At 45.5% G+C, this 53,230-nt stretch overlaps 2 protein-coding genes across 2 annotated transcripts; one reads left to right on the top strand and one right to left on the bottom strand.

Moving 5' to 3' along the window:
* Positions 1-15,899: 15,899 nt before the first annotated feature.
* Positions 15,900-17,510, top strand: CCR75_000026 (uncharacterized protein; the record flags this gene model as incomplete). The annotated part of the gene is made up of 1 exon (XM_067958134.1): positions 15,900-17,510. One exon carries the CDS (start codon positions 15,900-15,902, stop codon positions 17,508-17,510), a length of 1,611 nt encoding a protein of 536 aa, XP_067823612.1.
* Positions 17,511-17,858: 348 nt separating this feature from the next.
* CCR75_000027 (uncharacterized protein) lies at positions 17,859-18,395 on the bottom strand (the record flags this gene model as incomplete). Its single annotated transcript, XM_067958135.1, has 1 exon — positions 17,859-18,395. The coding sequence occupies one exon, from the start codon at positions 18,393-18,395 to the stop codon at positions 17,859-17,861; it is 537 nt and encodes a 178-aa protein (XP_067823611.1).
* Between the last annotated feature and the right edge of the window lie 34,835 nt (positions 18,396-53,230).

Raw genomic sequence — 53,230 nt, 5'->3', positions numbered from 1 at the left:
TGGAAGAGAAAATGTTCTTTTATTTTAAAATTAATGACCTAGTACTACTCTCTACGGTAAACTTAGCTAAGCGTGTAGTCACTAATATGGGTAGCAGTAAACTACTACCCAAGTTCATTGGGCCTGTCTATGGACTCGGGCATCCCGTGCAGTCGGTGAACATTATTCAGGAACAAGAGAGCTGCCTCCATGCCTGTGGTCGATGTCTTACATGGTGCTAAATACACCATCTTGCTCAGTCTGCCTACAAAGACGACTAGCCCTGTCCGACCCTTATGATCGGGCGGCATGCCAAACATGAAGTCCAGACTTACTGACTTTCTACAGTTGGTTGGAATCGGTAGCGGCTTCAGTGGCGCACTGCTGGACGGTGTAGGCTTAATGCGCTGACACTGTTCGCAAGAGCGATTATAGTTGGCCACAAACCATCTATATAGGTGTGGCCACCAAAAGTTCTCGGACACTTGTAACCATGTCTTTTCACGGCCCAGATGCCCACTTGATGGCGCATCATGGAGCTCGTGAAGGATCATCAGCTTCAGATCTGTGTCAAGATTTACTATCTCCTCGGCAGTTTTAAGGACTTGCCGGAGCACCTCAACTGATGATGCCTCCGAATTTCGTCTTTGACGGCCTCTACCACCTCGTTCGAACGCCCGTCCTCTTCAATAAGAACTGATTTAATGGTCCCTCTTTTAGACGTGCCTTTAATCATACTACACGTTCTTCGAGTCACCACGACCTTTGTCTGGGGAGCGGGTGCCGTTGCTCTCCTGGCTAACGCACCCCTTCCAACTGCATCAGGCTCTAGGCAATGTGCCGGTTCATGCGACGCTTGACACCCTCTCAGCTCACAGTATACTGCCACAGGCTTTTGCCTCTGTGCAGGAAATTCGGACGCATGACTACTTGTCATCGTCCTTTTCACTAACCCTGTTATTATACCCACCACTTGGGTGTGTTTGACATTGTGACCCACCTTGTGTATGTGATGTCCATGAGGGCATTCACATTAGCGGGGATGACGGCTAGCGTCTTCCATTACGCGATATATCTAGAAAGCTTCACCCGCAGTACATATCAGTGTTATCGACAGAGATGACATTATTTAATACGATAAAAAAAATCAGTCTGAAAACTACTTTCTACTTGGTAAGTGCGAACGAGGAGCCAGTTACCGCTCCCATGACGACACGTATATCTAGTACTTAGTGCGTTGGGTGAGGCTGGTAAAGAGGCCTACCACAACAACATCACTGCACGTGAGAGAAGTCGGTCAAACCGCTTCCTCGCTGTTGTAGGGCTTTTAGTATCAAGCTCGCCTATGACACCGCCGAGAGGTCGGTCATAGGACGTAATTTAATTGACCACTGCTTAACTGGCAGGGTGCAGGGTCACTAGGGCAAGTTTCTGTCTTTGTGTGTGTGTGTGCCCAACTAGAGAGTGGTCGCATTAAGACGTGCCCGCCTACACTTGGTAGCACTTGAAATCCTTCCACGACCGCATCTCTGCGTATGTACGTGAAGGTGAGCCTCAAAAATCGTATGGGCTCATTTCCCCCCACCTCTCCGAACATCATCAAGAGTTGGCTGACAACATGGAGCAGGGTCTTGAATAGTTCTCCTTAGCAACATGTTGCTCAGTTGGAGCAGTTTGAGGCTTTTGTGCTCGAACAGCAAGGGTCGCGTCCGAGCCACAGAGCGATGCTGAGGCGGAGTCTGTCACCCAGACTTAGGGGGGGTGAGCTGAGGCGTGAGCAGGATCGAGGCGAAGCTCTAAACAGGACTGTCGAGATGCTCTCCGCCAGGCCGCATCAGCTGAAGTCCATTTGGATTGACTCACCCAAGTTCGATACAGCTGCAGCGCACACGATTGTACAATGGCTGATAGCCGTGGAGCAAGGCGCTGTTGCGCAGTTCGTCGAGGACGACAGCTGGATGGTGTCGTACACCATGTCGCATCTACGCGTTAAGGCCTCACAATGGGCTAACTATGCGCTTCTGGCGGACAGAAAAGCGTTCGCCAATGGACGATCTTCAAGGAAAAGATACGCGCGATATACCAGCCGCCAAACAACGAAGTGTTGCTTCAGGCGTGCTTCTTTGAAGCGCTACAGGCGAAGCGATCTCTCCAAGAGTATGTGCCAGAGATGCGCTCGCTGTCGACGTCCATTACCGTAGGTCCGATTCCGGAGCACATTAAGGTGCCCACGTTTATGAACGGACTACGGCATAGTTCATCGCGTCAGGCCCTTTTTAGAAGGGTGTCGTCGACGGTAGAAGAGGCATTCCAAATTGCCTTAGTTGAGGAGCAATCATACAACATTGCCTCGGCGACTGCTTGGTATAAGCCGTCGGCCGAGAGGTCAGATGCCACTCCCATGGAGGTTGGCAATACATACGTACTCTGCTTTAAATGCGGCAAGCACGGCCATATGATCGCTCGCTGGTATGCGAGATTATTTGACGGACTTTGCCCGAAGAGCGATGGCAAGAGCCAGTGTGCGAGACGCGTGAGTTCTGCATCGACCGCTGAGGTTCAGGAAATGCAGGAGCGAAGTAGGAGAGATGCGCTACTGACGCGGACTGAAAATACCTAAGCTTAGAGTAATCGAACAAATGGGTAGCATAGTCTCTGAGATCTCGAAAATTTGGACATTAACCCTGCAGGTCTATAGCGCTCGAGTACGGGCGATGGCAACGTGATGACCCTCCTTGTGAATTCGGGTGCATCACAGAATGTTCTAAGAATCGCGGCTCTGAAACAGGGGCCGGCGGTGTTCGAGTAGCTTTACTTGGGTGGCGATTGAGAAGAGGCGGCCGTTCGTTTAGGGAACGGTGCGCGCGTTAGTCTGAAAGAGTTCAAGCTTAACTCGCCTTCACTTTAAGTGACTTCTCCTGTAGATAGAAGTTCACAGTGCTAGGTATGGAGAGTCCGTATGAACTTAATCTAGACCAGACGGACTCTCCATACCTAGCACTGTGAACTGGTTGGCAAGACATTAGCCATGAATAGATTGGCGTAGCCGCACAGTTTCGAAGTCTACGCTGGACACCGGAAAGGATGTGCTCCTGCGAGAGGCGTATGCAAGTGATGTCGTCTCGAACACAGTTAAGGGTGTGTTGACGGTATGTCAAACGTTACCAATGCCTACCTAGCTCGAGGAGACTATCACTTGAGTAATTGACCATCCCCTTCAGTACTGTTTATATTTAATAGATTGACATTAAAAAAACTTTTTAACCAATCGTTCGATGACACCTCTGTAGATGTGCTTCCCTACATTGCGAGCGTATTATTCTGCATACCTCGGTTTTCGGATGACGCTAGCCGTCATCCCTTCCAATGTAAATACACCTATGTGCATCAAATGCATTAGCGTGGGTGCACCACAGGTCAAATTATTTCACATAAAGTAATTATCCATCTGTAGTGGGGCACTCATCGGTTGGTGAACCATTGTTGTGGAGCATTTACTTTATGGGTAAAATACCCTTTATCCTACTTAAAATAGTATATTAATAAAATTCCATTATTGTGGATAACAAATGTGGTCGCCGCCAGATATAAATCTGGCGGCTGAAATCTAAATTTAAATTAGCTAGGGTAAGGTTTGGATTTGAAATAATTTAGAACTAGGAGTCATTAAGCTTTAATAGCTGGTACGACTCCCTGAGTTGTAAAACCCATATAATCTATAGAACTAAGAGACTCTTTGAGTCTAAAAGTCTTCGTCTGACTTTAGGAGCGAGGTAGCTCCGCTACACCTGGTAGCACTCGTAGTCAATCTACGCTTGAGTCTTTATAAGGCTAAGCCTTTACTGAAATGGAAGAGATATAAGAACTTTAAGAGGCACAACGCGCAGCGTATAACAAGCTCAGAATTTTGTTTAGGCTTATACTTATTGAGTTTATTATGTCCCAGGGACCAAAGGTCCTTCATGCAAGGCTTAGAGCCTTTATGCAATATGAATCCTCTCTGATCGGACACGTACAAGATCACTTAGCGGCATCGATGCCAACCCGGTACATCTCTGTAACTAATTCAGAGCCGAAGGCTCGCGATCTAGCTGTAAATGTATAGACATTTGTGAGAGAAGAGGGAGAAAACCTCTTTTTGGATTTAGTATGTGGAGATGTCCATTGACTCCGCCTTGTTCCTAACAGAACGGCAAAAGGTGGCTATGCCCATTTACAACCTCGGAGGTAGAGCCAGGGAGTGGGCGCTATCGTGCAGCACGTCCATAAACGACGCTTTTATCTCATGGGATTCGCTGAAACAGCAAATTATGAGCATGCTTGCTCCGCTTGATCAGGCTTTTCGCATGCGATCACGGCTCATAACGACATCGTCAGGCGGGGAGTTTGGCTGGGGCGGCACATCTGTTAAATGATAACACAGGTGTCCTAAGGTGAGCTCAATGAGAACAGAAATCTCATGTAGAACAAAACGACTCGAGTAAACGAACCCTCGGGCACTATGTTCAGTAGTTGAGAACTCGCATTGCATCGATGCATAAAGATTCGGTGCAAGAAGCAGTTATGGTAACAATCTTTATAGGGGTCTCAATGAGGGCGTTCCCAGACGGAATTATTCCGATTTGATCCTGCTACTTTCGAAGAGGCAGTTGCCATAGCGCTACGCGCTGAGTTCGACTTTAAGTCTGCTCGTGTTAGCACGTCTATTTACCGAACAAGATCTCCGAGCACATGGGTACGGTCTAATTGACCGGAACCTATGGATCTAAGCGTCGTTGAAGAAGGAGAAGAGGCTTTTTAAGCTGTGGATCATATAAGAACATCCGTAGATGTTATATGTGTGGAAGCACGAAAGTCTTACGTCCGACCAGTCCCCTACGAAATATGCGTAAAGCACCAACTCCGACCTATACCAGAAATCTGGTACGGTGCAGGAAAACGTCGATACCCAGTAGGTGCGAAGCGCCCTACTGAGAAAGACCTAGGCTCTATTGGACCTCTAAGAGTTGAGAGTGAATAGGACCAATCCCAATTAGCTTGGTGTGTAATGGCACACTGGGACTCGAGTCACTGTTCCTAAAGTTCTATTTATCTAAGGCATATGTTTTTTGGACTTTGACAGTATGGAGCGCTGTCTCGTTCTTGATTTAAATTCGAGATATGATCTCATTCTTGGTATGTCCTAGCTTGAACGCCATGAGCCATGGATCGATTGGAGGTCTAATAACTTACGTGCCACGCGCAATGTTCCTAGCAAAGGTTTGGAGAGACATGAATTCACCTTTGCTAAGCAACAAAGCGCTATTGGCGCGGATTATTGACTGAGTCTGTCAGTGTTTTAGAGATTGGAATGTCTAAGTTAATAAACTTTAATGTTGTAAACATTAATGTTGAGCCCGACTCAGAAAAGGTGGTGTAACGGCACGTACACCGTCGAGTGACACTCGTTGTAATAACGATTCACTGAATGCTGAAATCATTGTATGCCTAAGGCCGAGTCATCAAGGGTGCAATATCCCTGAGATACGTGGAGTGGCACGTCTAAGTCCACCGAGTGCTGACGGCCGAGGTGGCACCATACTGAATGTCACTAGTACCACTATTGGCGGTTCGCCAGGGCATGTCGGATCAAAACCCTCTAAAGCACGTGAAACGACACGTTAAAGTTCGCTGGATAAGGAAGTTGATTTACCTTACTCCTTGCTGGATGTCGAATTAAACACCATGTCTGGTATAGAACCAATACAGGTTGGAAAAGTTGAAGACGTGAATGTCCCGGCCTCTAAGAGGCATTGTATCTACTCCGAGGCAGGGGAGACGCGAAGCGTCTATACCTTCACTAACTGATACGAGTATGCAAATACACACGCTTGTAAATGGCGTAACCGGTAACACTAAAGTAGAAGTTAGCCTTGCGGCAATCTCTTCGTTACATGCTCTCTTAGAGCTAAACGAACTGTCTATTGATGAGTGCGGTCGAGCCTTTAAGGCTGGCGACTTAACTGAGATGGTGGTCATTCGACAAACGATTAAGTTAAACTTATCGTTACTTCTGGATAAATGTCCTGGTTGACACAAAAGCTGCACTTAGTGCGCGGAGTGGGTCATCAATCCTTAAAGATCCTACGGATCCATTTTATTCCTTGATTAAAGAATTCTAAGATGTGGTGTATACCAATCCACCATCTGTTGTATCTCTGGTTAGAGGTGTCCGTCACGAAATTGACTTGGTTCCGGGAACCAAATACTGTGTCACACGACAGTGGCCTTTACAAAGGGAACAGCATGACGTCATTGACGATTTCTTCCGTGCTAAGCACGATGCTGTAATGGTACGAGAGAGCAAATATCCCTATTCGACACCGATGTTTTGCGTCAAAACGCCAAATAGTAAATTACGCGCTGTACATGCTTATAATAAGCTTAATTTTGCCACTATACCAGCACAACCCCCCATTCCTAGAAAGGATGATCTTCAGAACAATATGGTGGGATGTACAATGTACAGTGCACTGGACTTCGTCGATGGTTACTACCTGCTGGTCATGCGAGCCAGCAATATACCGCTTACAGCGGTTAGCACCCCAAGCGGTGTGTTATGGTAGTAATTCGTTATGCCACAAGGGCTTTTCAACGCCTGGACAACATTTAATCGTCTCGTGACGCAACTATTCCGCCCTCATCGAGGTTAATGCACAGACTTATTTCGATGACATTTTTGTCCATAGTCGTGCGGAGCAGGATCGGTCGGATATGGAAAGACAGTTCGACCATTTGCGAGCAGTGCTCGAGTGTATGCGTACAAACAAATTGTATGCCAATGCATCTAAATGCATTTTTGGCGCAGAAGAAATTTCTTTCCTAGGGTGCTTCATTGGGAAGTGAGGCCTTAGAACAGATCCCGCTAAGTTAACTGCCATAGTAGATTGGCCGGTTCCTAAAACCAAAGGGATTCGCGTAATAGTGGTTGGGTCTCGCCAATGATTTACACAAATTTAGCGAAATTACGCTCATATGGCTACGTCATTACCCAATCTCTTTAAAAAGGATACATAATAGTGCTGATCTAGCACAGAACATATGCTTTTTAAGCATACGGATAGTCTTATCCATGCCTGATCCTGGCATTACCAAATCCAAATTGGCTTTTCAGTGTCGTCTGAGACGCATCGGACTTTGCCATTGGCAGTGCTCTGGTACAAACAAATGCGGTGGGCGTGAACGTGTTACTGCGCTCGAATCTAGACAGCTTAAAGCTGAGGCGTGCTTGTGCATGCTCGTTTATAGTGAATATGATGATTGAAAGAGGGTACAACATTGGAAAGTGTCAGTGTCGTCTAGTGGTTAGGACGCGAGCTTCACACGCTCGAGATCGAGGGTTCGATCCCCTCCTCTGATATCGTAGTCGCAGTTTGTCACAGAGTCAGGCTGCAATCTATATAATACTATTATTGACAAAGGAATTTCAAACAAATTAGAGCTGAAACAAGTGCGTGCTTGCGCATGCTCGTTTATGGTGAATTTCTAATTGAGAGAGGGTGCTACTTTGGGAAGTGTCAGTGTCGTCTAGTGGTTAGGACGCGAGTTTTACACGCTCGAGATCGAGGGTTCGATCCCCTCCTCTGATATCGTAGTCGTAGTTTGTCACAGAGTCAGGCTGCAATCTATATAAAACTATTATTGACAAAGGATTTCAAAAATTAGAGCTGAAACAAGTGCGTGCTTGCGCATGCTTGTTTATGGTGAATTTGTAATTGAAGAGGGTGCTACTTTGGGAAGTGTCAGTGTCGTCTAGTGGTTGGGACGCGAGTTTTACACGCTCGAGATCGAGGGTTCGATCCTCACCTCTGATATCGTAGTCGCAGTTTGTCACAGAGTCAGGCTGCAATCTATATAACACTATTATTGACAAAGGAATTTCAAACAAATTAGAGCTGAAACAAGTGCGTGCTTGCGCATGCTCGTTTATAGTGAATTTGGTAATTGTAAGAGGGTGCTACTCTGGGAAGTGTCAGTGTCGTCTAGTGGATAGGACGCGAGCTTAACACGCTCGAGATCGAGGGTTCGATCCTCTCCTCTGATATCGTAGTCGCAGTTCGTCACGAAGTCAGGCTGCAATCTATATAATACTATTATTGACAAAGGAATTTCGAACAAATTAGAGCTGAAATAAGTGCGTGTTTGCGAATGGTAGCCATCACACGAAAAGTCCGTGACGCGATGGGAAGCGCACAGGACAAGCAAAACGATTATGCGGACCAAAATCGTCGCAAAAATAATGAACGCTTTATAGTGGGTGAAAACGTACTATTATCTAATGCTACACTACCTAAGAATGCAATTTCTGTACAACCTGGAGGTACTATGAAGTTGTTGCCGCGTTTCATTGGGCCCTTTACGGTGATAGAAGAGGTTAGAGACCTCAATTATAGGCTAACCCTTCCCCCATAAATGAAGACGCACCCCGTATTTTACGTGGGTCGTCTGAAATGGTATGTAGACCCAAATGAGGTCACATACCCCCATCCAACTAAGGTGACCGATTGTGACGCCAACTGTGAGTCGAGGGTCGATCGGGTGAGGGAGACGGAGAAGGCGAAAAACTATCAGTCGACCGGCTCCTCCCACCACGATCAGGACTCGGAGAACGAGGGACATTACGCGAGTAACGCAGATTCCTCAGCATTATCCGCCAAAAACAACGCGGATTCCTCAGCATAATCCGCGAGAAACAACGCGGATTCCTCCTCGTTATCCGCTTTATAAGGTCCAAGCAAGTCTTCAGGCGTTCATAACCCTGACGATCCTTTGCTCAAATATCACAAAGATCCGAGGTCAGTCGCGAGACTTGACCCTCGAGATCCGAGATCCGCAATACGTTGTTTTGCAGCGCAAAACGCCTGTGACTAACGGACGAAGGTAAGGCAGCCGCGAGTAGGTGGGCAAGATCGCCACTCCAATCGGGCGACGCCTGGAATCAACGCTTTCTTGTTGGGAAAGGTTGCTTGCCCACCGCTCCGTGAGGCAAAGGTACCAGATCTTTGTCCAATGAAAAGGTTACCCGAAGAGTTTCAACTCTTGGGAATCGATCGATACCCTACGTATTGATGTGCCCGGCTTGGTGGCTGCCTATGAAAAGGAGCCCCAGCTGAGGCCTCTTTGCTAGTCTCAAATGGACTAGCAGAAGCAGCGTTGTGGAAAGAAGGGGGGGGGTACAGTACCGCCCATGATTTCTTTCACACGCAAGCGAGCGAAATTAATTCGCTTGCGACCGCTGTTTCATAGCATCGGAATGTGGCTGAATGCGGCGCAGAAATTTCGCCCCGTATTGGTCGGGCGTTTCATTTGAACGCAACACGACCGGGATCGGGAAAATTCGCCCAAGCGATTTCACCTGAGCCCTCCATGACTTAAAGACGCCATAAAAATTATGTGCGTCTAGAAGAGCGCGCTCGAGGAGCGACGCTCTTGGCCCGTTTAAACGAGGCCATTTAAATGGAGGGGGCATCAGTGATATGCCACCCGTCCTAGCCACGTTCAAAACGACTGGTTTGTGACACCGACTGAGTACGTTTACGTGTCGTCGGCGGAGCTTTAGGCTGAGAAACCTCTATGTCAGAACCATTATGAATAATGGTCTGAGCATAAGGCGTTGTGGCTCTACTTAATGAAAAAGCGGCTGCACCTTTCTGGGCAGCGCTCTCATTATCTGTCGCTGCGCTATCCAGCCAGACGACGAGACAGCATTCGTAAATGTTGCTGTCTCCATGTTGTGAGCCGTGAGAGAAGTTTGGATGGGCAATAATGCACCATCATCTTTCCTCATGAGCTCGTTGTCTGCATCATTACTATGAGGTGACGGCAACGGTGTCGACTCATTGTTGTCGACAGTGAGCGACGAATCAACATCCTCACTGTTAAAGTAAGATGGATCATTAAACCCTGTTAACGCGACATCAGCAGTAGCTAACGGCGTTTCGACGTTAGACGCTGCCGGCGTGTTGACGCGGCGCGTGTGCTTAGTGCGAGGTTGAGTGGGCGTCTTCGCAGACGATCCACCAACGTGGCTACTTTTCGGTGGCATCTTTGGCGCCGTGTATGTGAACACAGGTCGCTAGAGTGAATGAGAGAACTAGCGGTGCTTTAAGCAGCTCGCAGTTCCTCCTTCCTCTTTGCCGAATTTTAAAATGTAATTCGTTTTATAGGTGGGGGTGTAACGGGCTAAAGTTGCTCTAGTGTTACACAGTCCCCGTTAAGATCACTTGGTGTACTTAAGGGAATGTTCAATTACTTAAATAAGGTAATTAGACCCACCACTCGGATGTGGTTCACATTTGTGACCAATTCTTGTGTATGTGATGCACATAGGTGCATTCACATTAGGAGTGATGACGCCTAGATAGAAGATCGTTACGTAGGAGCTTCATAAATTTTTACAGCTTTACTTTATCTCTACTCTAAAGCCTTAGTCTAGACCCCTAAAGCCAAGTCCTCTTAGCTTCATAGAAACCTTCCTCTGTACCCTTGTGTACGTAAAGTTTCGAGGCACCTCACCTACACTGTAATCAGTGTAAGTTAACTAGTACCTAAGGTGGCACCATACAGAGTGCAGTCGTGACACTTTTGGCAGGTTGCTAGGGCATTTCGGGTCAGACCACATGAAGTGACACGTAAACGGTCACTGGACAAGGAATTTGAGTTATATAATTATGAAGTATTTGTGAGGCTTGGGAACATAGATGTTCCGGCCTATAAGAGGCGTATTGTCTCGACACCGAGATAACGAAGACAGTGAAGAGGCGAAACGTCAATAACGTCACAAAGTGATAGTAGCGAGCAGTCGCATACGCTTAATAATAGTGTGACTGGAAACATCGAGGAAAAAGTTAACCTTGAAATAGTTTCTTTGTTACATGCTCTCTTAGAGCTAGACGAAATGTCTGTTGATGAGTTTGGCCGAGCCTTAAAGGCTAGGGTCTTATCCGAGATGGTGGTCATTCGAACAGATATTAAATTCAACTTATCATCGCTTCTGAATAAACCCGTCTTGGACGACACAAAAGCGGTTCTTAGTGTACTTTGTGGATCATCGATCCTTAAAGATCCCACAGACCCATTATTTTTCTTATTTAAGGAATTCCAAGATGTGGTGTATATTAATCTTTCATCTGTATTCCCTCTGAATAAAGGTGTCCGTCATTATCATTAAATTTGACTTGGTTTCTGGATCTAAATACTGTGTTACTCGACAGTGGCCTTTTTTATCAAAGGAGCAGTGTGACGTCATTAATGATTACGTCCGTGCTTAACACGAGGCAGGGATGGTACGTGAAAGTGATTTTCCTCATTCTACACCATTTATTTATGTCAAAAGCCTATTGGCAATGGCGCGTTGTACGCGCCATTGCCAATAGGCTTACAACAAACTTAATGCCGCAACTATACCAGCATCAACCTTCATTCCTAGAAAGGAAATTCTTCGGAACAATTTGATGGGATATACAATGTACAGTGCACTTGACTCAGTTGATGGTAATTACTAACTGCTCATGCGAGCTAGCGATATCCCGCTTACAGCGGTTAGCACCTTAAGCGGTATACTACGGGAGTGGTTGGTTGGTTATGCCACTTGGGCTCTCCATTACACTGGCTACATTTAATCGTCTGGTGACGCAATTGTTCCGTCGTCATCAAGGTTGTCGCAGGCTTATTTAGATGAAATTTTTGTCCAATGCGTGAGGAGTAAGGTCGGTCAGACTTGAAAAACCATCTAGACCTCCTGGAAATAGTGCTTGAGTCTATGCATACAAGTAAAATGTATGCCAATGCACCTTGATGCATTTTTGGCGCAGACGAAATTCCTTTTTAGGGTGCTTCATTGGGAAGCGAGGCCTTAGAGTGAATCCCGCCAAGGTAAAAGCCACAGTTGATCGGACGTTCCTAAAGAAATCTACGTAAGTGGTTGGGTCTCGCCAACTACTTCCACAAATATAGCGAGAATTACGCTGATATGACTAGTCCATTATACAAAGTCCATAAAAAGGACACAGATTGGTGCTGGCACCGAGAATGATCCTTTTAAGACATTTAAGGATAGTCGTATCCATGCCCCGATTCTGGCTCTGTCAAATCAAAATTGGTCTTTTAGCGTCTTCCGTGACGCATTGGATTTTGCTTTCAGCAGTGCTCTGTTACAAACAACAGATAATGATGGGCGAGAACGTGTGTTTGCGTTTGAGTCTAGAAAGCTTATAGCTAAGGAAAAGAACTACCCAGTTTATGACAAAGAGTTACTTGCAATGAAGTATGCTCTGTCAAATTATATGCAGATCACGCGTCTTCACACACTGCGACTAAGACGCCCCATCTCTCTCAGAGAATGGCTCGATGGCTTTCATTTTTTGCCGCATACAACTTCGAAGTGGACATATTAGCCTGACAAGCAGAATACTTTGGCTGATGCGTTATTACACAGACCGGAAAATGAGCTCTCTCGTTTAACGACTATAACGTCACTTAATACTGGATTAATCCGTTCGGCTTACGTGAAGGATGACCAGTGTGTGGCTCTGCTACGAGCTTGTAAGAGCACTTTGTTAGACATTAAATTGTCAGCACGTTTGCTTACGAGATTACTTCGACTTTTTTACCATAACGATGTGTTGCTTTATTGCACGGATGCTGCGTTGTTCTTCATGATGAGGATTTTAAAGCATCGCTTTCTCTATGAAGCACAAGGTTTTGTTCTTAGTGTTCATCTCGGTCGAGAGAAGACCTACGGCACCGTAAGCCAGATTTATTGGTGACCCAAGCTTTCCAACTGGGTAAGCACACACGTTCGCACAGGCGAATTAAGTCATCGAAATAAGCCCTCGGCTCATGATGCTGCACCATTGGCCAGTCAGCTCGTACCCACAGAGTCCAATATTATGGATTTTATGTTTGGCCCACCGAAAGTTTCGGCCGGTAACACTGCCATGGTGGTCTTTGTTGACTGGTTGAGCAAAATGGTTAATTTAGAAGCTGCAACGGATACCATTGATGATGAAGGCACATCAATGCTGTTTATTGATCGCATATTTTGACATCACGGTTTGTCTGAGGCAATTGTCTCTGATCGAGCACCCCTTTCCACGGGTAAATTCTGGAAATCGAATATTATACAAGTGCTTGGCACCAGATTAAAGATGTCCACAGCGGACCATCCGCAGATCGATTGTCAGATCGAGCGTGTCAGTCGCGTCATTGAAGACGTTATACGCAGTGTGTGTACTGGGCTACCAATGCGCTGGAGTACACTGCTTCCGGCAAAAATAATTATGTTAAATAACGCGATACATGCCTCTACCAGCTCTACTTCATTCTACTGAAACGGTCTCACACGCACACCTGTCTGTTAACGATACCACTACGTGGTTCAGGGTTTGCTTGGGAAGAATTAGCCGACAGGCTTGCTGATATCAGCCCTGTTACCGTTCGGCAAGTAAGCGAGTTCTCGCAACGCGACTTAGTGTCTTAAGACATGTGCGTGACACAATGTCTGATAGCCAAGATAAATCGAAAGATCAAGTGGATACCAATAACAGTGCGGTCGGAGACCAAGTTTTGCTAAACGCTAGAAACCTGCCTACAAACTTGGTTTCTGCGGTCTTTAAGAACAAATTGCACCCGCGCTTTTTTATACAATATACGGTAATGGCCAAGAAAGGCATAGTTTACACGCAAAACCTTCGTCGCAAGCTGCGAACACACCCAGAGCTCAACTTGATGATCGAAGGGACCTTCAGTTTCACGTGAAGAAGCTTCTTAAGCGACGCCGTCGCAAGGGCCAATACCAAATATATGGTGAAGTGGCTAGGGTACCCTCGTCGGAAAGCTTTTGGGAGTTTGAGGTACCCCTTCAGCAAGATTGTCCATACGCCGTTGACGTTTTTAAGTGTCGCGCTCAGGGTCAACTTGCGTCAAACAGCGCTTCCTACCACTAGAAAAGAGATAAAGTGGATCTTTAGCCTCAGTGCGGCTTGGATCTATGGTTATGCGTGCAACTGAAGTAATGGAGTGCTGGCTAATTCTATCCTCGTGTTGTAGCATATACGCCGGGACGAAACTGGCCTTTGGCCTTAAACTTTGCGAAATTAAAGCAGAGATTCCGTTTCAAACGAACATCAGTCACACCCACAGACTCTCTTATAGACCAGATGTCGCGGAGGCGGCGGGCCCGAAGGTCCCAGTTCATAAATGAAGCATCGTTTTTGCTTTTTGATTCGCTTGGAAACAGGACGATCGAATCATGAAGCCACCAAAGCTGATCACGGAAACGCATTGAATACTGACATCGCGTTATTACCTTGGGCGATCGGTATCGCTCATTTAGAGCGTCGCAAGCAGCGAGCTCTTCCGGCGTCCTCGCCATGGGTCCGGAGGTCCAGATGGTTAAGCTGCGACCCGTAGCCTTGGAGGCGCTCTTCCACACGAAGTGGAGTGAATCGATACTCACTGTAAGCTTTCGCTTTCGCACGGTCTGCAGCTTGTCGACGAGCCCTCTCCTCTCTGAGGATTGCCTGCTCTTGCTCTTCATCGAGCGGGTTCAAAATTATGCTGGACCCAGGGTCCGGTGTCTTGCGCAATGCAGCTAAAACATCCGCGTTACCTCGTTTTGGGAACAGATTTAGGGCACGACGAGATTTATCGACACGACGAGGCGTGTAAGAGCCCCGCTCCTTTCCTCATCCTCCGATGGAGTATGACTTTTATAGTCCACCACCATCTCATCGTAAAGGAAGGAGCCAAGAGTCTGCGACTCACGCTCATTTGTCATTTGACAAAGGAATAGAGAACACAACCGATCGGTTAGCTGTTTATATTCAACCTTGAAGAGGAAATGGAGCGAATGTTGTCGGTCGGTGTCAACAGTTGATGGGGGAGGGTGTAATCGGGCACACTTCGGTTGGCAAACCGTTGTTGTGGCACATTAACTAAAAGGGTAAATACACTTTCGTCCATATTAAATCCCATTTATTATGCGTAACATATGTGGTAGTCGCCAGATAAAATCTGGCGGCCGAAATCTAAATTATTTAGCTTAAGTAAGGTTTTAGATTGATTAATTAAATCAAATTCAGTTTCCCAACTGATCTTAGAGCGTCTAGTGCCTTGTTAAGGCTTGCGCATTGATTTACGAGAGAAAGGAACCTTTTTAAGGTATATGATCTCGGGCACTAGTTGCCACTTGGATCTTTGAATCCCTGAATCCCTTGAGCTAGGATTGGTTAAGCTCTACGAGCTCTTACAAATCACTGAGCCTGTTAGTTTTATAGAAGTAAGTGACTCTCTGAGTCTATAAGTCTTCCTCTGACTTAAGGAGCATGGTAGGTCCGCTACAAGAATTGTCAACATATGTGCTAAAATCTTCTTTCAGAAAGTTAAGATTTCAAGAGCTGACCCTTCACAATGCCTTAGAATCAACTCCTTATTATTTAACGTTAACATCGTGCGTGCTCTTATAGAGGAATGTACCAAAAACAATAAGAATGTGTGAACAAGATTTACTTCTAAATGAGAATGGGGGGTACATCGGAACCATTTTTATACAATAGCTAAAAAACTGTGGTTATGACGTCACCTCGCCATGATTTATTGTATAATTTATTACAGGTTTTGTCGGTTGCTCTTGCCGTCTAAAAAACGAATGCTGGTTGGGCAATATTGGTGGTTCATTTCGCATCCAAAGCGAAATTAAATGATGCCCAAATCTGGCGACATTTTGTTGATAAAGCTTAGAAATAGGCTGTATGGGCAAAATTGATGACAGACACCCAAATACTGATTAATTGCGTCCTTTCCTTCATTTTTATAAGCCACACATACCGCTCTATTTTGATCCCTTTCGTTTACGAGCCAGACCACGTGGTTTAATTGCAATGAAAAGCTCATCTCTTCCTGTGCGGCTCGCGCTGTTGTTTGGGGCGGTGTTCGCCCTAGAAGACGTGAAATCAACGATCGCAGTTTTCGGAAATCTTGGAAACTATAAGCTCGATCCAAGTGTGCAGCATATTCCAGTCGATCCGAATGACCAGCGTCTGCGCCCTCCTCCGGCCATGATTCCTGCCACTTTTCTCATTCACATCGGTTCGTCTGTCTTTCGAGATGGAGTTCGGTGTGGCAAGACTATTTTTACGGCCTTGAAGCGTGCTGTAAAGCCAGACCGCTTTCGTTTTGGGATTGTCGAGCAATTGCTCGATACCGATCCCAAGTGTTTAGATGAGTATTGCAAGCTAGCTGCCATTGAGTGGCCACAAGACACAGAGTGTCGTTACAAGAATTTTATTCAAGTGAATCCAAGACCGGCAGCAGAGGCTTCAGGATGCACGACGGCGCGTCACTTGCAGCAACAGATGATCCAAGACGAAGAGTTTTGTCTCCAAGTGGATGGTCACAGTATTTTTACCAACGGTTGGGATGAAATCATGCTCAATGAATGGAAGCGCATTGACAATGAAATGGCTATATTATCCGTCTATCCCCATGACCTGCATGATTTTGTGAAAGAAAATGGCGACAACAATGCACCCGATTGGATTCCACACTTGTGTACAATCGTCAAAGGCGGCAATGGCCTCGCACGAATTGGAAGCGCGAGCATTATACATGGCTCCAAATTTCCACAGCTGTCGGCTCTATGGGGTGGTGGTTTGTCGTTTGGAAAGTGCCACGCCGAACGGAATGTCCCTATCGATTCCCATACGCCGTGGCTCTGGGACGGCGAAGAGTTTGTGAGAGCGGCAAACTTTTGGACACATGGGTATGATATCTACTCACCCAGTCGATTGGGCACCGTCATGTACCATAATTATTCGGCAAAGCCAGCAAACTTTTGGAAATCTTCCGTTGATCCAGCTGTAAAGGCGTTAAATACAGAGCGATCGCACAATCGCGTGCGTCTTCAGCTCGGAATTGATTTCAAAGGGCAAGTGGATGCCTCTGAACTTGACAAGTACCAATTTGGGTCGGCTCGCTCGCTTCACGAATTCTTTCAATTTGCCAAGGTGAGGCTCGATGGCTTTATGAATGAAACAAATTCGTGTCAACAGCTTCATTGGGTTCCGTACTCGAATGCAACAGTCGTGGAGGCAATTGTAGCGAATGGCTGGAAAATGAAGACCTTGGATCCAGCTGTGTATGATCACGATATTGCAAAGGCACCACAAGCACAACAAGGTAATCGACAAAAAGCGGCAGTGGACGAAGTGGCACCAAGTCAAGATATGACTGAAACGGGCGCAGGAGAAGCCGAAGTTGTGGTCACGCCGCTGGATGTTGGTACGGAAAGAAATGATGGAGGTGGGAATGATAGGCCTATCATGCGACATGTGCAGCCAGAAAGCGGAAGACCAGTGGAGACATTCGGCTTTATGGCGTGGGGATTTCTTGCAGTTGTTCTGGCTGTGCTCTTTGTGATGCTTTCAAATGACCGTATTTCACATGCTATACGACAGAACTTTGTATCGCCACAGCATCGCAGTCGCGACTAGTCTGATAATTAAAAGCTCGACACTTGCCGCCTAAGAAATACGTCACCTTTTCATAAATTCGTGTTGCATGTCACATATACGTATGGCAAAGTCGTTCCCAAATATCTCTAAAAGCACCAATTCTGATCGGCGTGCCCAAAATAATAAAGTCGAAATAAGGGTGAAAATAATCTACAGCTCAAGACTCTGGCGATGACATGCGTCACGCCTTCCTGCGAAAATGCTGCGATTGCTAGTGATAAATATCGCTTCTCTATAAATTTTGTGTCCTATGTGCTTAAACAAAATTCATTTAAGTTGTGCTTATGATTACACATGGGCTGTAGATGCTGTTGTCTTTAGCAAAGCTTAGAGAGTCTCAGCGTTTACGGCAATTGGTACGAGGTTGCCAGCGCCCTTGAACTTCTCAAGAATCGTGGCCTGTTCGCACAAAATGAGACGGTCGCGTTGATTGCCATGTTCCGCCAATTTGCGCCAGCGAGCATAGTCTTCCGGATTGCGCTTGTCGCCGTGGGCCTCCTTGGGGTGCTCCCAGTGGCCCTTGGAAAAGCCTGCCATGCTGGTTATCTTTTGCTCCTTTAAGTCGTAGACAAGCGACACGATCGTGCCGGTTTCTTCAAGCCAATTGCACTGCCAGAGCTCTCCCGGGCGGATGCACTGAAAAGCCACTGTCTGGTAATTAAGACGCCCGGCCATGGGCCCACCATGGATCGAGTACACGATACGGTTCTCCGAGAAGAACCACAGTTCGTAGCGCCACTTTTCGGGTTGGCCGTTGGAATCTTCGGCATTATAGTCGTACAGCAAGTGGACGTCACGAATGTCCTCGTCAAATGACGGATGCAAAGGGGTGTTTGAGTGATATCCGGGGACTTTGATTGGCATTGAGATTCCTTCGGATAGAACAAGATTATATGTCGAGCTCAAATTGATAATAGTATTAGTTCCGATACTATCGATTACGTCAGATTTAAAGCCTTACTGATGAAATCGCTTTCACTTTTCGCTAACCCTGCTAAGCTGATAAGCTTTATATGTCTCAAAAATTATATTGCCAGGATGTGATTAGGATTGCAACAAATGGCCACGTAAGCTGATTAAGCTAATCAGAACTTTTGAAAGGAAGCAGTGGCACACATCGGTTGAACCACTGTTGTGGTACATTAACTATATGGATGAAATACCCTTTTGTTCTATTTAAAATTAGATAAATAAACTAAAATCCCATTTAATATGGGTAGCATATGTGGTAGCAGCCAGATATAAATCTGGGAGTTCCGCTTTTGATCTTAAAGCGTTAAGTGCCTTCCTAAGGCTTGCGCATTGATCTGTAAGAGATAGAAGCCTCTCTAAGGTATATACTCTTGGGCATACTAGTTTTCTCTTGGTTCTACGACGCCTTGAATCCCTTGAACTAGGATTCATTAAGCTTTAATAGCTTGTACGACTACTTAAATTATTAACTTTGAGAATGTCTGGACCGACCCCAGCTTTTTATGTCGTCACACTTGAGTACTAGGTCGAGCAGCCTAGCAATCTATCAATGAGTCAAATATGCATAATAAAGGGGTTTGCGACGAATTTGCGCATCTCAACACTGCGATAGCAAAATCCACGAATCGTGTTGACTACTTAAAAACCACTTTTACTAAATACTCGGGTGAAAAGAGGCCTTTTCTCACGCTTGGCAAAGAACTTTTTTTTGCCGCTGCTTGTTAACTGTACCTGCTTCTACATAAAGTAAGGTTTGTCGTAGATCTATATGCCGATTCAAATGACAATCTTTAGAAAACATGTTTTTTTTCGCTTTTATTGAAAAACTGGGGAGATTTATATCTGTAGCCACTTTTAGAGGTGTGTCCGTACCATTAATTGAGTGTGTCCTCGACTTTATATCTAATTTTTTTTTCCGCAGCAGTTCCCTATTATAGAAAGAAATTATTTCTGTTTAATTTATAATTCCTCTTCTAGGCTAGGGAAGTAAACCTCTTAAGGAAAGTATTTAATGTATATTTTTGTCGCTGCAGCAAACCTTATGCAAGACACCTTCTTGATTGGAGCGGAGCTTGCTCGCTCCTAAAGTCTGACGAAGACTTTCAGACTCAGAGAGTTACTTAGTTCTATTGTACTAATGGGTATAACAACTCAGGGAGTCGTACAAGCTATAAAAGCTTAAGGAATCCTAGTTTAAGGGATTCAGGGGTTCGTAGAACCAAGCGGCAACTAGTGCCTTAGAGGATAAACCTTAGAAAGGATTCTATCTCTTACAGATCAATGCGCAAGCCTTAGAAAGGCACTTAACGCTCTAAGGTCAAAGTAGAATTGGACTTTATTTAATTATTTAAGTCTAAAAACCTTACCATAGCTAATTAGAAATAGATTTTGGCCGCCAGATTTATATCTGGCGGCGACCACATTTGTTACCCATAATAAATGGACTTTAAGTAGCTAACTATTTCAAAATTAGATAAAAGGGTGTTATACCCATAAGGCAAATGTACCACAAGAACGGTTCTTCAACCGATGTGTGCCTCATTTCACCCTCCCACATTAGACTATTGATACCGATTTACAACATTCGCTTCATTTCCTCTTTGAGGTTGGAACCTAAACAGCTAACCGTTGTTTTTTATAATCCTTTGTATAATGGCAATCAACCGTGAGTCACAGGCTCTGAGCACCTTCCTTGACGATGAGGAAATTGTGGACTTTGAAAGTCACTCTCATTCAGAGGAGGAGGAAAAAGAGCGGCGTTCGCTCACGCCATCTCGTCCGGATGAACGTCGGCGAGCCCCGAATTCGTTCCCTGAACGTAGTGCCGCTGATGTCTTAACTGCATTGAGCAGGACACGGGACCCTGAGTCCAACATTATTACGAATCCGCTCGATGAAGAGCAAGAGCAGATAATCCTCATAGAGGAAAGAGCTCGTTGTCGAGCTGCCGAAATAGCGAAAGCTAAGGATCATAGTGAATATAGATTCACTACGCTTAGTGCGGACGAGCGTCTCAAAAAGATAGCGGGTCCTAGCTTGGCAATCTGAATCTCTGGTGACTTGGCGAGGACGCCGGAGGAGATCGCTTCTCGCGACACTCTTCATGAGCAATACCTCACGCCGAAGGTAATGACGCGAAGCCAGTATCTGACGCGTTTACGTGGTCAAGCCCGTGGGGCTTTGGTGACCTCCATGAGGGAAACTCCGATCGTTTTATTTCCAAACGAAACAAGGAGTGAAAACGAAGTCTCATTTGAGAACTGGGTTCACCAGGCCCGCAAACTCCGTAATATCTGGAATATCAGAGAGTCTGCGGATGGAGGTGATGTTCGTTTGGAACGGAAGCTTCGCTTCGACTTTGCTAAGCTTAAGGCCAAAGGCCAGTTACGTTCGGCATTTTTGCCACAAAACGAAGAAAGGCCTAGCCAATATTTCAGTGCTTCGGTTGACCGTACAACCTAGGATCGAAGCCGCACTGAGGCTTTAGATCCACCTAATCCCACGTTTAGTGGTGGAAAGCGTCGTTTGACGCGAGTTGACCCTGAGCTTGGCGATCAAAAACGTCAACGGCGTACGGGCAATCTTGCCGAAGAGGTACCTCGAACTCCCAAGAAATTTCAGAAGAGGGGTACTCTAGCCACTTCAACAGATACTGGTATTGACCCTCACGACGACGTCGATTTAAAATGTTCTCCACATGAAACTGAAGGTTCCCCGCGCATCAAGCAGCGCGAGAGAGGGCCGAAATTTCGGCGGAAGCATTTGATGCTCTACGGCAAGAGGTGCAACTACTTCGTGAGGTCCTTGCTCGGATTTAGAGCTCTTTTAAGGCGGTTCGGGACCGTCTATCGACGCTGAAGCGTCGGCAGCCTCGTTTATAAGGCCAGCTGGATATTCTGGTGAGGATGCAGCAATCTGCGGCACGGTCGCCTGTCTCGATGCAAGCGTCTTCAAGTCCACGTGGGAAGGGTCCCGATATGGCTTAAGCAAGCCAACGTTGAACACTGGGTGTGTACGCAGCTTGCTAGGAAAGTGTAGCGTATAAACTAGGCCCTTCTTGGTCACGACCGTAAATGGTCCAATAAAGCGCGGGCGCAATTTGGTCTTGAAGACCGCGGAAACCAAGTTGGTAGGTAGTTTCTAGGCGTTAAAAAACTCGGTCTCCGACCATATAAGAATTACTACAGCTTTTGCCTTTGACATCTGCTTGTTTTTTTTGTCGTGGCTATCAGCCATCGTATCTCTTACAGGTCTTAAGACACTAAATCGCGTCGCGTGAAAATCGCTTACTTGTTTCCGAACGGTAACAGGGCTGATATCAGCAAACCTATCGGCTAATTCTCCCTTCCAAGCCCTGAATCACGAAGTGGTATCGTTAATGGAACGCGTGGGTAAGTGAGACCGTTGACATAGAACGAAGTATAGCCTGTAGAGGCATGAACAACGTTATTTAACGTAAGACACCAACACTGGAAGCATTGAGCTGCAGCGCTTTGGTGTCTGAGCATACACGCTGCGTAAAACGTCTTTAATGACGCGATTGACACGTTCAATTTGACCATCGGTCTGCGGATGGTCCGCAGTGGACATATCCAATCTGGTGCCAAGCACTCGAAAAATTGATGTCCAGATTTTACCCGTGAAACGGGGGTCCCGATCAGAGACAATTGCTACTACCAAACCATGGTGTCAAAACACGCGATCGATAAACAGCTTAGCTGTACCCTCTCCATCAATGGAATCCGGCTCGGCCGCTAAGTGAGCCATTTGCTTAAACGGTCAGCAATGACCACTATACCGGATTTACCGGCTAAATCTTTCGGTAGTCCACAAACAAAATCCATACTAAAGGACTCCCAGCAACCAATGGGAACAGGAAGACTCGCCAGTGGGGCAGCAGCATGCGTCGAGGGTTATACCAGTTGGCAAGTTTTGCATGTGCGAACATATGTGCTGACCCATTCATAAAGTTTGGGCCACCAATAACTCTGAATGATTGAGCCGTAGGTATTTTCTCTACTGAGATGACCACCAAGGACAGTATCGTGTGCCTCATAGAGGATTCGGTACTTCAAATTCTCATCATGAGGAAAAACGACACGCGGAGGGTCCGCGATGTCTGTGCAATAAAGCAACAGGTTGTTATCGATAGAAAATCAATGTAACCTTGCACGCAAACGTGCCGGTAATTTAATACCCGAATCCGAGTTCTTTAAAGCTCTTGGCAGAGCTACACACTGTTCATCCTTGGCGTAAGCCGAACGGATTAATTCAGGGATAGGTGACGAGATAGTCGTTAAATGAGAAAGCTCATAATCGGGCCTGCGTGATAACGCATCGGCCAAAACATTTTGCTTGCCGGGTTTATACTTCACCTAGAAGTTGTATTCCGCAAAAAAGGATAGCCATCGGGCCATTCTCTGTGATGATGCGTCGACGAGACGATTCACAAACGGCTTAGAGCCGAGCAGATGAACTCTGAATTTGACAAGAGCAATCTCCATAGCAAGTAACTCTTTGTCATGAACTGGGTAGTTCTTTTCCGCAGCTTTAAGCTGCAGACTCGAACGCAATAACACGTTCATGCCCATCAACATCTGTTTGTAATAGAGCACCGCCAATGGCAAAATCTGATGCGTCACAGACGACACTGAAAGGCCAACTTGGGTTTGGCAGTGCCAGAATCGGGACATAGATAAGACTATCCTTAACTGCTTAAAAGCATTATTTTCGGTGCTAGTCCAGCACCATTCTGTATCCTTTTTAACGAGATTAGATAATGGCCTAGCCATATATCAGCGTAATTTTCGATTTATTTGTGTAAATAATTGGCGAGACCCAACCACTTACGCAAATCCTTTTGATTTTTAGGAACCGGCCAATCTACTATGGCTTTTACATTAGCGGGATCCGCTCTAAGGCCTCGCTTTCCAATGAAGCATCCTAAAAAAGGAATTTCGTCTGCGCCAAAAATGCATTTAGATGCATTGGCATACAATTTGTTTGTGCGCATGCACTCGAGCACTGCTCGCGAATGGTCGAAATGGTTTTCCATATCCGACCGACCCTGCTCCTCACGACTATGGACAAAAATGTCATCGAAATAAGTCTGTGCATAGCCTCGACGAAGGCGAAACAGTTGCGTCACTAGACGATTAAATGTTGCCGGGGCGTTGGAAAGCACTTGTGGCATAACCAGCCACTCCCATAACATGCCGCTTGGGTGCTAACCGCTGTAAGCGGGATATCGCTAGCTCGCATGAGCAATTGATAGTAACCATCGACTAAGTCAAAGCACTGTACATTGTACATCCCACCATATTATTCTGAAGAACATCCTTCCTAGGAATGAGGGTTTCCGCTGGTATAGTGACAGCATTAAGCGTATTATAAGAATGTACAATGCGCCATTTACCATTTGGCTTTTTGACACAAAATGTCGGTGTCGAATGAGGTGATTTGCTCTCTCGTACCAAACCAGCCTCGTGCTTAGCACGGAAGAAATCGTCAATGACGTCACACTGCTCCTTTGGTAAAGGCCATTGCCTTGTGACACAGTATTTGGTTCCCGGAACCAAGTCAATTTCATGCGAACACCTCTATCCCTAGGTAAAACAGATGGTGGGCTATTACATACCACATCTTGGAATTCCTTAATCAAGAAATAAAAGGGATCCGTAGGATCTTTAAGGATCGATGACCCATTTCGCGCACTAAGTGCAGCTTTTGTGTCATCCAGGTTCACTTCGTCGAGAAGTGACGATGAGTTTAACTCAACCATAGGTCGAATGACCACCATTTCAGATAAGTCACCAAGCTTTTAAGGCTCGACCGCACTCATCAATAGACATTTTGTCTAGCTCTAAAAGAGCATGTAACGAAGGGATTGCCGCAAGGCTAACTTCCCCCTCAATGTTACCGGTTACGCCATTTACAAAGCGTATGTACTTGCTCACTCGTATCACTTTGTGAGGGTATACACGCTTCGTGTCCATCCTGTCTTGGAGTGGAGACAATACGCCTCTTAGGGGCCGGGACATTCACGTCCCCGAGTTTTCCAGCCTAAATTGGTTCTATACGAGACATGGTGTCTAATATGACATCCGACAAGGAGTTAAGTAACTCAACTTCCTTATCCAGCGAACGTTTACGTGTCGCTTCACGTGCATTAGGAGGGTTTGACCCAAAATGCCCTGGCGAACTGCCAATAGTGTCACTATTGACACTCAGTATGGTGCCACCTCGGCCGACCACACTCGGTGGACTTAGACGTGCCACTCCACGTATCTCAGAGATATTGCACCCTTGAGGTCCTGGCGAACCGCCAACAGTGTCACTACTGACACTCAGTATGATGCCACCTCGGCCGACCATACTCGGTGGACTTAGATGTGCCACTCCACGTATCTCAGGGATATTGCACCCTTGATGATTCGGCCGTAGGCCAACAATGCTTTCAGCATTTAGTGAATCGTTATTATAACGAGTGTCACTCGACGGAGCACGTGCCGTTCCACTTATTTCTGCTGAGTCGGGCTCAGAATTAATGTTTTTAACGTTAGAGTTTATTAACTCAGACATGCCAATGTCTAAACACTGACAGACTCATTTAATGATCCGCACCAATAGCGCTTTTCTTGCCTAGCAAAGGTGGGTTCATGACTCTGTAAAACTTTGCTAGGAACATTGCGCGTGGCGCCTAAGGTCTTAGACCTCCAATCGATCCATGGCTCATGGTGTTCTAACCAGGCCATACCAAGGATGAGATCATATCTCGAATCCAAATCAAGGATGAGGCAGCGTTCCATACTGTCAAAGTCCAGAAACTTTATACCTAAGTTCAATGGAACTTTGGGAACAGTGACACGAGTACCAGTCGCTAAGCGAACAGTGATTGTATCACCTTCATGCGCTCTAAGCGCCTCAACGTATTGTTGACTTCCTTCAAGGAAAAGGCGTCGAGCATAATTGCAAGACGCTCCTGAGTCAATTAAAATTAACCACGGCTTATCAAAGCCCTTTAAAGTCGCTTGAGCGACAAGCAAGCCAGGCTTGTACTCTCGCCCCGTGCCACTGAGCACCGAGCTAATTGGGGCTAGGTTCTATTTACTCTCACCTCCTTATGGTTCAACCGAGCCTATGTCTTCCCCAGTAGGGCGCCCCGCACCTAGTGGGTATCGACGTTTTCTCGCACCGTAAAGGATCTCTGGTATAGGTCGGAGTTGGAGCTCTTTCGAGCTTTACGCGAATTTTAAAGAGGGAGAACAGGGCGTAAATGTTTCGTGCTTACGCACATATAATATCGACGGATGGTCTTATGCTGTTCCACTGCTTAAAGAGTCCCTTCTCCTTCCTCAACGAGGCTTCAATCCATAAGTTCCGCTCTATTAGACGGAACCATGTGCTCGAAGAGCTTGTTCGGTAAACATGTGTCCTAACGCGAGGAGACTTAAAGTCAAACTCGGCGCGTAGCGCAATGACAATTGCCTCTTCGAACGTAGCCGGATGAGATCGGAACAATTCCGTCCCAGGCCACGCCCTCATTGAGGCTCCCCATAAAGATGGTCACTACAATTGCCTCTTGCACCAGGTCTTGATACACAGATGCAATGAGAGTTCTCAACTCCTAAACAAAGTCCCCTAGGGTTCTTTTACCCTATCGAGTCGCCAGAAGCCGTGCTCGCATGCAAAACCTGATTAGACGAGGCAAACATGCTGGTCATTTGCTGTTTTAGCGAATCCTATGAAGGAAAAGCGTCGTTTATGGACGTGCAACACGATAGTGCCCACTCCATGGCTCTACCTCCAAGTTTGAAAATGGCCATAGCCACCTTTTGCCGTTCTGTTAAAAACAAGGCGGAATCAATGGACATTTCCATCTGCTTAAGGGAGATTTTCTCCCTCTTCCCCCTTAACTGTCTTCACATTTACATTTGAGGGCGAGCCCTCGGCTCTGACACAGGTACAGAGATGTACAGGGTTGGCTAGATGCCGCTAAATGATCCTGTACCTGACCGATCAGGGAGGCTTCGTCCCGCGTGAAGGCTTCAAGCCTTGCATGCAGGACCTCTGGTCCCTGGGAGATAATAAATTCCGCGTGCTCAAGCCCAAATAAGGTTTTGAGCTTGTCATAAGCGGCGCGTTGCGCTTCAGATAATTCTGGAACCTCTTGCATTTTTGTAAGAAATTAGTCAGGCAAAGACTCAGCGTAGATTGACTAAAGTGCTACCAGATGTAGCGGAGCTACCTCACTTCTAAAGTCAGAGAAAGATTTTCAGACTCAGAGCGTCACTTAGTTCGATTGAACTAATGGGTTTAACATTTCAGGGAGTCGTACAAGCTATCAAAGCTTAAGGTATTCTAGTTCAAGGGATTAGGGGTTCGTAGAACCAAGTGGCAACTGGTGTCCAAGAAGATTTACCTTAGAAAGGCTTCTATCTCTTACAGATTAATGCGCAAGCCTTAGGAAGGCACTTAACGCTACAAGATCAAAAGGGGAACTGCTCTTTATTTAATTATTTAAATGTAAAAACTTACCCTAGCTAATTTAAAATAAATTTTGGCCGCCAGATTTATATTTAACGGCGACGACATTTGTTACCCATAATAAATGGGATTTAAGTAACTAACTATTTTATAATTATAAAAGGGTATTTTACCCATAAAGTAAATGTACCACAACAACGGTTCTCCAACCGATGTGTGCCCCATTACATCGTCGGTATTTGTGATACGCTATGAAATAATACTGACCAACATGTATTGAAACAGTGAAGTTGATGCGCCTCAGGATACTTTACGTACACGACGTCAGAGGAAGTTTTAAGTAGCTTGAGAGTATTTAGCTACTAAATGTCGATACTTAGAAGGCTTAGTAAAGGAAAAACGTAAGACTTCAATGATGTATTAGGTCCTCCGTGACAACCTTCTTGTATGCTGACTTTGATAGATTTAAATAAATATATATAAGCGACTCTTTTCGCACCGCCCTTTCGTGCGCCTAGCAGCAATTGGCAGGGTTTATTAAACTTGAAAGAGCCAAAAAATCTTTTGTCTGCTGCTTCTATATTAATAAAAAAAAACATTGAGTAAAAATTGTACTTTTTTCCTTATTCTTTTTTCCTTAAGAAATATATTATTTAATTGTTGGACACCACGGTGCATTACCCAATTCAACCAACAATCGGTATAGTGATTGATGTGAAACGAAAAATAGAACTATTATGGGTTTCTCTTAAAGAGAAAACTTGTTGGTTTTATATCAATTCCAACCTTTGTTTGTGAGTGGAAGCAAAGCCCGTTCGCGTAGCCTGTAAGGCAGCAAACCTGGCAGCTACACAGGTAAGTGTAGCTGCTAGTTATGCAAACACATTAGTAGACGCTCTAGAGTCTATTGCGGTAAATTCTCGCCTCCAACTCCGGTTGGAGGTGGCTTTTACGAGTCGACGTCATGACCCGACTCGAGGACATCAATAGAAGCCTCCGGATTTCGCCTGGGGCCAACTTCGACAAATCAGTGGTTTTTGACGAAAAAGATTAAGTATTGACCTCCAAGATATTCGATTCCTTTGACATCTGTAAGGAGGAGTCATCTTGTGATGAGCTGTATCGGTAATGCAAATTTGTACTAACAGGAATGAAATGATCGTAAAGATTACTTCGGGAAGAGTGTTAGCTTAAAGCTAATTTTAGTCAAAGGGAGACGGACCGCGATACGTTGAGGTTCGCTCCTGAAAAGAAATTCTAGTTGGTTTGTAAGAGTATCTTGTTTGCTGATCCGGAATGACCAACCAACGCTACAAATTGTCGAATCGTCCCAATCCTAGTAAGTACGAACACAATTATATATTGATGCTTTTTCATGGCATCGATAGTTCGCTTTGAAGAGTGGCACGTATGTAACTTCCTTGTTTCAGGCTTGAGAAATACTACAAAGAATACACAAAGCGGAGACCAGGTGGCCTCGGTTGACAAACCGGTCACGTACTGTAATCAGTTAAAGTTGAGATCTGTTATCATTGCATGCAATAAATTGCATTACTAGTCTCGAGAGGCAGGTTTACCTTGCCTATCCTGGGTATTTTCAAGTTCCAGCCGCCCCCCGGGCGGGGGTGGATGTGCCCACAGTAATTTTGGGACTTTTCGGGTCCGGGCCCGAGACAAGGCAGATTACCTATCGTGTCACGCTATGCGACACGACGTAGCGGCGCCCTACCCAGCTCCCGGGTCGTCCATTACAGCTCCCGGCGCCGGACCCAGGAGTGGTACTAGCCGAGGTTTCCGTTCATGTTAGTCCCGTCACCCACCCAGGCACTGCCCAGATAGGAGGATGCTTAACAATCACAGTCGCCTCTACCCCGTAACCCCTAAGCTACCGACGTCGGTCAACCTTGCCTTTCCTGGGAAAGCATGTCTTTGCTGTGTTAAGAATGCAGTCTATTGGGCGTGGCCCCTTAAGAATTCTGATTGAAGAGCATGCCTTTCTGTGGGATGGGCTGATAATTTGTAATCCCTTTACAAGAATGCGAAGCAATCTTTACCGAAATTCTTTGTAGATCAAAAGCTGGTCTCGCCAACGAGATTGAAAAATCTGTCATTAGTTGGAAACGAGGCTCTCAAAGATGCGACCCCCTTGCCATCCAACGAGAAAACTCGGTTGAATCCCTTTCATCTCGGAGTTATTTAAGAAGAGCTCGATAAGAAAGCGGTTCTGACCATTCAAATTCATTTATGGATAAGGAGAAGAGCGAAAAATTGAGTTGACTTACCCATAAGGCCCGACCGTTTGCTGACATTATCACTGTCGCGATCTTGGGCGATTACAAAGGGATGCAAGTCATGAGTGTGGCTGTCAACATGGCTTGCAGACACGATAAACGCCTTTGCATCGATCGCTAGAAAGACCGAGCGAGAATTGCAGTTAAGCAACATGCAAACGAACATGTGCATCATATCCCTTACAGTGAGCTAGTGGCAGCTTGCAGGATGAAGTGCAATGTCTCGTTTGAGACNAGAGAGACAGATAAGATTTCAATTGCATGTTTAGTATAAGTTTATAATTAAGTTAGCATTAACAGATAGAAAGAAGAAAAAACTTAATTATATTAATACAGTTTTTATTTAACCCTCTTTGCGGTAGTTGTCTTAATTAGTAGTCTTCCTCTGCACGTACTAGTGTACGTGAAGTGACGTGAGGCACCACTCGCAACTGAAGCAGTGTGAATTGGACACTTGTACTGAAGCATTACAAGTCGTAGTGCCCCGTTACACGCATGGGATACTCGCGTCAAGCGTGCTATCCTCTTTGCTCTTCGAGTCCCTTGCAAGGTTGGAGGAGTTTGTCCAGCTGGAAGTTATTGAACTTTCCTGTCACCCCCACCTGAACGAGGCTCGGCTCATTGTAGGCGTCACCATCAGTCTCCTTCGACGGAAACGGCAAAAGCGGCAGTAAATAAGAAGTACCACCATGTATACATTTTACCGGAAAATGGTCTGATGAAAAGCGGCAGTAATTAACTAGTATCACCATGTATAGGTTTTAAGGTAGAAAAACAGTATTTAATAGTACTTTGTTTCCACTCTGCAGCTCTCATTGTTTTTCCGATCATGTTGGTTCGCGTACTCTTTTTGCTTGTCTTGTGCATTTGCCATCGCGTCACAGACTCTATGGGTGATCTGACACTCCTAGGTTTCGTGACCACTGCTAAAACGGCAGGCTCATGAGGGCAAGTTTCCGTCGTAGACATGATATCATCGTGTTGACGACACTATTTCCCTCTTTTGCACTGAGCTTAGTGATGCCCCCCACTAAGACTCGGGTAGCGCACAAACGAGACAGGCGTATGAGGATGGTGCAATCCGTAATATAAGAAGGTGTCTCACCCGTAATGGCGTGTATTTTGTTAAAAAACGAACTACACGTACAACAATTGTTTGCTCTATTCTTTAGGAGTCGCTATCGTTCGCAATACATCCACCACGACCCTATTGCCATATTCTGTTTGGTAAGGATGATCGGCTGTTGACACGTGAAGATTACTACTCAGCACTGCAAACACATGATGCCAAAAACCCGACGTGAAGCGTGGATCCCGGTCCGGCACTATGGACTCGAGTATCTCGTGTAGTCAATATACGTGATCCGGAAACCAAGAGAGCTACCTCCTTGTCCGAGATCTCGGTGCGACATGGTGTTAAATGCTCCATTTTTTTCAGTCTGTAAACAAAGAGGACGAGCCCCGTCCGGCTGTTATGGTCAGGCGGCATGCCAAACATGAAGTCCAGACTGACCAACTTCCAATAGTCCCTTAGGGCGGCATCGGCTTTATTGTCTCAATGCTGGACGGTCCAGGCTGTATCGCTGACACTGTTTGCAGGATCGAATATAGTTGGCCACCCAACGATTCAGGTGTGACTACCAAAATCACTCTGACACTCGTAAAAATGTCTTATCACGGCCCAGATGTCGATGGTGCATCACGAAGCTTGTGAAGTGACTTACACTTGAGATCTGTGCGATAAGGGACATATATTCTCAAGGGATCACAACGTGATAGTTGATGCCATGACAGGCCATTGCTGTAGCTTAACCGACTTATTTTAGCCTTCCGGTGCGACGCAAGGAGACCGTTCGTCCACCGAAGTCATCCAACAGCAGATACCAGTGTAGGTTGGGCTGCACTGAGGCGACTTGGTCTCACGTACATGTCCCGCCGTGGCTTGCTTGCCGAATTTGTATTCGATATAATAGATTTTTTTCTTCGGTAACAGCCATTCCCTGGTCCCACAATACTTAGGGCCAGGTTCCACGTCAATTTAGTGGCCCGATGCCTCTATCGGCCGGTAGGCTGCTCGGTACTTGTTCTGGGATCACATCACGTTATTTCAGCAGAATTTCATGAATCGGACTGTCCTTCAAAGCAGCTTAGCCTTTAGTAGCGAACAGATTATTCTTGCAATTTCAAGAAACTATCCTCCATTGTGGGCGACGAGCAAAAGCCCCACAAGTTCTCACCTGGACTTTAGCGATTTCCTTGTGGCTCTTTCCTTTGTTAGGTTCGGACAGGAATAGATTCCACGACATTTCCGAGAGACTACTATCCCCTCGGCAGATCTTTCGACGTTGTGGAGCACCTCAATTGACCCTTTCAACTTCGAACATCTTGGTCGTAGATCAGCTCCCTTGGACCAGGAATGATCCAAAAGTCGCTCGTTCTGACGTACCTTTCATCGACATCATCTGTCGGTACTCGTCTTTTGAGTCACTGATATCTTTGACCAAGGCAAATGCCGTTGCTTTCTCAACTGTCGCACCTCGTCCACCCGCAGCAGCCTCATGGGTCTGTACCATAATTTACGACGCTTGACTTACCATCAAGGACCATTTGACGCATAACTACTGCTCATCGTCCTTTTCGCTACACCATTCTTTCCGAGGTGATGTTAGTTAGCAACTGGGCTTGAAGGCCAGTCTATCCATTGTTATTTTCTTGTCAATAAAGACATGTCTTAGACGAAATCTCTATTTATAGACTCGTACTATAACGATATAGACCGCACTTAAAATCCTTCCCACGACCAGCATCTCTGAGCGCGTATATAAGGATAAGCCTTAATATCGATTGGGCTTTTTTCATCATCTCTCCGATCATCATCGGGAGTTGGCTGAGCACTTAGCGCAGTGGCTTGGTGAACAAGCCCTGGCCATGCTCTTGAGTAGTCCTCCTGAGCAACATGTTGATCATTTGGCGCAGCTTGAGGCGTTCGGGCTCGGACAGCGAAGGGCCTCGTTGAGGCACAAGGCCATGCTGCGGCGGAGTCCGTCACTCAATTTCAGGGTGAGCTTAGGCGAGTGCAGGATCGAAGCGAGGTTCTCAACAGGACTTTTGAGATTCTGTACACCGCATCAGCCAAGCCATCTTTACTGAAACTGGAGCGCACTCTATTGTCCACTGGCTTTCCCCGTGGAGCAATGTGGTGAAACATAGCTCATCGAGGACAACAGCCGGATGGTGCCGCTCGCCATGTGGTGCGACTCAGCTTATCGAGGACGACAGCCGGATGGTGTCATTCGTTATGTCGCATCTGCGCGGTAAGGCCTCAACGTGGGCTTACTGGGTCGCTTATGGCAGACGGAAAAGCTTTCCCTACGTGGGCGATCTTCAAGAAAAAGATTCGCTCCATGTACCAGCTGCCGAACAACGAGGTGTTGCGTCAGGCGCGCTTCTCTGGGGCGCGACAGGCGAAGCAATCCCTGCAAGAATATGTGCAGGAGATGCGCTCGCTGTCGGCATCCATTACTGTAGGTCCGATTCCGGAGCACATCAAGGTGCCGACGCTTATAAAAGAACTACGGTGCGGCTCATCGCGACATGCCCTTTTCAGAAAGATGCCGACGATGATGGAAGAGGCATTCCAAATTGCCTTATTTGAGGAGCAATCCCTCAAAGAATCTCGGCGACAGCTTGGTAGAAGCCGTCGACCAAGAGGATAGATGCTACTCCCATGGAGCTGGGTAATGCAGATGTAGTCTACCTTAAATGCGGTGAGCGCAGTCATATTATGGCTCGCTCTATGCCATGGTCCTGCTCGTGCGAAGACGCCCAGCAAGAGGACCTTCTTCACTAAGGGTGATGGCAAGAAACAGCGTGCGAGACGCATGAGTTCGGCATCGACCACTGAGGGGTCTGTAAATACAAGGGCGCAACAGGAGTGGGATGCCTACGCGGACTCTGAACTCCTCCTGAGCTCATCGTTATCGAATAGATGGGAAGCATAGTCCCTGAGGTCTTCGAAATTTCGGACCTCAAAGATGCTGCCCTATATTGCTCAATAATGAGGCTATGGCCAGGTGATGATCCTCCTCGTGGATTCGGGTGCATCACGGAATTTTGTAAGACTCGCGGGTCTGAGAAAGAGACCGGCGATGTTTGAGTCGCTTTGCCAGATGGTAGAAGAGGCGGCCGTTCATTTAGCGAACTGCGTGCTAATTAAGTCTGAGGGAGTTCAGGCAGAACTCGCCTTCAGCTTTAATGACTTCTCTTGAAAAGAGAAGTTCACAGTGCTAGGTACGAAGAGTCCGTATAACCTCATCCTAGGCATGCCATGGTTGGCAAAACACCAGCCGTGGATAGCCTGGCGTGCGCGCACAGTAGCGAATCTACGCAGGATACCTTCAAGCATGTGCTCCCGCGAGAGGCCTATGCAGCTGATGTCGTGTCAAACACAGTTAAGGGTGTGTTGACGGGCTGTCAAACGTCACGAAGTCCTCTCCAGCTCGTGAAGACTGGGATAGTGAAGAAGACATTAACAAGTAGTCATGCGTCTGAATGACCTGCAAAGAAACGAAAGCCTGTGGACGCAGACGGCGAGCTCACAGAAAGTGAAGCGTTGCATAAATTAGCACAGGGCCTAGATCCTAGTACGGCTGGAAGTGGTGCGTTAGCCAGGAGATCAACGGCAGCTGCTTCCTAGTCAAAGGTCGTGGCTATTCGAAGACTGAGTACCCGACAGATAAGGACAATCAAAGGCCCATCTTGAAAAGGGTGGCCTTTGGATCGGTCCCGATAGAAGAGGACGGGCCTTCGAATGAAATGTGCGAGGCCGTCGAATACAGAATTGTGTAGACATCCTTAGTTGAGATTCTCCGGCAAGTGTTAAATCTACCGAGAAGATAATTAAGCTCCCGGAGAAGCCGTGGGATTTAAGGAAGGAAAGATTCACGAAGTAGTCGTACCAGTTCCAGAAGAGAACTTAGTGGATTTTTATCGTCGTCCACAATGAACGAGAGTGTCCTAGAAACGGACAAAAAGAAACAGCTCATTGCTCATGGCTGGGGTGTCTTGAAATGGAGTCCAGTCTTTGAGGTTGTATTAAAGCATCGCGATGTGTTTCCAGAAGAAGAGCCGAGCCGCCTACCAGCAGATAGGGGAATTGGGCACGAAGTTGATCTCGAACCGGGCACCAAGTGTTGTGTGCATGAAAATGGCCGTTTCCGGAGAACAAGTCGATATTATCGATGAGTTTTTCGACAAGCGAGCCAAGGCGGGACATGAAGGTGAGAGCAATTCGCCTCACGGCAGCCCAACCTTTTGTGTGTGTTAAGACACAGGTGGATGGCGCGTGGTTCATGCTTACAATAAGCTGAACATGGCGAACATACCGGCGCTAGTGCCAATCCCGCGGAAAGATGTTTTGTTGAACTCCATGTAAAGCCAACTATCTTTTCCGCGTTTGATTTGATGGATAGCTACTATCAGGTACTCATGAGAGAGTCCGATGTAGCCAAAACAGCTGTAAGCACTCCAAGCGGTATGCTTTGGAAGTGGCTATTGATGTACCAAGTTTTGATAAATGCACCAGCGACGCTTCAAAGAAGTGCGCCTGAAGCAAAACTTCGTTGCTCTAAATTTAATTTTAAAGTTAAAAAAACCGAATAAGTCGAATGTTCTGGCTGACGCATTATCGCGATAACTAGATTTTGAGGCAAGACTCCAGGAAAATGTGTCTCATGCTAAGCACAAATTGAGTCCTCAACGTATGCAGCTATGAAGGCATACCACGTGACGAACTCATTGACCTCCGAAATAAAGGAGAGCTACACCCCACTGCCCATTTTGGAACTCAGGCCAGCAAAAGTGGCGTCGCAAGTCAGGTCAAACATTATCGCCTGCTGTTGGATCACTTCTGTGAACGAAAGGTTTCCCTTCCGTCGCACCTGAATGCTAGGCTAAATCGCTTTAGCTACAGCGATAGCATGTTATGGCATCAGCTGTCACCTTGAGATCGATGAGAATCTATCCGTTCACGACACAAATTCCAAGATGATGATCCTTCATGAGCTCCATGATGCGCCATCGAGTGGGGATCTGGACCGTGAAAAGACAATTTTAGAAGCGTCAGAATTTTTTTTTGTGGCCACACCTTAGATCGATGGGTGGCCAACTATATTCGCTCTTGCGAACGGTGTCAGGGCGTTAGGCCTGCATCGTCCAGCAGTGCGCCATTTAAGCCGCTACCTATTCTAACGGATTGTTGGATATCAGTAAGTCTGGACTTCATGTTTGACATGCTGCTCGACCACAAGGGTCGGATGGGGCTCATCGTCTTCGTAGCCAGACTGAGCAAAATGGTGCACTTAGCACCATGTAAAACACCGATACAGACAAGGAAGCAGCTCTCTTGTTCCTTATCATGTATACTGAATCCACGAGATGCCCGAGTCCGTAGTGTCGGACCAGGATCCACGATTGACGTCAGGGTTTTTGCGACATGTGTCTGAGCAAGGTAGGTAGGTAGCAAACTCCACATGTCGACCGCAGATCATCCCCAGACCAATAGCCAAACAAACATGCCAACCGGGTCGTGTCGGATGTATTGCGAACGGTAAAGACTCCTAACGAATGGAGTATAAAATGCTTTTTGTGGAGTTTGCAACGAATAACAGCGTTCACGCCAGTATGGGTGAGACATTGGTTCTATATAAATGGACTGCGCCATCCTCGAACGCCAGTCTCGTTTGTGCGCAGCCCGAGTCTTAGTGGGGGAGCGCTTCCCACTGCGATCCGTGCAAAAGAGAGACATAGTTTCGTCAATATAACGATGACCCGCGAGGGTATAATCTCAAAGACAGAAACTTGCCCTAGTGAACCTACCGGGTTGGCAGTGATCCGTATGGGGTCACGGCAAGAATTGCATGTTCTCCCAAACAATAACGATGTTTCAATTCTTACAACTACGTATTATAACCAACCTCTCGGCGGTGTCATAGGCGAGTTGGATGTCTAAAGCGTGAACGACACACGAAAAGTCCTTGACGCGATGGTAAACGCACAGGATAAGCGAAAAGGATATGCTGATCGAAATGGTCGCAAAAATAATGAGCGCTTTTGTATTCGAGATTAAGTACTTTAAATAATTGTTACTCTGTCTTCAATGCAATTCATGTACTACCTGGAGGCACTTCGAAACTATTGCCGCGTTACATTGGGCCATTAATTGTGGTCAAGGAGGTTGGAGACCTCAATTATAGGCTTACCTTTTCGCTATGAAGACGCACCCTGTCTTGTATATGGGTTGTCTCAAACAGAATATAGACCTAAATAACTGCAACAGGACTGGGATTGAAAAAACACGGTCAAGCAATTTCCTATGAGCCTTCCATGAACTATACATGCCATAACAATTATGTGCATCTAGAGTAGCGTGCTCTAGGAAGAACGCACTAGTTTGATCCGAANTTTATCGTCGTCCACAATGAACGAGAGTGTCCTAGAAACGGACAAAAAGAAACAGCTCATTGCTCATGGCTGGGGTGTCTTGAAATGGAGTCCAGTCTTTGAGGTTGTATTAAAGCATCGCGATGTGTTTCCAGAAGAAGAGCCGAGCCGCCTACCAGCAGATAGGGGAATTGGGCACGAAGTTGATCTCGAACCGGGCACCAAGTGTTGTGTGCATGAAAATGGCCGTTTCCGGAGAACAAGTCGATATTATCGATGAGTTTTTCGACAAGCGAGCCAAGGCGGGACATGAAGGTGAGAGCAATTCGCCTCACGGCAGCCCAACCTTTTGTGTGTGTTAAGACACAGGTGGATGGCGCGTGGTTCATGCTTACAATAAGCTGAACATGGCGAACATACCGGCGCTAGTGCCAATCCCGCGGAAAGATGTTTTGTTGAACTCCATGTAAAGCCAACTATCTTTTCCGCGTTTGATTTGATGGATAGCTACTATCAGGTACTCATGAGAGAGTCCGATGTAGCCAAAACAGCTGTAAGCACTCCAAGCGGTATGCTTTGGAAGTGGCTATTGATGTACCAAGTTTTGATAAATGCACCAGCGACGCTTCAAAGAAGTGCGCCTGAAGCAAAACTTCGTTGCTCTAAATTTAATTTTAAAGTTAAAAAAACCGAATAAGTCGAATGTTCTGGCTGACGCATTATCGCGATAACTAGATTTTGAGGCAAGACTCCAGGAAAATGTGTCTCATGCTAAGCACAAATTGAGTCCTCAACGTATGCAGCTATGAAGGCATACCACGTGACGAACTCATTGACCTCCGAAATAAAGGAGAGCTACACCCCACTGCCCATTTTGGAACTCAGGCCAGCAAAAGTGGCGTCGCAAGTCAGGTCAAACATTATCGCCTGCTGTTGGATCACTTCTGTGAACGAAAGGTTTCCCTTCCGTCGCACCTGAATGCTAGGCTAAATCGCTTTAGCTACAGCGATAGCATGTTATGGCATCAGCTGTCACCTTGAGATCGATGAGAATCTATCCGTTCACGACACAAATTCCAAGATGATGATCCTTCATGAGCTCCATGATGCGCCATCGAGTGGGGATCTGGACCGTGAAAAGACAATTTTAGAAGCGTCAGAATTTTTTTTTGTGGCCACACCTTAGATCGATGGGTGGCCAACTATATTCGCTCTTGCGAACGGTGTCAGGGCGTTAGGCCTGCATCGTCCAGCAGTGCGCCATTTAAGCCGCTACCTATTCTAACGGATTGTTGGATATCAGTAAGTCTGGACTTCATGTTTGACATGCTGCTCGACCACAAGGGTCGGATGGGGCTCATCGTCTTCGTAGCCAGACTGAGCAAAATGGTGCACTTAGCACCATGTAAAACACCGATACAGACAAGGAAGCAGCTCTCTTGTTCCTTATCATGTATACTGAATCCACGAGATGCCCGAGTCCGTAGTGTCGGACCAGGATCCACGATTGACGTCAGGGTTTTTGCGACATGTGTCTGAGCAAGGTAGGTAGGTAGCAAACTCCACATGTCGACCGCAGATCATCCCCAGACCAATAGCCAAACAAACATGCCAACCGGGTCGTGTCGGATGTATTGCGAACGGTAAAGACTCCTAACGAATGGAGTATAAAATGCTTTTTGTGGAGTTTGCAACGAATAACAGCGTTCACGCCAGTATGGGTGAGACATTGGTTCTATATAAATGGACTGCGCCATCCTCGAACGCCAGTCTCGTTTGTGCGCAGCCCGAGTCTTAGTGGGGGAGCGCTTCCCACTGCGATCCGTGCAAAAGAGAGACATAGTTTCGTCAATATAACGATGACCCGCGAGGGTATAATCTCAAAGACAGAAACTTGCCCTAGTGAACCTACCGGGTTGGCAGTGATCCGTATGGGGTCACGGCAAGAATTGCATGTTCTCCCAAACAATAACGATGTTTCAATTCTTACAACTACGTATTATAACCAACCTCTCGGCGGTGTCATAGGCGAGTTGGATGTCTAAAGCGTGAACGACACACGAAAAGTCCTTGACGCGATGGTAAACGCACAGGATAAGCGAAAAGGATATGCTGATCGAAATGGTCGCAAAAATAATGAGCGCTTTTGTATTCGAGATTAAGTACTTTAAATAATTGTTACTCTGTCTTCAATGCAATTCTTGTACTACCTGGAGGCACTTCGAAACTATTGCCGCGTTACATTGGGCCATTAATTGTGGTCAAGGAGGTTGGAGACCTCAATTATAGGCTTACCTTTTCGCTATGAAGACGCACCCTGTCTTGTATATGGGTTGTCTCAAACAGAATATAGACCTAAATAACTGCAACAGGACTGGGATTGAAAAAACACGGTCAAGCAATTTCCTATGAGCCTTCCATGAACTATACATGCCATAACAATTATGTGCATCTAGAGTAGCGTGCTCTAGGAAGAACGCACTAGTTTGATCCGAATGAGGCCATCGGATTTAGTGGCATCGGTGATATGCGACAAGTCACATAGCCACGTTCAATACGACTGGCTTGTAACACTAGACACGCACACAAGCCGTCGGTAAAGTTAAAAGCTTAGTGTCTTCTGCGTCAGACCCATGGTGTATGCTGGTTTCAACGACAGGTGTTTTGGTTCTACCGACTGAGAAGAAGCTGCGCCTATTGGCAGCCCTCTCACGAATGCTCGCTGCGCTATCTAGAGCAGACGACGAGACAGTTGTTTGCTGACGTACGGCAAGTTAGTCTTCGCAACGTAGGGTGTCTCCTTTTTAAGAGCATTTAGTGAAGTTTGGAAGGGCAATAAAGCGTCATTATCATCATCATTTATTACTATGAGGGGATGGAAGCGGTTTCGACTCATTGTAGTCAACAACGAGCGACAGATCTACATCCTCACTGTAAAAGTGAACTGGATATGTAAGTCCAGTTAGCACGACAGCAGCAGTAGATCTCGGCGTCGTTACTCTGGCACTGAGTTACGGCGGCGTGTTAACGCTGGCGTACGCTTCGTGCGTGGTTGTAGGCATCTTTGCAGACGACCCATCATCTTTGCCTCTATTGGGTAGCATGGTTGGTGCCGTGTGCACACAGGTCGCTTGAGTGATTGAGAGGACTAGAGCGGCGCGTAAAGCTGCCCGCTGTCCCTCGGGATCTATGCCACAAGGTGATCTTGTACCTGGCCGATCAGGGAGGCTTCGTACCGCATGAAGGCTTCAAGCTTTGCATTCGGGACCTCTGGTCCCTGGGATATAATGAACTCGACATGTTTTCAAGCCCAAATAAAGTTTTGAGCTTGTCATAAGCTGTGCGTTGCGCCTCTGAAAGTCCTGGAAACGCTTCCATTTCAGTGAAGGATTAGTCTTATAAGGACTCAGGCGTAGATTGGCTACGAGTACTACCAGATGTAGCGGAGCTGCAGTAAGAATTACTTCATTATACAGTATTGGTTATTACTATAAAAAAGCGTCAGCAAAAATGCGTGCTTCTAGATACTGCTTTAGCTATTACAGGCAAATTAATCTTGATGCACGCTGCAAGTGTTGGTGAATCAATGCCGCCTCGCTCCTAAAGTCATAGGAAGACTTTTAGACCCAGAGAGTCTCTTAGTTCTGTAGAACAAATGGGTTTAACAACTCAGGGGGCGGAATCAAGTGGCAACTAAGTATTCGATAGTGTAACGGGCTTAAGTTGCCCTGTGTTGAACAAACCCGTTAGATACGTTTGGTGTACGTAACGGGATGGTCAATTACTTCATGTGAAGTACTTAGACCTCCACTTGGGTGTCGTGCACAGAGTGACAAACCCTTGTGTATGATATGCACATTTGTGTATTCATATTGAAAGGGATGACGGCAAGCGTCGTTCGTAAGCCGAGCAATTCAGATCATACACCCACCACGAAAGGGTGCACTTCTGCAGAGATGGCATCTATTGATTGGTTAAAAGTATTTTTTTCTTATTTGATTAAATATAATTCAGTCTTAAAACTACTTCCTACTTATTAAGTGAGCACATGCAGCTGGATTACCGCTTTCGTGACGACACTTGTACTAAGGTACTTCGTTCGTTGGGTGAGGTCGGTTAGGCGCCCACATACAACCTCACTCCACATGAAAGAAGACGTTGAAACGGCTTCCTCACTGTGTCAAAAGGTGTGTTTTAAATTAGAGCGTGGCTTCTATCGTAGCCCCGTATACAGCAAGTGAGCGTCTTTTGCTAGTACTGCGTTAGTACTAGCTGCCCTCCACTAATAAAAGTAAAGGTGGGTGCCTCCGAATACTTCACGTACACGAAATGCAATATGAGATTTTAAAGTTGCCAAGAACTCTTGCCAACAAAAGTTCGATACTGAGAAGGCTTCAAAAAGGGATCAAGCAACTCTGTTAGAATAATATGAAGTTTCAACGTAACGGTGGTCTTTTTAACTGACTCCAATTTATAATAGGAATATATGTAAAGCAACTTATTGTGCAACGCTCCTTTACGCGTCCAGCAGCGATTAGTAAATCAATGAACATGACTGTTGAATTGCAGCTACAAAGTAGTCGTGAATAATCGTAATATTGGAAATGTTGTGTAATATTATAACGAAATTGCTGCAGACACACCCAGGGACACACCTTTAAAAGTGGAATTTTGTCGACAGGTCTAAATCTCCAAAAATTAAGAATAATAATTCATTGTAATAAGAAAAACAAACATTACCGAGTGTATTCACAGTATGAGTTGATTAGAAGTGGGCGGTAGCTACAAGGATTTCGCGCGCCATTTTTGTGCATGGCGATCTGAACAAATTTTATTTTACCTGTACGTGACATAAAGTACCTGTTCTCGTCGCTATCCTCCTTTTATTTCCTTCGTTTAATCTGACATTTAAAACTTTACTTCTTACGCTTCCAAAAGCCCAGCAAATGATCCTGTAGTTTGTTAAACTCGTAAATGAAAACGTAAAAGGCAAAAAAGAAGTCCAGCGACTATGAATACTCACCGGTATAACGTTGTCAGAGCCCGTTTTACCGGTGAGTATTCATAGCCACTAAGACGAAAAGCTACAAGAACTCAGACTTTTGCATCTTGACAGAACGTTCAAAAGGTCGAATTTCTTCAACAAGAATTTACTAAGCTCTTCGAGCTTGTACATCTCACCGGGTTGCTAAATTTGTTAGTTTTATAGAAATACGTGACTTTCTGAGTCTAAAAGACATCCTCTAATTTAAGGAGCGAGGTAGCTCCGCTTTACATTATCTCTCATATCGGCTCATGGGAAGTGAGATACGGCAGGGTATAAATGGGCTTCTTGTTGATAAGTTTCTTATCTTTTTTGGGTGTAAAACATTTGCTGGAGGCCCCCCATAAGAATTTGGACGAGACTATAGTAAAACTCCTCTCTTTTGATAAGGCCGGGACCGGCCTTGTCTGATCAAAAGAGAGGTAAACGAAAGGTTAAATATTTCTGGCCGGAAAAATTAATCATTGCGTCAGCCAATATAACAGCCGGATCGTGAGGGAATAAGGAGAAGAATCGCGAAAGATAGACGATGGAACTAGAGCTCTTATATCTAGATACGACATGCTGTATTTCCATGCCTTCTTTCCAGCCTATACTTGGTAGAAAAGCATCCATAACGAATATTTTTAATTTTACGACACATGTCTCACAGCGGTAGAAAATGATATCAAAACAGAGGGGATTTCAAAAGAGAGTGGTATTAAAACAGAAGGCTTGTACTTAAGTATGGTCAGGTGGCTTAATCTTGGAGGTTGGGCGAGAGTCAATTCCGATAGTAGGGTGACCATATGTCGCGTCATTTTTTGTCCGTCATGCCACTCCCACAGTCCTGTACATAATATTTTTCCGCCTGCTCCCCTGACAGTTGTCACATCGGGGGATGGTCTGTAACGGGCTAAAGTTGCCTTATGTTGCACACTCCCCGTAAAGTACGCTTTCTCACCTTATGAGGATAATGAATTACTTAGTTGAAGTAATTTGACCCACCATTTGGGTATGATTAACATTGTGACCCACCCTTCTGTATGTGATCCACATGGGTGCATTCACAGAAAAATGACGGCTAGCGTCATCCAAAGATTGAAATATTTAGAATGATAAGGTCGCAATACATGTCAGGGCATATCTATAGAGATAGCATTTATAAATAATCACAATACGCTTATAATTTAATACAAATAAATATAAATCAGTCCGAAAACTAGCAGGGTTGAGGTCCGAACTTTCGAAACCTCAGGGTATCTACGACCCATTTGTTCGACAAAATTAAATTTAGGGGCACCTTAAAGGACCTTGCCAGTGAGGCATCCCGCCCCTACTTCACTCCTGAATAGGTCGTCAGTGATCGATGCACAACCCATGCATCCTGCATGCCGGTTCTTGCCAGCTTGCCATCGGCCTCCGGAAGGAAGCCTTCTCTCTGGGCTTCTTGACACCAGCAGCGACTCTGCAATAGCAGCGTTCTATTATATAGTCCCGCTTGCCAACTTGCTGCAGACAACGTCTGCGTAGCCAGACTCCATTAGAATGGCATCCGACCTTCTGCCAAGAGCTTATACCAAGCTGTCACCGAGGCCCCCTTGAAAGATCACTTAACTAAAAAATCTTGGGTTGCCTCTTCCATCGTCACGACCCCTTTTTAAAATTATCCTGTCGCGATCGTCCGTGCCACATTCCGTACATGAATGTGCTTATCTTAGCTGTTCCGGTATCGTACCCACAATAATGGATGCCAGCAGCACATTTTCATCGATTTTTCTTGCAGAAATCGCTTCGCTTGTCGCGCTGTAAAGACTCTTGCTTAAAGCAGCACTTCAATGTTCGGCGGACGATACATGGCACGAATTTTTGTCTTAAAGATAACCAATGATGAAAATGCTTACTGTCCGCCACAAGCGCCGAGTAAGCCCACTTGAGACATTACCGCGCAATTAGAACATGGCGAACGACATTATCCGGGTGTAGTCCTCGATGAGCTGCACCATACCGCATTGCTTCACGACTTACAGCCAATGGACAATCGTGCGGGCTGCGGTCCCATAAAACTGAGGCGGGTCCATCGTTATGGGCCTTAAATGAAACGAGCATATGGGGGGCGCGTCAACAGTCCTGTTGAGAGCCTCACTATGATTCTTGTTACCCCTGAGCTCATCATAAGTCCTCATGACGGACTACGCCGCATCATGGCTATAATCCTTGGACACTGCCACTTGTCGTCGAAGCAAAGACGCCTTCAACTGAACAGCATTTCGCTTTAGGAGGACTGTCTAAGAGCCTGACCAGGGCTTGCGTACCAAATCCATACGCCAAGTGCTCAGCCACTTCCCAATGTTGCTCGATAGGTGGGCTAATCCTCACTGACACGTTTAGAAAGGAGGGTCGTGGGAACCACTGTAGCCGGCTAATTCTTTAGCACCTAGCAGTACAAAGCTCGCACCGTCGGGTACAGCGAGGTGACGAGCGCCTAAGCCGACCTCACCCAACGTAATTGTACCCTTCAAGAAGTGCCATCATGGAAGCGGTAACCGGTCTTCACGTACGCACCGTGTACCAGAAGATACGTTCGAGACAGAATAACGTCAACAAAATTAAATATAAAACATTTTTACTATTTAATCAGATGCCACCTCTGAAGATGTGCGTCCCTTCACGGCGAGCGCATTATTTCTATTAGGCCAAATTAGCTTTAAAGCGTTTAAGAAATACTTAAGCTCGCAGATGACGCCAGATTCATCCTTTTTTCAATGTGAATGCATCTGGTTGCATCACATACGAAAAAGTCGGGCAATATGTGACCTTCACCGAGTGACGGACCAATTAAACTTCCAAGATTTAATTGACCTCCCCGTTAAGCGTACGAAACGAGCTTTATAGGCAGTTAGCCACTTACAATAGTCTTTCATAAGAGCATTTTGTAGGCCTGCTCCCCTATCAAATGTCACATGATCTGCATTCTTGTAGCCACCACTTTCTTCTGAGTCATCCTGGGTATCGTTGCTCTCGATGGTCGTCGCGGAAGTGTTTCAATTTATACACCCAGAGCTAGCCGTGATCAAAGATGAGTTTGCCATCTCTGGCGGCCTTAAAATATTTTGTGACTCACTTTTGTGCTGAACATTCAAGTATCAGACATCGCCCACTTTAGAAAAAAAGTACCCTTAATACATGCTTTTGCTTTTGTCGACCAATGGTAATGTATCGGTTAACCGGTCTATTTTCTAAGGTGTTAAGCGTACTGTCAAATTCACGGCAAACTTTTCGCCAGCTTTCAGTTCCGATGAGATTACCACTCTTTCATTACCGCCGTCTTCCCGGTCGGTTGTAGCAGGGACAATGTCGAATACGACTGTCGATGCGCCAAACGACATCAACTGATGTCGATTGGCGAAACGAGAGTCATATTGCAGAGGACATTAGTTGTGATGGCACCCTTCGCTAGGTTTTTTTAAATTATTATTCAAAAAAATAGTGTTGTTCATATACATATTTATATATCATTGGCTACTACTTATGATATATAAGGTAAGTTTTTCAGAATACTTCTCGTACACGATATGCAGAGGAAGAATTTACAGCTGCTTAGACTTCTTAGCAACTCAAGGTTGACACTGAGAAGGCTTGCAAAAAGATAAATCGAAATCCGTGTTAATGTTATGAAATTCCTGAAAACGATTTTCTTATCGACTGAACTGATTCATCTAATAAAAACTATGTATAGTGACTTGTCATGCACCGCTTAAGCGTGTCTGACAACGCTTGGCGGGTTGATTAAAACTTAAGCCAACCGATCAACATCACTGTTGGTTTGTTGCTTCAATATTACCAGGTATGGTAATATCAGAGATATGAAGTTAAAATATTAAAGTATTTGTATTTTATGCTTCTTGATTTTTTTGAGTGACAGAGAATACTATTGTATATTTTTCTGTAAGTTAGTACTTGTTGGTTTTTATCTTTACCTTTCAATTTCAGCTTTTTATTTTTGTTTGCGCATGGTAGCAAACTCGTGCGCTGTATCTGTTAGGCCGCAGAGCTGATAGCTACACGACTGAGTGTTTGATTAATAATTTAGTCTAGTCCTCATCAGGCTGGTGAAGCCAGGATGAGTCGAAAAACGAAATCCGCATCGCTGGTCATACCAGAACAAAGAATTGAGTTACCTTTGAGGACAAGCACGGTTTTTATTCGGGAGCAAACGCAACGTATTGCGGTACCTTCCCGTGTAGGCATATGAGCCAAAATATATTCAAAGGAATCGTTACAATCACGTCGTGTTTCTAGATGATATAAAGTTGTATCACCAGTAGCATTCTTAAGAAGTGACCTTGAAGATCATCTAAACTTGATTTAGGCATCACCCGAGTTTTCACCGTCGATGAAGGTATCACAAGATGAATCCAGCTCCGAGTGATGCAACTGCAAATGTTTCGGTAGAGCTCCTGCGTCTTATGCGAGGAGAGATTGACCTCCAACTCCAGTTCGAGGAGACTGGCACGAGTCGGCGTCATCGTCCGTCTCGGTTGCCACTGTTTAGGCTTCCAGGTTGCCCGGGGCCGAGTCCGTCGAACCTTGGGGTTCTGGCGTGACAACCGAAGTGCTCCTTGCAACATTTTTACCTCGTCGGATCCTTTTGGTATTGCTTTTTTTGGCATCAATGGTACTTGCACGTCTGCAAATGATCAAACCCCTTGTTTAAATCTTAGGGACATTCATTCACAATGTGCAAACCACATGCCGCGAGGTATGGCTTGACCAGCTGATTATTATTCGTGACCGATTTAAAAAAGGAGCATTGATCGGTGCACATTGTAGGATGCACCGTTCGTCTTGAGAGGGCAGGGTACCTTGCCTTTCGTGGGAAGATTAATGTTCCTAATGCGTGGACAGGATATTCCGTTTACAGCACAAGTCCTCCAAGTGAAATACGATAGGAGGGCTAGCAGGCTAAGAAAACGCCCCTACAACATTCAACAGATGTGCTATCAATCTGTTGAGATCGGTGCGGGATTTTGCACCGAGTTATAGTAATGTCGTCTTCGTTCAAAGCAGAGCCATGAACGGAATGTTTGCATTGAAGAATATTCTACCCACAATCGAAAGTTCTCACACTATTCCGTGAGCATAAGTTGAATGCAAATCGCAAGAAAAAAAATCGCTGCAAGCGTAATACCACTTTTACGTGCATCGTGCATAACCACGGTGTAATCATTATGCTTACAAGATTAAGGCAATTACCGATTGCCTGTGCAAGTCGATGTAAAGGGACTTCGTAAGTTCCTCGTCTTAGCGGCGGACTGACATAAGTACTTCCGCTCTTATGCCGAAATGATAGCACATTTTTTTTCTTTGTTGACGAAAAAGGAAAGTGGTCGTGGAACGGCGTTCCTTTAAAGGTGCCAAGCAAAGCTTGATGCATTACCTATCCTGGCAATTACTGACCAAGACATACCATTTCATGTCTATGACGCCAGCGATTTAGCAATCGGCCGTGCGTTAATGCAGTATGCCACAGATGGGACACAGCGATTCATCTACCATCAATCGCGCTAGCATCAACCGGCTGAACGCAATTATTGAACGCATGACAAGGATCTCCTTGCCACGATATGGGCACTGGCTAAGCTTATGTTCATTTTTTCGGTAGGGCCCAATTTGAGCCGGCTATGCAAATTTGCAGTGAGGATAAGCCCATTGTTGTAGCAGTAGTGTTTCATCATCACCATTACTTGACAACGCAAGACCTCCCTTTCGCGCAGATAAGGCTCTTAAAGGTTTGACAGATCACATCAGAAATCATTCACGAAATTCTTACACAAATTTTCAAATTCATGTTGATCTTTATCAGATCGATACACAACACACAATGGTTTACTGATTTACACAGCCATTGTTAGCGACACAGCTCGTGTCATTATCCCCTCCATTATGATTTGTAATTACGCATTATATATGAGTGACGATGTAGCTATTAATGTGCACCGTGCGAAAGGTTATCTTACGGTGCGTCGCAACTTCTACTAGCCTTAAATCAGATTGAATTGGTCCATAAGTACATACGTGCTTGCAAAATTTGTCAACAGATGATCCAGTGCTTCATATCGCTGTCCGTTACAACCTCTGCCTGTTCCGGCAGAGTATTGACAGTCCGTATATGTAGACTTTGCTTTCGGATTTTCCACAGACCTTCACAAGTTTACTGCGATTTCTGTGTTTCTGAACGCTTCAGCAAGACAGTTTTTCTTGTTGCGGCTATGCTCGAGTCTTAATTGACACGATAATTCATCTTCGTGTGTTACCATGTCAAAGAGCACATCTTTATGTCAATGAATCTGATGGATGATTTGATTCAGATCTTTGAGGAAGTATACCACACTAGGGACCTGAGCTGCACCCTTAAAGCAGCAGATCCGCAATGGAGGATGTTAGTCTATTTTTATATGCGCGATGAGAATCCTTTCACGAGCGCGCGAAGCTCTTGGGTTTCGATAGACCTTTTGATCCAAAGGAAGGGTCTCTTCCTACCGTTGGACGAGACCCAGAAGTTTGTCATTAGTTGGGACGAGGTTATCAGCTATCATACGCGGCAACTTACGAGATAACTAGTTACAACACTCTCCACCCTCAACTGATTTCCCTAGTAATGGCTTCACCTAACTCAAGTCCATCAACGGATGTGAAGAAAAAAATAACCCGGGTTCGCCATACTCGTCGATCCCGACGTATCACCATAATGAAAATCTCGTCTTCCTCCATTTGCGGGATGACGTTGATCTGAAACGTTTCCGTCTACATGACTTACTGTTGATGGACGACAATATTTCTGGCGAACAGTTGCAAACTTTGCGCAAGTTGTGGTCGACCAATTGTTCGATAAATGGGCGAATCAGACCCTTTGGGAGGAGCTGGCAACAGCTCGTCAAGAATTTTAATCTTTGTTGGATGAAGTGAAATGCCTGCTTCGAGAAAATTAAACTATATCCCGGTTATCTAATCCTGCTGCGTACGGTAAATCTACTCAAAAACGAAGTAGCGAATTGGGCAGTAACAAAGATGCCCAGGTATATCGACACTTTGGTATGCGTGAACGATCAAACTGCCACTTCGTGGGACTTCTCTCCTCATACTATCAGTACGACGCTTCTTCCGGTATTGATTCCACCGGAACGGTCCAAGCATCCGCCAAAGACTGATGCATTGACTAAAAAGAAAATAACGCTTGCTCTTCCATTTTTGTCAGAGTTCCGCTTCTGATATACCACCACATCAGCGATGAAATCCTGCACTTCACGAATCACTTGTTTTTAAGCCAACAGAAATTCTCTTGTTAACGGCTTTGACATTGTTTACAGTGCGCTTGGTGAGCACTGCAGAGATACCCCCCCCCCTCGTTAGTGAGAGCAGTGATGTTCTCACTAATATTGCTATTTTCGATGCTGAGTATTTCAACATCGTAATTATCAAAGTCAGCAATAGCATTTGGTATCAGGTAAAATTCGTGTTGAGTTATTTCATGTTTAGGCAACTCGCACGGTACTAAATCGGGGAACACATCCTTAAATTCTTCAAAATCTTACACAAGGATTTGATTTGAACGACTCACAATAAGTAAAACGTTAAATTCGAGTCATCATATCGAGTATACTTTCGTCCATTAATGGGCGCTAAGAACCCGTTCTTAGAATATGCAATTGCCAGTAGATTATCGGCCACAGATCTACTGGACGTCTTACGACGCAGCTCACGCAAGAACTGTTTTGGTTCTAGCGTTGGCAATTGATTATCTTCGAAGTTAACTTCGGGATCTCAATCAGATCAAGTGTATAGGCGCCTACGCTTTATCCGTTGTTTACAATGACATTTAATGTTTTAGTTTCCTGTTTGGAACATTTTACAAGGTACCTGGGAACCTTTGACCACAGGTTCCAGGTACTTATTCCCGCAGAATTTGGAATACTTATTGGCTCAATTTTTTTTTTATCTGGGAAGAGCCCCCCCCTCAACTGCCTCTAGCTGTGGGTGAGCAACCACAGCGAGATCCTCTTCGATCGACTATCCAGTCGATCTAGGACTTCCGCACTGTCTCTTATAGACAGGCTTTTGAATACTTTTGAAGGTCGCTGTCCGAGCAAGCATCCTTGTTTCGTACTTCTCGACTTATTCGAGTGATCGAACTTCGACGCTGCCTGTGCGTGTGCACAGCCGTCGGTATCTAACTTCACAGTGTAATAAGCTTTCACACTGAGGTCTTGTGCAGTCGTGCAAACACCTGAATAACAAGTAAGGCCACCGCACTCACTACTGGAATATATACACGCTTGTGGACGCTTCAAGACGTTCATGGATGACCATCTGATGAACAAGAGACAAGCATCGTCACGGCTTCATGGATGCTGCCAGTTTATGGATGGCTCGTACTTTCTGAGCCATGATTTTCCTAGGATGACCGCAAATTTGTCATCCAAATCAAGTACGATGAATTTATCATCGTACTGTTTACCCTTTAACGTGTATTAAATTGTAACTTTACGTTTCTTTGCTGTTGCGGTTGCGCATGTTGCTAGACGTACTGTCCTCCTCGTTAGAGATAAATCTTGATTAATGAATTTGAGTTTGCGGTCTTTTAGCGATTGGCGTCGAACAAAAGTGTTCGACGCCCCACAGTCGACGAGGGACTTTAGTGGCAATTTATTTGCCACTACAATGTTTTATGTGGTGAGGCTAACCTCATCAACTGGACAGTTACACACAATAATTTTGTGTGAAGAGCAACTTTCGTCAAAATGCCTGCAAATTCTTTTGACGTCACTGAATCCGTAGGGCGCTCCGCGCCTACAGACTCGACCGCTATTTAACGAACTGCCTCGCCGATGCAATTTCGCAACAGCGTGGGATCCGCGACCTCCGTTGTTCCTAGCGGGAGGTCGATCGTTTCGCTAAGTTTTTAAGGCACTGGGTGTGACACTACACTCATAGGCGCAGTCGCCTGTTGACAACGTTTGCATTTTTGCAGTCCTTTAAAACTTGAAGAGCGAGGTTTCTTGCTCTATATATGCGAGAGGTCCATGGGATCTGGACCTCCGTTTTCTTGTCGTCTCGCAGATGATAAGCTCCAGAGTGGACAAAAGCCTGTTTAAAGCTGAAGTCATCCTGTTCCGCTACATAGTTCCCAGGCCTAGCGTCTCAAATTTAAGCCTGAACAAGTGAGTCAGCTTCTAGACTTTTAATAATTACATTTCTCTGAATACTTGCATCTATTGGATGGATCACGAAACAACTTATAATGTACTGTATATATGCTGGGCATAAGCGGGAAGATCGCGCTTTACCTGCTTTAAATCCAGGAGCTCGGCTCGAATCCTGATTCCGGCACGTTGCGGCTCAAATGGTTGCCTGAGCCCCTCATACGACCCCAAACTCAACGGGTCGTGAAGCTTGTGCCTGAGGCCAAAGATTTGGCACGTCTGGCTAAGTTGGGCATGCCAAATTTCACTTTCGTCGCATCATAATCGATGCAGCGAGCTTCTGTGGCATAGTCTAGATCGACGAGCCATCTTAAAATGGAGTCGCATTTTACTGTCTTAAACCTGGATGCTTATTATTTTTGAGCTTTCGGGTCGACGCATTCGCGTCAATCCGCAAGCAGCTTGTAAATGCTGTTGTCTCAGCGATTCTAACTGTTGAGCACCCTGTTCTCTCAACAACTTCGCGTGTTAAATACTTCCTGTTGAAGTTCTTTCTCTTGGGCCCCGTCGAGTTTATGTTGTATGACCTCGGCTATAGACGCATGTTGCTCGTCTCTTTGTAGAGTGAACAACATGGCGCTAACTGCTGACTCGCTTACAACCGAACTCATGCGTTCGATCGCTCTCCATTCAATGTCACATAAATGAGTGAACCTTTCACGCGATGCGTTATAGCCTTTTAAAAGGACTTGAAGGTTCCCACCTTCTTCATCCAACGTCCATGTTGGATGGAACGTGCGTTGGCCTTTGAGTGGGCTTCGAAGTTCTACCAGGTGTGGCGGGGCGCCCTTTGCGAGTACTGATAACAGTACTAGTCATCCTACACTGGATCCATTGCCTCGACTACTTCACGTACACGAAGTGCAGAGGAAGGTTTAAGTAGCTAAGAAGCCCTAGCTACTGAAGGTAAATTCTAAGGCTTCAGAATAGAAAAAAAGATCAAGCTGTAATTAGATTTAAAGCATTTTTAAAACGATTTTCTCTCTTCTGGCTTTTAATATTAGTAATTAACTATGCAGTTCGCCTCTTCGCGCGACGCCTTATCGTGTCTTGAAACATTGGCGGGGTTGATTTAAAGTTAAATCAATCAATAGAAGTAATATCAATTTGCGTCATTTACAATTCTATTTTTGGTAATTTTGAAACTTTTGATTCAAAATTAATAAAAGATAATAATTTTGCACTACTTCATTTATTCCCTCTCATAGGAAATAATATCTATAACTCCTCTTATAGAAAATAAATTTTATGGAACGTTCGCCAGTTACATTTACGAGTGCTGATGTTTATATAGTTTGCACGATCAAAAAGACACGACGATTCTTGTTGAATATAGTGCTCGCGAAGGAGTCATACATGTAACGGAGCACTACGACTTGTACTGCTTCAGTACAAGTCCACTTCGCACTGCTTCAGTTGCGAGTGGTGCCTTACGTTTTTTCACGTACACTAGTACGTACTTCTCTTTAAGGTAACTAGCTTAAAGAGGGTAAAAGAAAATGAAACTGTATTAATATAATTAAGTATCTCTTCTTTCTATCTGTTAACTCTAACTTAATTATAAACTTATACTAAACATGCAATTGAATTCTTATCTTATCTTATCTGTCTCTCTCTTTTGCTTAATCTACAGCTGATTAGTCTGCGGAATTAATAGATATAATGGACTATACCTATTTATGGATAAGAATTCTGAACATTACTATATAAAGTAATATCCTCCAAATATTATCTACCTTTTAGATAATATATTAATTAACAACCTTTATGTGTTAATTTCATGAAACGATACACCCTGTTACCTCACCGCTCCCTTAAACGACAATAACTATGACTGTCATTGGATGGAGTGGTCACTATGTGACCACTTAATTTAAAATGATGTTAATTAATCAGAACCATCATTTTAAATTCCATCGCATGAGGATTAATACTCATGCGGGGTGTTGATAGTGCTGCGCTATCGGCTGCGGTTCGTGCAGCCGCGGGTGCCGCACTATTATCTCTTGGGGCAGACAATCCGTCTGCCGTAGTACTTTCCACTCGCACAACACTCGATGTTGCGAGTGCACGTGGTGATTCACCTCGTGAATACGACCCCTCTTTGGAGGTCGACTACGAATGCGAGTCGGCCATGTCGTCCGACTCGGGGAGAATAGAACAGTCGCCTGATAGACGAAGGCGGCTGACTATGAGCCTTCGAATGAGAGGGCTCATTCTGAT

This window comes from Bremia lactucae, linkage group LG13 (assembly GCF_004359215.1).
Source record: "Bremia lactucae strain SF5 linkage group LG13, whole genome shotgun sequence".
In the NCBI taxonomy this organism is placed as follows: domain Eukaryota; phylum Oomycota; class Peronosporomycetes; order Peronosporales; family Peronosporaceae; genus Bremia; species Bremia lactucae.
This window is presented reverse-complemented; position numbering and strand designations above follow the sequence as displayed.